General features: G+C 36.9%; 3 protein-coding genes across 4 annotated transcripts; 1 reads left to right on the plus strand and 2 right to left on the minus strand.

Annotated features, from left to right (window-relative positions):
• Positions 1-746: 746 nt before the first annotated feature.
• Positions 747-20,299, minus strand: rab3ip (RAB3A interacting protein (rabin3)). The gene is made up of 13 exons (XM_059326087.1): positions 20,066-20,299; positions 13,529-13,650; positions 12,194-12,310; positions 10,998-11,164; positions 10,049-10,220; positions 8,724-8,819; positions 7,444-7,521; positions 6,798-7,004; positions 5,938-6,066; positions 5,110-5,222; positions 3,065-3,164; positions 2,100-2,169; positions 747-937 (listed from the first exon to the last, which is right to left on the minus strand). The coding sequence occupies exons 3-13, from the start codon at positions 12,281-12,283 to the stop codon at positions 855-857; spliced, it is 1,305 nt and encodes a 434-aa protein (XP_059182070.1). The 5' UTR covers positions 12,284-12,310; positions 13,529-13,650; positions 20,066-20,299; the 3' UTR covers positions 747-854.
• Positions 20,300-22,783: 2,484 nt separating this feature from the next.
• LOC131960336 (specifically androgen-regulated gene protein) lies at positions 22,784-34,381 on the plus strand. The gene is made up of 4 exons (XM_059325511.1): positions 22,784-22,907; positions 24,883-25,073; positions 30,794-31,076; positions 31,243-34,381. Exons 2-4 carry the CDS (start codon positions 24,996-24,998, stop codon positions 32,742-32,744), a joined length of 1,863 nt encoding a protein of 620 aa, XP_059181494.1. The 5' UTR covers positions 22,784-22,907; positions 24,883-24,995; the 3' UTR covers positions 32,745-34,381.
• A 9,831-nt stretch (positions 34,382-44,212) lies between these two features.
• Positions 44,213-72,050, minus strand: upf2 (UPF2 regulator of nonsense mediated mRNA decay). Of its 2 annotated transcripts, none has more exons than XM_059326035.1 (21): positions 71,987-72,050; positions 68,964-69,332; positions 67,353-68,132; positions 67,108-67,268; positions 66,319-66,510; positions 66,076-66,225; positions 65,893-65,996; positions 64,869-64,954; positions 64,142-64,250; positions 63,918-64,031; positions 63,666-63,782; positions 62,383-62,772; positions 59,937-60,212; positions 58,786-58,969; positions 55,888-56,042; positions 53,430-53,534; positions 53,243-53,341; positions 51,842-52,015; positions 49,028-49,169; positions 47,270-47,390; positions 44,213-44,691 (listed from the first exon to the last, which is right to left on the minus strand). In XM_059326035.1, the coding sequence occupies exons 1-21, from the start codon at positions 72,016-72,018 to the stop codon at positions 44,685-44,687; spliced, it is 3,867 nt and encodes a 1,288-aa protein (XP_059182018.1). In that variant the 5' UTR covers positions 72,019-72,050; the 3' UTR covers positions 44,213-44,684. The 2 variants fall into 2 exon arrangements, with proteins under 2 accessions (XP_059182018.1, XP_059182017.1); XM_059326034.1 differs by having other exon boundaries at positions 44,213-44,694.
• Positions 72,051-72,089: the final 39 nt, after the last annotated feature.

The following is a 72,089-nucleotide window of genomic DNA, read 5'->3' on the forward strand; positions in this document are numbered from 1 at the left end:
TTATAAAATTTAAATTCTCTCAAAATGTTCAGCTCTCCATTATATTATTTACTTATTACACCGTTTTTGAAAATTGTAAAAAGTCACAAGTTCACAAGAAAAAAATTCAGAATTTTGTGGGGAAAAAAGTTCATATTTTGAGCGTTAAGTCATATTAAAGACAAATTATTTTAGATGATAAATAATAGGTGTAAATGTATAAATTTACCACAAAAGAAAAAAGTTGTATTTATAATTAAATCAAATATCCACATACATTTATTCTCATAACATTAATGCCAATTTTACTCTTGAAATATTATATTTTCTTGTAAAATTACAACTTTATCTAGCTTCCTTTTTCATTTTTTTCTCTATTCTCTAAATCTCAGAACAGTGGCTCCAATTTTCCATCACGTCTCCAGAAAATTGTGTCTATTTATAGCTGATTTATTTATTAAAAGCCCTGATTTATGGATTTTATTTTTGAGGGAAAGAAAAAAAGTCAAAAGGTCAAAGCTCCTCAGATTCAGACATATTTAGATTTGTATCTTCTGTCTTCATATATTGGAGTTTTTCATGTTTCAGTAAAGGAAATGTGAGAAGATTTTGGATCCAAAAACTCAACAGAAACCCAGCAGAACTCGACAACAGATCACTGACGTCACAGTCTTTTCTTTTTTTTTTTTTTTAAAGTGGTGATTGAAAAGAGTTTTTCTCTCACACACACAAAAACACACTCACACAGAGGAGGAAGAGGAGGAGGAAGGGGGGCTGTCTGGGATGACCGGATGAGAGGAGGAAAACCAGGAGCAGGAGGGGGCGGGGCTTCAGGGCGGCGTCTGCTGTGATTGGAGGGCGGAGCTGTCCGTCGGTCACAGCTGGTCTTTGTAGTAGCCGAGCTTGGCGAAGGACATTTCCCTGCGGAGCTGCATCACCTCCCAGAACATCTGCTCCGCTGCAGCAACAGGAGACACAGTCAGCTTTACTCCCAGCAAGGACAACTGTTTCAATCAGGGGGCTCAAACACGTGGCCCGCGGGCCAATAGCGGCCCTCGAGACGATATTTTGTGGCCCCCACCTTGATATGAAAGCTTAATGTGAGTTTTATATGAATGGCACTTTACTGTGTTGTGTGTGGAAGGTCCCTTTAATTACTTTTTGGTAATTTTGTGTCTTTTTAAAATAATTGTTGTCTTTTTTTTGGTAATTCTGTGTCTTTTTTGGGTCATTTTGTTTATTTTTGAAGTAATATTGTTTTTTCTGTCATTTTGTGTCTTTTTTGGGTCATTTTGTGTATTTTTTAAACAATTTTATGGTTGGTTTTTTTTGGTAATTCTGAGTGTTTTTTTGTCATTTTGTGTCTTTTTTTTTTGTAATTTTATGTCTTTTGTGGTCATTTTGTGTCTTTTTTAAATAACTTTGTGGGGGGGGGGTTGGTAATTCTGAGTATTTTTTTTGTCATTTAGTGATTTTGTCATTTTGTGTCTTTTTTTGGTCATTTTGTGTCCCTTTTTTGTAATTTTGTGTCTTTTTTTGGTCATTTTAGGTCTTTTTAAAGTAATTTAGTTTTTTTTTCTGTCATTTTGTGTCTTTTTTTTGTAATTTTGTGTCTTTTTTTGGTCATTTTGATACTGCCTCCAGCGGCCCCCAGGTAATTTGAGTTTGAGACCCCTGATTTAAAGCCACCAGACTCCATTTACAAAAATAGTCATTTTTTTTGCAGAACAAAGGAGTTTCTGATCTGCTGCTGCCTCCATTAGTTAGTTAATTTGTATTATTTAGTGACTTTGTTGAATATAAACTAACCCTTTAAAAGAACAAAGTACCACAAGAAAACAAACAAACGGCAGCGGAAGACAAGCAACTCCTTTGTTCTGTGAGATTAAATCAATGTTTTTGTCAATGGAGTCTGGTGGTTTTGATTCTTCATCAGAAAGGGAGTGGCACACTTACTTAATCTTGAAAATAAAGAAAATAAAGTATAATTGATCTGATTAAAAGGTTTTTGGGTCTTTTTCTGTCCTTTTTTGGTAATTTTACAGTAAACTGAAGTGTGTGTGTGTGTGTGTGTGTGTGTGTGTGTGTGTGTGTGTGTGTGTGTGTGTGTGTGTGCTCACCATCCTGCTGTTTGACCAGCCCTTGGTGGATGTAGCGAATGTAGGTGAAGAAATTACACACTGCTGTGATCTGAGAGAGAGAAAGAAACAAACACACACAGATACAAAGCTACAGTTAACAGAGTTTATTATCATTATTATTATTATTATTATGTTGTTGTATGTTGGGAGATATAATATAGGTTTTTAAATGGTTTTATTTGAAAAAAAAATACATTTAAAAGTTAAGAATTTTTTTATTATGCTGGAAAGAACACAAAAAATACATTTAAATAATCATAATAAATACATTGATAATAAATAAGGGAAATTATAATTATAATAAATAAAATGAAAAAGCTGAATAAAAGCAAATAATCTAAATATTATTTAGAGTAGAGATGAGAAGTTTTGTTTTGAAACAAAATTTTGAACTGAGCCATGTTGGTTTTGAAAAAGCTGACTCTTCAGAATGTAACAGATCACACGGAAAAAAACAAACGAAACAACCACCACTTCCTAATGGGAAATGTAATATCTTTATAAAGCAAAATGTGGGAAAATAAGCTGTTGTGTTGGGAGATAAAATATATATTTTTAAATGGTTTTATTGTGAAGAAAAATTTACAAAATAATAACAAAAAGTCAAAAAGATGCCGGAAGAAAACAATAAACAAATAAAACAATTAAACCAAAAATGAATGAATAAATGAATGAATGAATAAATAAATAAATAGAATAATTATAATAAATACATTTAAAAACATTTTTAAAAATCGGGGAAAAAAATGTGTTACATCACCTGCAAAAAAACCAAACACCTATCCCTTGTGAAAAAAAAATATTTTTAAAGCAAAACGGAATGGGATCCACTATGTAAAATGTATTTATTTAATTATTTATTAGATTTATATTTATCCTGCAGACGTTACAATGAGAAACCTTCAACATGAGTGATAATCAGACGTTAGTGTGTTGGTACTCACTCTGTATCTGCAGTACGGAGACACGTAGTAATAGTTGGACGAGTCTCCAAACTTGATTCTGTGCTTACAGGTTTTGGTCTGACCGCTCAGGGCACATTTTCTACCAGAGACACAAAGAGAGAGAGAGAGAGACAGACAGGAAGTGAGTTATGGCCGTTAGATCAACAGGAGAATAAAACAGGAAAAATCAACCAGAACAGGATTAATTCTAAGAGTCGGGGAAGCGAGGAGGCAGAGAGGAGTTTTATCAAGAGTCGTCTCATCGGGATCACTTTGATAAACCTGAAGGAGGACTGGGAGGAGTCAGAGGGAGAGAGAGGAGTTAGAGGGAGAGAGGAGTCAGAGGAGTTAGAGGAGTCAGAGAAGTTAGAGGAGTAAGAGGAGTAAGAGGAGTTAGAGGAGTTAGAGGAGTTAGAGGAGTTAGAGGAGTTAGAGGAGTCAGAGGGAGAGAGGAGTTAGAGGAGTCAGAGAAGTTAGAGGAGTAAGAGGAGTTAGAGGAGTCAGAGGAGTTAGAGGAGTTAGAGGAGTCAGAGGAGTAAGAGGAGTTAGAGGAGTTAGAGGAGTAAGAGGAGTCAGAGGAGTCAGAGGGAGAGAGGAGTCAGAGGAGTTAGAGGAGTAAGAGGAGTTAGAGGAGTAAGAGGAGTTAGAGGAGTCAGAGGGAGAGAGGAGTCAGAGGAGTTAGAGGAGTTAGAGGAGTAAGAGGAGTAAGAGGAGTTAGAGGAGTTAGAGGAGTTAGAGGAGTCAGAGGAGTTAGAGGAGTAGAGGAGTCAGAGGAGTCAGAGGAGTAAGAGGAGTAAGAGGAGTTAGAGGAGTTAGAGGAGTTAGAGGAGTAAGAGGAGTCAGAGGAGTCAGAGGAGTAAGAGGAGTTAGAGGAGTCAGAGGGAGAGAGGAGTCAGAGGAGTTAGAGGAGTTAGAGGAGTAAGAGGAGTAAGAGGAGTAAGAGGAGTTAGAGGAGTTAGAGGAGTTAGAGGAGTCAGAGGAGTTAGAGGAGTAGAGGAGTCAGAGGAGTCAGAGGAGTAAGAGGAGTAAGAGGAGTTAGAGGAGTTAGAGGAGTAAGAGGAGTCAGAGGAGTCAGAGGAGAGAGGAGTCAGAGGAGTTAGAGGAGTAAGAGGAGTTAGAGGAGTCAGAGGGAGAGAGGAGTCAGAGGAGTTAGAGGAGTCAGAGGGAGAGAGGAGTTAGAGGAGTTAGAGGAGTCAGAGGAGTTAGAGGAGTTAGAGGAGTCAGAGGGAGAGAGGAGTTAGAGGAGTCAGAGGAGTTAGAGGAGTCAGAGGGAGAGAGAGGAGTTAGAGGAGTCAGAGGAGTTAGAGGAGTCAGAGGGAGAGAGAGGGAGAGCCAGGCGGGGGGAGGAGCAGCAGAGGAGGAGAGATTAACAAGATGATGATGGGAGAGAGAGAGAGATTATAATAATTTATTGTAAATATTGCTTTCTTTTATTGTTTTTTTTCTTAATTCCTTTAAAATTAATTATAGAATTATAATTAATTTATTGTAAACATTGCTTTCCTTACTGTTATCTTTTTCTTTTTTAAACTTCTGACGCTTCCTTTGGCAATATGTACAATGTTACCACCCAATTGAAATTAATTGAAAGAGAGAGAGATAAAGAGAGAGAGAAAGAGAGAGAGAGATAAAGAGAGAGAGAGAGAAAGAGAGAGAGATAAAGAGAGAGAGAGAGAAAGAGAGAGAGAGAAAGAGAGAGAGAGAGAAAGAGAGAGAGATAAAGAGAGAGAGAGAGAGAGATAAAGAGAGAGAGAGAGAAAGAGCGAGAGAGAGAGATAAAGAGAGAGAGAGAGAGAGAGAGAGAGAGAGAAAGAGATAAAGAGAGAGAGAGAGATAAAGAGAGAGAGAGAGAGAGAGAGAGAGAGAGAGTCAGACTTACGTGAGGAGCTCTGCTCTGCGTCCACTAGAGGAGGAAATCGAGGGAAGATGGAGAGATGACGATGAAAGAGTGAAAGCTCGATGAAGAGGAGAAAGAGTACAAACGTGTGTGTGTGTGTGTGTGTGTGTGTGTGTGTGTCTGTGTGTCTGTGTGTGTGTGTTCTCACTTTGGTCCTCCACACTCCACAGCTGAGGCTTTGACCACCGGTAGCGGCTGGAAGCCGACCGGCTCCACGCTGAGCGTGTTCTGCTCCACGGCCTCCAGGATGGCCGAGCCCAGCTGAGGACAGGAGACATTAGAGGACATTAGAGGACATTAGAGGACATTAGAGGACATTAGAGGACAGAAGAAGACAGGCTCACAACTTTTCCAGGGTGTTTTAAAACTCTAGCAAGTTACTTATGTGTTAATTTATGATCATCTCATGCAGTTTCTTATGGAGTACAAATGTGTTATTTTTGCTTATTGCATTTGAATATTTCTGAACACTTTCTGCATACCCTAAACCAGGGATGGGCAAGTGGAGGCCCGGGGGCCGCATACGGCCCGCACCCTCACTTGAAGTGGCCCTCAGTACAACTACATGCATTTGAGCATGAAATCTTAAAAGTGCAGTGTAAAAATGCACAAAATTACTTCTTGCAATTAATGTTGGACTGTTCTTGCACTGAAAAAAAAGAAATCACAGTAAGTGTTTTTTAATTAATTAGTTATTTTGTATTTGCTTCAAACCTTTTGTATTCCTATTTATACTGTTCTACATGCATTTGAGCATGAATTATGTTAAGTTACTGCACTGTAAACATATTTAAAATTGCAGTTTCATCATATCTGGTTAAGTGCACGCTCCTATATGTGGCCCTGTGGTAGTGTTGAATAAATATTGTGGCCCCCTGCAGCATTAAAGTTGCCCATCCCTGGTCTGGACTGTTTCTGTGCTGAGCTGCACTACTAACTGCTCCCAGGTCCTCCTGTAACAGGAAGGTGTGTGTACCTCGCTCTTGCTGAAGGTGAGGCAGGGGTAGATGTCCTCACGGTAAACTCTCTCCAGGAAGCAGCAGCCGCGCTCCAGCGTGGGCTCCTCCTTCCACGCCTTGAAGTCGCTGAACAGCTGACTGTCCACCTGCACCACACAGACACGTTACCACCACAGGAAGGAGCATTAAGGAGTTATTAACCCATTTAGGCCTAAAACGGCTGGAAAAAATGCCTGTAAAACCTCTGGGTGATTTTTTAAATACTGAAGTTTTTCTGGAGATTCAACAGAAGTGTCAACTCTTCCTACTAAATAATAGATTTTTCAGCCTCTGTAGCAGATAGAAATTAAATTCAAAAAGTATTTGAGAGCTTATAGCTGTTATATCTGAGCTCCTCCGCTATAGTCGTCTTCACCATGATTTAAGTTCTGGAAAAGTCCCACGATGCATTGCAACACTCCCACATGTATTCTCATTTTGTGTCTTTTTTTAGTCATTTTATGTCTTTTTTGGTCATTTCATGTTTTTTTTTGTCATTTTGTGTCTTTTTTTAGTCATTTTGTGTCTTTTTTTGTTACTTTTGTGTCTTTTTTTAGTCATTTTGTGTCTTTTTTGGTCATTTCATGTCTTTTTTTAGTCATTTTGTGTCTTTTTTTAGTCATTTTGTGTCTTTTTTGGTCATTTTGTGTCTTTTTTTGGTGATGATCTCAAAGTTCTGGAAAAGTCCCATGTTGCACTGCAACACTCCCACATGTATTCTGATGCATTTCATTGGCCAAGAGACTGAAAATAGGTGGAAAAAACTACAAATACTACAAAACAACGTATCCACTTTCCCGCCTTAAATGGGTTAACTGAAGCTCTGCAGGGCTCCTACCTCTCTGCACTCCCGTACGATGGGCTGCGTGGCCGACGGGTCCGGCTGCGTCCCCATGATGGCCGAGGAGGTGCTCTTGTTCCGGCTGTGGCCCTTCCTGAAGGGAGTCTTGGAGCCTCCTGCAGGAGGGAGCTCGCCCAGCGGGGAGGTGGGGGAGGAGAGGACCAGCGTCTTCAGGGCCTGCACCTCCGCCTGCAGGACGTCAATCTGAGGACGAGGAGGAGTATGCTTTAGGTCATGGGTCTCAAACTTGCGGCCCGCGGGCCGATTGTGGCCCTCGTGACGATATTTTGTGGCCCCCACCTTGATATGAAAGTTTAATGTGAGTTTTATATGAATCGCACTTTACCGTGTTGTGTGTGGAAGGTCCCTTTATTTATTTATTTTTGGTAATTTTGTCTTTTTTGGGTCATTTTGTGTCTTTTTAATAAAAATAATTTTGTGTCTTTTTTTGGTCATTTTGTGTCTTTGTTTAAGTAATTTAGTTTTTTCTGTCATTTTGTGTCTTTCTTTAGTAATTCACATTAGTAATGTGTCTTTTTTTTTTATCATTTTGATACTGAGCGTCATTTTGTGTCTTTTTTTGGTCATTTTGTGTCTTTTTTGTAATTGTGTGTGTGTGTGTGTGTGTCTGTGTGTGTGTTACCTTCCCCAGGGCTTCCTTCAGTTGTTTCTCAGCATTCGCCTGTTTGACGTTTGCTTCTCTGACCATTTTATGAGCCTCCTGCAAAACACACACAAGTCATTTAACAATTGTGGATATTTTTCTAAACTCCTGTTGGGTTTTCATTATGATAGTGAAGCAGAATCTACACATTAAAAAGGAATAATTCACTCTGAAACAAACTTTATGATTACATAATGGGAACAGAAAGTAAAACTACATTGATGTAAAAGAAGCTACAGAAACAACACCCACACACAGAGGAGAGTCCCAGCACCTTCTAGAGGAAAAGGACCAAAGGAGGAGGAGGAGGAGGAGGAGTGTGAGGAGAGGAGGAACATGTTGTGGTGAAGATTCAGTCGCTTTCCTGAAAACCAACATCCAACATCCAGCAGGAAAGTTTTCAAGAGAGACAAATCTGCACCTCTGGGAGTGGTGATCTAACAAACTGCTTTATCTGCTGATTATTTATTTAAATTAAATACTTTTGCTGCTTTTAACCATCTGAGCCCTCTATAAAATATGTGTAATGAACCCTTCCATCAGGAAAAACAACCAAACCTTGTCTTAAAATGTTGATATTTGTGTCAGAATCTCTTTATTCTACATGTGTCATTTAAAATAAAGTGTTTGCACTAACCAGATCCTGTTAAAAACATTAAATTCTGCAAATATTCACTGAAAATCTGTTTACACAGAGCCGAGAGGAGAGGACAGGAGAGACTGGAAACATGACAATACTTCTATATGTGGAGAAAAATGTTTTATATATAAACTGCGATTTTTTTACAATTTTTGTGGAATAAATTATCAATTAAATTCAATGTATCTGTTTTTTTTAATGATTTATGGCATTTTAACTGTGTTATTCTGCACAAAAGACATTTTTTTTAATCGTAAGAGGGTTCAGAGGGTTAATATATGAAAGTGAATGATTTATTCTCCTACTCTCTGATACGGCTGTAAAGTCAGTAAACAGTCAAATAAGGAGGATATCTAAAAGCCACTGTTTCCTTTTCTTATCTGTCCTGATGGAGGATCAAGTAAAACAACCTCAGCGACAGTAAATGTTTAGACTTCCAGCGGAGCTTCCACAACGCCTCCGTTTCACATCTCTGCTGCCAAAAAACAGAGAGCAACAAATCCCGTGTGATTCATTCTCGTTTCTTTCTGTCCGGTTTCTGTCTCAGGAGGAAGGAAACAGGAAGCGGGAAGCGGAGGAGGAGACGGAGGACAGAGTGACGGAGGAGAGGAGCACCGACCTGGAAGAGACTGGCGGTGAGCTCCTCCAGCTCCTGGCCCAGCTGGTCCCTGACTTTAGACAACCTCTCACACTCCTCATCCTTCAACAGCAGCTCCTTACACACACACACACACACACACACACACACACACACACACAAACAAACAGAAAACAACAACAGAAAAACAAACCGCCAAATGAAAACATGAAAGTAAAATCAAAGCATGGCAACAAAAAAACGAAGAGATGAAGAAATTAAAATTAGCAAAATATGTTTGAGGATGTGTGTTAACAGATATACAAAATAAATAAATAAAATATAAAATATAATATGTTACATGATGTTAATGTGAGTAATGAGTGTGGAGAGACAACGTGAACACACAAACACTCACTGTCCAACAACTGCACACACACACATTCAACTTTCAAACTCAAGTTCAAGTTAAGACCAGTGGCCGTGTGTGTGTGTGTGTGTGTGTGTGTGTGTGTGTGTGTGTGTGTTCTTGTACTTCCTACATAGTGGGGACCAGAACATGTTTTTAACCAACAGAGTGAGGACATTTTTGCAAAGTGAGGACATTTCGGCCGGTCCTCACTTCTTTAACCCATTGAAGCCTGGAAAGCAGATACGTCGTTTTGTAGTATTTGTATAAGCTCTCAAATGCTTATTTAATTTCATTTCTATCTGCTACAGAGGCTGAAAAATCTATTATTAAGTAGTAGCGTTGACACTTCTGTTGAATTTCCAGAAAAACTTCAGGTTTTAGGGGCTTATTTTAAAATCGGCCAGAGGTTTTACAGGCGTTTTAGGCCTCAATGGGTTAAAGGCTTTTTTAGATTTCAGACTTTGTTTTAAGGGTTAAAGGTTACATGATAATGATAATTAACTGAAACTGTATTGTGTGGTTACAAAACTAAATAAAATTATAGTGAAAATGTTCTTCGTTTTCGTCTTTGTCAACTTTTTTCATACATAATGAAGATGGATCAGACAAAGGAAATAAAGGCAAAATTTACTGTGACCTCTTTTAATCTCCCACCCAACAAATACCACATTACAAAAAACTACAACTAATAAAAACTAAACTAAAACTAAAGCATTTAAAAAAATAAATACTAAACTAAAACTAGCAAACTCACTCTAAAAACTCATTAAAACTAGCTGAATTTGAAAACAAAAATTCCCAATAAAACTAATGAAAAATTCAAAACTATTATAACCTTGCAAGGGAATTCATCTGTTCCAATGAGGGTCCTCACAAAGATAGAAGTACAAGAATGTGTGTGTGTGTGTGTGTGTGTGTGTGTGTGTGTGTGTGTGTGTGTGTGTGTGTGTCCTACCCTCTGGGCCTTCACCAGCTCCTCCTTCAGCCTCTCGTATCCTTTCTCTCGGACCTCCATCACTGAGGGGCTGCGGAGGCGTGACAGGCTGTCGCTCAGCGCGCTGCACTCCTCGCCGTCCTCCCCGGACAGGAAGCTGCCCTCGGCGAGCTCCGCCTCCTGGCCCGGCACGCTGCGGAGACATGAAAACTCCAGTGATCAGGTATGGATTACAGCTGATTGGAAAAAAAAGTCTTTGTGCTTAAATATTAATGACCAGAAATCTAGAAACAAGTTAGAACAAGTTGAATCGCCTGGAACGCCCTGCTTATCCTGCTGCCCCCGCGACCCGGCCCCGGATAAGCGGACGAGAATGGATGGATGGATACAGCTTCAATAAATAATTGTTTTTATTTTTAACTGACATTATCTCCTCCTGCAGGTGATATAAATAGAAAAGGTTCAATAAATATATTGTTGGAAAAAAAAACCCTTAAAGTTATTAATATGTTGGTCAATAAAATTGTCCAAGGTGGTTCCAACAAAAGCCTTGTTTTGTCTAAAAACATCCCCAAAAATTGTCCAAAATTAAAATAGTCAATTTAAATGATGTAAAATGAAAAAAAAAAAAGGAATAAACATTTACATAGGCACATTTTAATTAATTCATTATAAAAATATTGTTTTTTTCCATTATTTAATATTTATTTTTTAAGGACGTTCTATGTATTTTTGATATTATATGTGTTTATATTAAATTAAGAATTGCAATACCTGCTGCCCCCGCGACCCGGCCCCAGATAAGCGGAGGGAAATGGATGGATGGATGAAATACCATGCTTTATTATCTTTGAAAATGATGCTTCACAATAAAACTTAAAAAAACAACAAAACAATCAATTCAAGTCCTTCTGCCTACACAATATTTTGATATGATGATCATTTCAGGGTGAGCCTGTGTATTCTCTACCTTCCATTGTGGCTGTGGCGTGGCGTGGAGTAAACGGGCTGAGTGGGGAGCTGGTCGGCCCGCAGGGAGGTGGGGCGTCCAGCGGGGGGCGCTCCCAGGGAGTGGGTCCGGTAGAGGGAGGTGGGAGGAGCGCTGTGACGGGCGGGGGGGCGCTGCTCCGCCTGGTTCTACAACACAGAGAGAAACACACTGACAGTTAGAGAGAGAATGTAGAGATGGAAACAGAATAAATACAGCCAGGGTTGGTACACTTCAGCAGTGGTCACTGAACCAGACCAACAGAGATGGTGTTACACTTTTAGGAGGAACGGTCTTCATTTCACATAGGCTACTCATTTTTTTTACATTGAACATGTGGTTATCTATAGCAGGGTTCTCAAACTCCCGGCCCGCGGGCCAATTGTGGCCCTCGTGACGATATCTTGTGGCCCCCACCTTGATATGAAAGTTTAATGTGAGTTTTATATGAATGGCACTTTACCATGTTGTGTGTGGACGGTCCCTTTATTTACTTTTGGTAATTTCAATTTTGTGTCTTTTTTGGTAATTTGAGTCTTTTCTAGTAATTTTGTGTCTTTTCTAGTAATTTTGTGTCTTTTTTAAAATAATTTTGTGTCTTTTTTGGTAATTCTGTGTCTTCTTTTGGTCATTTTGTTTCTTTTTTAAGTAATTTAGTGTGTTTCTGTCATTTTGTGTCTTTTTTGGTCATTTTGTGTCTTTTTTTGTGTCATTTTATGTCTTTTTTTGGGTCATGTTGTGTCCTTTTTAAATAATTTTGTGTCTTTTTTGGTAATTATGTGTCTTTTTCGAATAATTTTGTGTCTTTTTGGGTCATTTTGTGTCTTTTTTTGTAATTTTGTGTCTTTTTTAGTAATTTAGTGTCTTTTTTTTGTCATTTTGTTCCTTTTTTTGGTCATTTTGATACTGCCTCCAGCGGCCCCCAGCTAATTTGAGTTTGAGACCCCTGCTCTATAGTCTATAGATGAATATCGTCAGATTGCAAGAGAAATACAGTAAGAATTTCATTTTTCATTTACAAGCACTTTATCCAAAATCCAAGCACTTTTAAAACCTTGAAAACACAACATTGAACTTCAAGCATTTTCAAGGATTTCCAGCACCCGTACGAACCCTGAATATTATTATTAAACATGATAAACATCTGTAGCTGCACATGACGAAGCGGCTCCACCTACCTGCAGGTCCGGTGTGGTGGGAGAGGCCAAGTTCACCTCATGGAACCCCTCCAGGGTCTCTGCATTAGTCTGACCGCCGCTGCAGGCCATAGCAGCTGCTCTCAGACATCATACACTCTACACACACACACACACACACACACACACACACACACACACACACACACACACACACACACACACACACACACACACACACACACACACACACACACACACACACCAACAGCTGTTACTGATGCTGCAAAGTGTTTATTTCATCTCTTTTGCTCTCAGTGAGTCACTGAGGACTGAGAGCTGCAGGATGATTTTTTTGTTGTTGCTGCAGACTAAAAATCAGCTCTGATTAGTCACTTTTAATCTTACTTTTTTTTTTCTCACTGCATTTAAAGAGTTCTTCATCAGCACAGAGAGACTTGAGTGGATGCTCAGTGGGTGGATTTACATCCTGCAGGTGTGTGTCTATGTACAAAACACTTTCTGCTGCAACACTAAACTGTGTTCTTACAGTTTTACTTTATGTTTCAATAATAACATGCAGGAGTTCTATCTGCTGATCATTTGACCACATAATAGAGTCCAAAAAACACATTAAGAGCATTTAAACTAACAACCAAACACATAAAACTCCAAAAAGTCAAAATGTACAATATAGAGAGCTGGAAATATACAAAAACATTATTTATACTTTATTTATCTGACATCCCAGAGTACTGTAGGCCAGTGCATTGGAATTGTGTTCAATGTGCTTATTTCTATGTATAACTGAATTAGGGCTGGGCGATATGGACCAAAAGTCATGATTTCGATATATATCCTGATATTTTTATCGCAAAGTGAGAGCAAATGTTCAGTCAAAGTCAAATATGACATGTCACAAGTGAGCATAAATACTGTATAATAACAGAAACACCTTTTCTTAAAATCAAAGCTCCATAAAGTGCACATTTAAATTAAAAAAATATCTTAAATAAAAATAGCCGATGAAATAAAATAGCAATCTTTTTCTGAAATAGTTGAAGGATGAAGTTTTTTATTTTGCACAATATGACAAAAAGAAAAATATAAAGAAATTTTAAAAAAAGGAAGGCGCAAAAATTAAAAACAAGTAACTATGAATATAAATAAATAATTATATATACATATATATATATATATATATATACACACACACACACACATATATATATATATATATATACATATGGTCTAATTCCATATCACATTTAGAAATCTATGGATATATTTTTTATATCAATATATCGCCCAGCCCTAAACTGAATGATAATAAAGTGTGTGTGAGTCTCCTGAGGACATCAGGTGTGTGTGTGGTACCATGGTGCGGTTGTGGCTGTAGATGGTGAGGATGATGAAGCTGTCAGTCAGTCAGACCTTCATCAGATCAACAGACGGTCAGAGACTCAGGAACACAGAGACAGGAAACGTCTGTCCTCAACCTGAGACACACAGAGACATCAGAGACATCAGAGGAGGTATGAAAACATACAAACTGAGCCTTAAAATACTCAAATAATCCAAACAGTCCAATCAATCTGTACCATCCAGTTCACAGGTCAGTTTGATTAGAATCCAAAAAAAAAACACAACATGTGGTAATTTGATTAAATCTTTATGGGTCCAAGCATCAAAACTTGCTGCTGGAGGTGGTTTCAAACCCCGCCCTCTACTCAGAGACATACAGTAAAATAAAACTCATTGACGCCAAGGTGATGCTGTAATATTCAAGTTTACATTTTTGCAATTACAAGTGTATCCCAATAAATTAGAATATCATAGAAACGTTTATTTATGTCAGTAATTCAAATGAAAAAGTCAAAATAACACATTATATAGATCCATTACACACAGAATGAAACATGTCATGTTTTAATTTATGTTGGCCTCTGGGGCTTGATAATCATTTTGGTTATTATCAAGAAAACCATGGAAAATGTCTAGATATCAGCTCTCAAATTAAACTCTTATCAGCTATTTTTGTTATCATCATTATAATGTAATATGTATGTAACTTTAGTTGTACCAGCCATTAAAATGAACAAGAAACTGAAGAAAACAAGGGTGTTCTAATCATTTTTTCCATGATTGTAGGTGATAGAATTATGGAAATGATGAAGACGAATGATATGAAAAAGAAGTTTGACTCACGGTAAAATACGTAGTGCAAGAAAGCAGGTTTTATAAAAATTAAATATGAACAAAAACTTCCAAATGCTCACTATCTGCTTGACCCCAATTACTGCTGCTTACTGCTATATTATATTATACTTTTCCAGGAAAGTTTGATGATTATTGTGATATCACAAGAATCGCAGCAATAAAAGCTGCCAGCAGCACTATGTAGCCTGGAACAATAACTAACTTATTATTCCACCTGCAGCAGGTTTATAACTCCATAAACTGTGTTCCTGTAAGGCCGGCTGGACTCTGACTTCAGCTTCTTGGAGAAACTCCAGCAGACACAAAGAAACAGGAAATACATGACTGACAGGTCGTCAACCAAGCATCAAGTCTGTTTTCATACCACAAGTTCTTCATCATTATCATCATCATCTTCGTCTTCTGGAATGAATCTCTCCTTTGTTTTGCCGACCTCAGCACGGTGTTAACAGCACTACAGCCCCACCTGCTCCGCCTGGGAGTGTGTGTGTGTGTTTCTGTGTGTGTTTCTGCCAGTGTGTGTGTGTGTGTGTGTGTGTGTGTGTATTAAGTGGGTGTGTCCCCCACTGAGCATATATACAAAAGCTGAAATTCAGCAACTTGCTGGAGAAGACAAATAAAGCAGGTGTGAGTCAGAAAAACTTGCGTCATTCTGAGTTTATTTAAAGCTCCGGCTGAAGAACGAGGTTTGTTTTTAATAATCATAATGTCGGCGTCACACCTTCTTCTGTCACTAAACGTCTTGATGCTCGTCTGAGAAGAATTACTCCGTCACAATTCATATTTTAGTCACGTCATTGTTTTGGTCCAAGTTTCACTGTTGTTGTGAAAATGCAGATGACAGCACTGGACTGATGGTGCGTTCAAGGACAATCTGACATCTGAGACTTTGTGAGTCTGCAGCTGAACAGCAAACCTCTTTGATGAAAGGAGTTCTGCTCTTAGAACGGCTCATGAAATGTCTTTATGTGCCTCATTTTAGTTTGCTTTGAGGTTTTTTTTTTTTCAAAAGGTACTCCTGTTATTATACAGTATTTATGTTCAATAAAACGTTTCAATAAAACTACTTGTGACATGTCATATTTGATTTTGACTGAACATTTGCTCTCACTTTGCGATAAAAATATCAGGATATGATTTTTGGTCCATATTAGGGCTGCAACTAACGATTATTTTCATTAGTGTTTGCATCACTCGTGTATTTTAATATAGATTTGTTTTTAAATAAAGTACTGCCATGGTCTATTATTCTGTCTGTCTGGTGTCATTAACTGTTTATTTCTCACATATTCGGTTTGTACAAGGTGTTGAAAGTTTATTTGGTCAATAAAATGTATAAAAATATCAATGAGTGTTTCCCCAAACAACAAGATGACGTCCTCAAATCTCGTTTTGTCAACAAACCAAAGAGATATTCTGTTTATTGTCATAAAAGAACAAAGAAACCAGAAATATCCACATTGAAGAAGCTGAAATCAGAGAATTTGGACTTATTGTCTTTAAAAAACTGCTCAAACTGCTTCAATTATCAAAATAGTTGACGATTAATTTAATAATCGATTATTGTTCGATTAATCGAATAATTGTTGCAGCTCTAGTCCATATCGCCCAGCTCCACTTAAAAGAAAACTCATTTTTGCACAATTGTATAATAGGTTGGTATTAAGTCAGTTTAAGTAAAAGCATCATTCACACACAACAATGGGATGGGTTAGTGCATGAGGCTCAAACTCGCGGTCCGCGGGCCAATTATGGCCCTCGTGATGATTTTTTGTGGCCCCCACCTTGATATGAAAGTTTAATGTGAGTTTTATATGAATGGCACTTTACCGTGTTGTGTGTGGAAGGTCCCTTTAATTACTTTTTTTGGTCTTTTTTTAAAAATAATTTTGTGTCTTTTTTAATAATTTTGTGTCTTTTTTAAATACTTTTGTGCCTTTTTATAAATAATTGTGTATTTTTAAAAAAAAAACGTCTTTTTTTTTGGTCATTTTGTTTCTTTTTTAAGTTGTTTTTTTTCTGTCATTTTGTGTCTTTTTTGGGTCATTTTGTCTTTTTTTAAATATTTTGTCTTTTTTGGTAATTCTGTGTATTTTTTGGTCATTTTGTGTCTTTTTTTAAGTAATTTAGTTTTTTGTCAGTCATTTTGTGTCTTTTTGTAATTTTGTGTCTTTTTTTGGTCATTTTGTGTCTTTTTTTAAGTAATTTAGTTTTTTTTCTGTCATTTTGTGTCTTTTTTTTGTAATTTTGTGTCTTTTTTTGGTCATTTTGAGACTAGCTCCAGCAGCCCCCAGGTAATTAGAGTTTGAGAGCCCTGGGTCAGTGTGTTGCCAAAGACACAGAAAGCAAGCAAACAAACACACACACACATCCAGGATGTAACACACATGATGATGGACACTGAGAACACACACTCTCTCTCTCTCTCACACACACACACACACACACACACACACACACAGAGGTGACAGCATCCCAGCTGTCAGTCAAACCCACCAGCCCCCCCTCTCCCCCCCACGACCTTCTCCATGGAGACGGTCCTGGAGAGTGGCGGTAACCCGAGACGCGGCGGGATGCTGCTCTGATCCGGTTTCTCCAGCGGCTGAAGACTCGTCCGAGTGTTTAAAGGGTTTAAAACGCAGCGTTACGTCATCACAAACACACAACCAGTCGACCAGCTGAATCAGTCTGCTGCTTCACTGGAGATTACTCCATCTACCATCAGATATTCAGAACTTTATCCGTTTAGTTTGGATATTGTGATTATTTGTACTTCAGCAATTAGTAGATTATCAGAAAAATAACAGTTGTTTTCCAGTTTGATGAATGTGAAGATTTTCTGTTTTTAAGCATTTCAAATGTTTTTTTCATGTTTTTTTTTATTTTATAGCATAAATAAATGCTTAATTTATAAAAAAAAACCTTGATAATGAAAATAGTCGTTGGTTGCTTTCAGTTGTGGGAGAAGTACTCAGATATTTTACTTGAGTAAAAGTAGTAATACCACAGTGTAAAAGTACTCATTCTGCATTTAAACTCTTGCTTAAGTTAAAAAAAAATACAAAAGAACAAACATCCAAATATAGTTAAAGTATCAGAGGTAAAACACTCATTATGCAGAATTTCTGGAAAAAATTAAATATAATATGTGATTGATGCATTCAAGTGTTCATCACTTTAATGATTCTGGGTAGTTTAACCTATAATAATAAAATAATTTATTTTTTGATGTATGTATTGTTTTACAATAATTTCATCAAAGTAAATTAAGCTATAAAAGAAATGTAGTGAGGTAAAAATACAACATTTGCCTCTGATATGCAATAAAACAAAAGTAAGCATAAAATCTAAATATTCAAGTAAGGTACAAGTACCTCAAAGTTGTACTTTAGTACAATACTCGAGTAAATGTGCTCAGTTACTTCCCACCAATCTTAATGGATACAATTTTCTACTGTCCATAATATTTAAAGCAAACTGTATTTAATCATTACATTTATATAATGTATATTTATTTGTTTTCTCTCCGTCTGTGGACAAGTGCTGCTTTTATCCTGATTCATTTGTGAGAATGGGGAATATATACAGACTTTTTATTGTTACGTCATGCTATAATAATACTTTTTTTCTCCTCCATGTTCATGGACAAATATCACCATTCATTCTATCTATCTATCTATCTATCTATCTATCTATCTATCTATCTAAGCTTATCATATCCATATCATTATTTCACATTTTGAAATAATCTATCTATATTCATGATGATATTGTTCAATGCATCCCAGAGCCCTGAGACCTGCCAGAGTATTAAATAAAGTAGAGAAATGTTTATTTTGGTGAAAGGTGACTGGAAGCTTTGCAGCAGATCTGCAGCGTCTGCAGCCAGCACACTAACTGAGTTTACAGTGACAACAGCGTCTCTGTTCATTCACATGATTCAGACAAACTGCTGCTGGACACATTACACTCACATCTGTCTGCTAACTCACTGAGACAGAAAACCTCAGTTGAATTTCTGATACAATATATAATATATCAAGACTCAAAACGTGATGTAAAAGCTGCGTTATTAAAACACCTGTTTCAGTGTTGCAGTGACAGCTAGCATCAGGCTAGCTAGCCGCCACTAGCATGAATTAAATGTTAGCATGTGAACTAACATGATAACATCTATTTAACAGGGGGTTTAATGGTAAAAAGCTAACATGCTATCTGACACTTTAACCCTCTGGAGTCCAGGAAAGAGCCGGAGCTCGACTTCTTCATGACGTCATAACGTAAAACCTGCAGCATGCTGTCAGCTGAACTCTAAAGTTTTGGCTTTTCTAGAAGTTTCTGTGTCCAATTTAATGTTAATTTTTCAGCAAAGTTAAAAAAACAAAACACCTTGACCAAGTGTAGTAACATGATTTTTCTAATTTTGCAGTGTGCATTCAGTATTTTTAATGCAATCTTTTGTGTTTACTTTTTTTGTGTTTTTTGTATGTGTTTTCATGTGTTTTTATGTTTGTTTTTGTGGGTTTTTTATGTGGGTTTTTTGTGTGGTTTTTTTGTGTGTGTTTTCATGTGTGTTTTTGTGTGTGTTTTTATGTGTTTTTGTGTGTGTTTTGTGTGTGTCTTCATGTGTTTTTGTGTGTGTCTTCATGTGTTTTTGTGTGTCTCTGTACATTTTTTGTGTTTTTTTTGTTATTTTGTGTGTGTTTTCATGTGTTTTTGTGTGTGTTTTCGTGTGTTTGTGTTTTTATGTGTGTGTTTTGTAAATTTTTTGTGTTTTTTAATGCATGTTTGTGTGTGTTTTTATGTGTTATTATGTGTGTGGGTTTTTCTTTTTTGTGTGTGTTTTTTTATGTGTTTTTTGCAAAAAAAAAAAAAATAATAATAATAATAATTGTTTTTTGTGGGTTCAAAATGTTGATCCAGTTGATCAAAATGAAAAAAAAAAAGAATAATAATCAGGTCATATAGGTGAGGTTGTGCTGAAAACAATACTACCAACACGTCATGGTAAATATTTTTAAGTGGTTTATATAATGAAAAGGAGTCAAAAACCGACTAAATATCCCCAAACTCCAAAGGGTTAAACATGAAACATGCATGAAAGCAACATCTTCATCTTCATCTTGGGTTTCGGTGCTAACGTTAAATGGAGCTCCGTGTTCAGGCTAATTCAGAGGCCAGACTTTAGCATCTTAGTCCGCTGTAACATTTATATCAGAAAGGCAGAAATAAACATGATGATTGTGTTAAAATAGTGACTAAAACCCGCATTTGTCATCTTCTAAAAACGTTAAAATTCATCCGTTATTGGCCTGCTGGAGGATTACTAGACAGGGGGGAGACCCAGCTTCCATTATCGGACACCGCGCAACCCCTTCGCTAGAGTAACCATAGCGAATTCATCTAATATGACTCAAAATAAACATGTACATGGTGATAAACATTGCAGTAATAACAGCAGGTGTGCGTTAAAACAGATAGTAGCAGTGTGTGGAGGCTTGTTTGTGAGAAAAGAGGAGGAATAGTGCGACAGACGGCTCTGCGTCCGATGATGGGCGCATACAGCGGAGCGTTAATGGTGCATTTGCGTGTAGCTAAAAGCTAAAATGGAGCTAGCGGGCTGAGCAAGTTCTCTTAACTGAAATAGGAATAATAACAATATTATTGTTGTTAACACGCTGTCTGTGGACTCACCGGAGCTCTGGGGGGGCAGCAGCCGGGCCGGAGGGTCCTGATCCCGGTACCGGTACCGTGCAGAGCCAAAGCCGTGAAACAAACAAACGGACACACCGGAGCGGGTTACTCCAGGAGGCGCGTTCAGGGACAACTGGGAAACTAGAGCACCGGCATCACCTTAGTTTTATACACGCAATAATGCGGACTAGACGGTCTCTATGACAGGGATCCCTCACATTTTTGTAAATTAAAAAAAAATAAATGATATTAATTCAGTAATACTATACAACGAAAGCTGTTCAACAGCATAATTAGAACAAATATTGCGTGCAAAATAATAATGAAATGAAACTACATATATTTAATAAAGTTATTTTATTTTTTATCTATTTTATTTCCTTTTATCAAGCAGTCATAGTGCGTTCAGAGAACCAAATGTCTGTGGGATTTTTTAGTTTCCATTCTCTCAAAAAAAAAATCTAAGTAGTCTGAACATAATTTTAAAAAGATATTTTTTATCTCTATTAATTTCTTTTATTACTCCATGGATTTTGGCATCTTCTCAAAGTTCATATATTTTTATACTCTCAAAAAAATAAAAATAAATACATAGATAAGTAAATAAATGCAATGTAACATTTTTAATCAAAGCTTGCTTTAAATATTTTGGACAGCAAAAATGTGTATGAGAAATATTTCTATAGCCAGCAATGGAATCCAACTAAGTATTCTATAATTGTACGGTACTTGTTTAAAAAGCATAATATTATTAATATTATTAATAATATTATTAATAATAATAATAATACTATTTATAGTAGTAGTAGTAGTAATAATAATAATAATAATAATAATAATATTGATAATGATAATTTAATAATACAACAACAATATTATTATTATTATTATTATTATTATTATTATTATTATTATTACATACATTATACATTATACATTTCATTTCCTTTTGTCAGTCCATGTCAGTCCATGTCAGTCCATTGTCAGTCCATTTACATCTTATCAAAGGACATAAATAGTTCTGATTCTCAAAAATATATATCTAAAAATTCAATGTAATGTTTTTAATTACAGCTTTAAATATTTGTTGACTGCAGGAATACGTATTTATTAAGGGAGAAATTATTGTTGGAAAGAAAATTTACTCCAGATAATTTTCATGCAGTATAAGAGGGACATTGTTAATTTCCCCTTAAAATATTCACATCTATTACTGTAGTATGAAGGGATGAGGTAGCAGGCTGCAGCCAGCAGGGGGCGCACAGAACAAACTAATCATGAGGTGGAAGGTCATCGACTCTTTTTTCACAAAATTCACAGAATTTTTTTAAATTCTCTGATGATTTTACATTTGATTAGGTGCACGCTTTACTTAACATTTGCCAAATGTATGTATACATTTATTTATTGTGTTTTATTGGTAAATGATTAAACATACTTTGACCACGGCTTTATCTTATGTCAAGATAACTTATCTTAAATATTCAATTTTTTCAGGATATTAAAAACCGTTGCAAAATATTAATTAATATTAAACCTGTGTTAATGGTTAAATAATACATTTTAAAAAGTTATCTTGCTGATTAAACCACTTTTGTCTCTTGTTTACTCTGCCTTAATGCTGCACTTAACCTTTACATTACAACTAATATTACTTTATATTATTTCATACATGTTAAATTAATAAATAACTGACCTCAGTGTAATTTTACACACATAAAAATGATTACTGTTGTGCAGTGGTGGAAAAAGTACTCAGTTCTTTTACTTACAGTAAGTCAAAGTAGTAATACTGCAGTGTAGAAATACTTTGTTACAATTAAAAGTTTAAAAAAAGTATTAGCATCAAAATATATATAGTTGTGATGCAGAATGTCTCATTTTTTTATTATATATTTTGTATATTCAGATTATAATTATAGATGCATGCGTGTGTTTATGTGTAACATTTTAATGGTGCAGCTGCTAAAAGAGAAGCTAATTCTGACAAATGTGAACACTGCCATGTTCTGATCTGTAATATTTTATTAAAATTGATATTAATACAAAATTGTCCCTGAATCTGCAAAGAAACTTAGTAAACTCTAAGTAAAGTCACACTTTTGAGGTACAGTTTTCTGCTCTCCGAAATATTAAAGCAAGCTGTAAATGAGAACACTACATTGCATTTATTTATTCATTTATTTATTTATCTATTTATTTATTTTGTATATTTATTTGTTTTCTCCATGTCTGTGGACAAATGTTATCACTTTTTTTGTGACAATGGGGACATAAATATGGAATATGCCAAAATCACGGACTGTCCCATAAAACATTTGCCTGGAGAAAATGTACTTAGTTACTTTTCATCACTGGTGTTATGGCAAAATGTCAGAATAAAACAAAGACTCTGTGTTTATCCAGTAAAAACAACAAAACATGGTAACTGTCAAACGTCCCACTGCTCCTGAACTCATCATAGTGAAACTCTGAGGTGGGTGTGAGTGGATAACTTTCCACTGTGTCACTACTGTCACCTCCCTACACACCTGAATGAAACACACACACACACACACACACACACACACACACACACACACACACACACACACACACACACACACACACACACACACACACACACCCTCCTGACGCTGTGGGCGGGGCCTCCCGGTGGTTTATAGCCGTGCGTAAAGCGCCGCTGTGGTGTCATTACGCACACGGAGCTCTCAGAGCGCACATCAGCCAAATCTGGACTTTTTAAAGACAAATGTTGATGCTTTTACTCTGAAGGAAGAAAACCACTGAGTGTCTGCTGCTGCTGCTCTGGTTTATGATGACTGATCTGTGGAGTTGATCGGTGAGTTACTGACTAAAATACTTCACTTTACTCACATTTGTCTGTGAAATGAATTATGGAGCTTTTATATTTATTCCATCCTATAGAAAGTTATGAAATTATTTTTGTGATAGTCCTTTATATATTAAAACGACTTTCTAGTTGCCTTTTTATTTGTCTTTACAATAATATATTTTTTAATTATTATCATTATTATTATTATTATTATTATTATTATATTTGAAACCAGATCTGTTTATTTTATAATAATATAATAATTTAAAGCACCTTGAGCTGCTTTTGTGCAAATTTTATAGATTAATAAACTTGCCTTTCTTTATAATGGCATATTTCCAAAACATATATATATATATATATATATATATATATATATATATATATATATATATATATAGACCTTTATGCTGAAAATATAATGTAAAATACAGCTAAATATATGAATGAGTTGTTAGTTTTCTTCAAAAATGTGAACATTTTTTTAAGTCCACTGCAAATACACAGAAATACTTCATGTGTTACAAAATGCACTGTAAATATACAGTATTGTCCATGTGTGTCCATATATTTGGCGTTTAAAAATAGATTTCTGATCAATTTATATTTAAATATGGTGGTAAAACTCTCAAGTAGTATAGATATCCTTAAAATATATATTTTGTCACTATAAAAACGTGTGTTTTGTGTAGCTAACAATGTGGAATTTAAGGGAAAGTTTATGAGGTCAAACTCTGCTGCTTTTACCTTTATTAACTAATGGCAGAGTAGAAAAATAATAATAATTACAAAAAAGAACTGGGACAAAATGACCATATATTGGTTTTGGTGCATAACCCAAATAAAATCTATTTTTTTATATAAAAAGTGAGACAAAATTAACTTTTTTAACCAAAAGAAACCTAAAGATGACATCATTATTGGGTGAAAATACATTTTTAATTGAACCAAACATGTCCAAACAAAAAATGTAAATTTGCTGTAATTTGGGTGAATAAATGAAGCTCTCAGACTTTATTTAGAAACTATTTTACTGGTTATATTTAGTTTTCTGGGACTGATCTGGGACCGAGAGGCTAAATGTGACCAACCTCGTCTCACCATGAATAGAAAGTTCCGGTATTTCAACTCACCAGCAGCTTTTTTTGGCTTCAAACCTCAACAAGGAACTTTTTTTTAATTCTTCTGCTGGTTTTTAATCAGAGCATCAGAGAGGAATGTGTGACTAGAAGAGGTTTCGGCTTCAGGAGCCAGTTTTACAGCTTCCTGTTCCAGGTGGACTGGTCCATCAGGTGTCAGTCTGAGTTCACAGCATTTACTCATGTTTAGGTATTTATACATTCATTTATTTTATGCGGCTTTATTCTCCTACTCTGCTAGGTCTCAGAGGAAATTTTTAAAAATTCTTTAATTTTAGTCCACTACATTTATTTATTTATTTGCCTAATAAAAGAAGAAAATAAAACATAAATAAATACATAAATTGATTAAAAAATAACTAAATTAATAATGAATTAAATAATCAATTCATTTAAAAAACAATAAATATAAAAAAAAAATTGTTGCATTAAAAAATAAACTAAATTAACATGCCAACCGGTGAAAAGTTGCCTCATGACAAATGAATAAAAAAAATGCATTAAAAATGTTTCAAGAAAATAATAAAGCAATAATAAATAGTTAAATGAAATAAATATAAATAAAATAAATAAAAGTGCTGAGGATTAAATAGGTAAAAAAATACATACATAAATAAATAAATAATGACTTATTTAATATTCGATTAATACAGTTAAAATACATTTTAAATGAATAAAATAAAAGCAATGCAAATAAATACTAAATAGATATTTTTTTTATTTTTGTCCTCTGTACCATTAAGTGAATTCAACTTATTTTCATTTCGCTCAGACCTTGTTTGACCTCTGACCCCTCAGACAGTCAGCTGATCGTGTCGTTTCTCTCTTTGTGTCTCCGGTAGACTCTGGTAGAAAAGAAGATTCGATGATTGTTCAGAGCGAGACCAGATGTGATTCTGGTGGTTTTGTCCCCGGACCCTCTGTGAGATGTCCTGCTGACCTTTGACCCCTCATCATGGACGCCCGTCTGCAGGCCAACCCTCAGCTCCACTACGGGGTCAACGGGGGCGCCGGCAGGAGCTCCAGACCAGGGGTGAGTCTCTGACAGACACTCAAGACCTCTGGATTCATGCAAAGCCACAATGATAGACGTATTAACTTCATCCATCCATCCTCGTCCGCTTATCCGGGGCCGGGTCGCGGGGGCAGCACGAAAACGAAAAAACTTGTTAAAATATAAACAGTGAAATTCACTTCAATGTCACAATTTTCATTGACAAGGTTGTAAATACCTTTAATTTATATAATATGCCATAAAGTTATTATAAATTACTATATAAAAATGTTTGTTTATTTATTTATTTATTTATTTAGGTTGTTTGTCTTATCTATTTTTAGTTAATACATTTATTTTCTCATTCATTTTTAAATCTAATTATTCATTTTTTAAATTATATTTTTTTAAATACATATTTAAAATGTATTTAAACATGTTTTTACATTCATTTTTTATTACTTTTAATTTATTATTAATTAATACATTTATTTTCTCATGAATTTTTAAATCTAATCATTTTTCCATTTGTCGTTGTTATTATTATTATAATTATAATAAATACATTTTTAAAATATATTAAAACATCTTTTACATACATTTATTTGGTTATTTACTTTTAATTTATTTTGAATTTATTTATTTATTTTTCCTGAATTTTTAAATCTAATTATTATTCTTTTTTTATTATATATGTTATTATATATTATTCAATTATTATTTTTTCATAATTTATGTATATATTTTATTACTTATGTATTATTTTATTTATACATTTACTTTTTATTATGCAAATTAGGGAGCTGTCATTCAAATTGCATCATGGGGTCAACTTTTTGCTCTTTGGCGTATTAATTTATTTATCGAGCCATTCATTTATTCATGCATTTATTCATTATGTCCATCCTCCAGACAACCTCACAGTGTTTCCAGTCTCCCTGGCTGAAACATCGAACAATCCCTTTACATTTCTCTGAGCAGCTGTAATAAATGAAGCTGATTTCCTGTTTGTATAATCACACCGTGCTGCTGTGAACTGGAGCAGAGACTCGTCTTGTTCTATTGTCTCTTAAACACAGTAAACACACGCAGCGTATCAGATGAACAGCTGATTATTCACCCTGACTCTCAGTGTTGACACAATGCAGCCGTTCTTCACGGACGCTGAGAAATTACACCTGCCCTAACAACTTAATCCGTCTCCGTGCCTCGGGGAAGACATTCATTATCAACACACAACAAGCAAACCGGTCGGGCTGCAGTCCTCCAGCTCCTCAGCTGCTTCTCCACAATAGAAACACTGAGCTGCTGAAACCAGCACGTCGCTGTTTATCTCTGCTGGTTTCAGTTGGGTGTTGCTGCAGGTGTCTTTGTACGCGGAAAAAAGCAAAACAACCTTGTTGTGGCACTTTTCTCTCAACGCTGATGTCAGCAACAAACTGTTTTTTTTGCCGAGTCAACCACCAGATGAAGGTCATCACCTTGAAATAGCCCAAATAAGCAGCTTCCTTCAGCCTGGAGGATCAGAGTAATTATAGTCAAACACAGGCTCAAAGGATCCAAACAAAACTGTTTGTGTGAGAAAACATTACTCATGGATTAAGGCAAACTCAAATTACCTGAGGCAGTATCAAAATAACCCAAAAGACACAAAATTACAAAAAAAAGACATACAATTACAAAAAAAAAGACACAAAAGTATTTTAAAAAGACACAAAATGACCCAAAAAGGCACAAAATGACAGAAAAAAAACTAAATTACTTAAAAAAGACACAGAATGACCAAAAAAAGACACAAAATTACTAAAAAAAAAGACACAAAATGACCAAAAAAAGACACAAAATTACTAAAAAAAAGACACAAAATGACAGAAAAAATTAAATTACTTAAAAAAGACACAAAATGACACAAAAAAGACACAAAATTACTAAAAGAATACACAAAATTACTAAAAGACAAAATTACTTTAAAAAAGACACACAATTACTTTAAAAAAGACACAAAAATTACCAAAAAAAAGACAAAATTACCAAAAAAAGACACATAATGACATTACATAACATAACCACTTCTTCCGGTAACAGCAACACGGCAGATAATAAACGCTCCGGTAGCAGCTGCCTTTCTTTTTGTTAACGTCGTCATAGAAACAAGTGAAACAAAGCTCCAGCTGGAGCAATAAAGGGACCTTCCACACACAACACGGTAAAGAGACATTCATATAAAACTCACATTAAACTTTCATATCAAGGTGGGGGCCACAAAATATCGTCACGAGGGCCACAATTGGCCCGCGGGCCGCAAGTTTGAGACCCCTGTTTTAGAGGCTCAGAGTAATTGTAGTCAAACACAGACAGCAGAGTTTTTGTGTGTTTTGATCTTTTGAGCCTGTTTGTGTGAGAAAACATGACTCATGGACCAAGGTTATTATAGTTAACAAAAACTAGAATTGAAAAAACATTTTCATTAATGAAAATAAAAATAAAAACAAGAGTTATTAAAAAATGATAACTAACTGAAACTGTATTTTGTGGTTACAAAAGTAACTAAAATTATAATGAAGATTCGTTTTTGTCCAGAATTGTTGGTTCAGCCTGCCTTAAAATAAATATTTATAAGGGAAGTACCCTTTTTTAAAGATTATTTCTGAAAGTTGGGTTAAAATTGCATTAACTAATTCATAAAATATTCATACTTATTCACTAATGGCATAAATGTATTTAGAATAATATTTGTAGATTGTTTTGTTTCTTTAAGGTTGTTTGTATTAGTTTGTCCCATTTATTTATTTAAGATTTTCCATTTAACTTGTTTTTTAAATGTTTTACTCTTCAAAATCTCTGTTGTATTTCTGAACGTTAGAGATAAGAGACTATTGTTGCTTTTTTTTTTTATCTCTATCTTTAACATAAATAGAAGGATTACTTTATTACTATCTAGGCCAATCAGGTTATGTTTTTAGTTTAATTTTTTTCTCTGTTTGACAGCAGGATTACAGAAAAAGTTCTGGCTCGATTTTAATTAAACTTGGTGATTTGGTGAAATTTGATTTTTTGTTTTGTTTCATTAACATTGTGAAATAGACTTTGTGAAGGTCTGCGCCCTTTGTAGTTTATTTTTTGTTTTATTTCCACTAAAATGAATATGAGGCATGCATTTTCCTATTTTTACAGACATTTTTGACAATTTTCATGCTTTATGTTGGCATTTTGCAGACAGACGTGCAACAAAGGGTCCTAATTATTTTTATTAACAGATTTAAACAGATCTACTGTGTTCACTGTGCACCTAAAACACAGAAATAGCAGAGAAGATGCAGGAACTACAGGAAACTGTCAGGAACGTGTTTCACTCATGCAAATATTATACAAATAACATATCAGGTTAGCGAGGCGATTTTGAAGTATTCCAAAAAACAAAACAAAGTATTTTGAATAAGTTACGCAATATGAGCAATCTAGCTGAACACGTTTCAACTGGATTATCTGGATCGTCTCTGTGTTTTTAACATGTAAAAAGAGTTTTGTAGGCGGTAGAAAAGCTCCAGAAAAGGCTAGAAAGTAGAACCTGAGTTAGATTATTTGGTTGCCAATGTCAACTATTAACTTGCAAATACTCAAAGCCTTGCAGCTTAACTGCAGCCCTTCTTCCACCACTGCGTATTTTTAGCTCCATTACACTTTGTTACAGGAGATTACCTTTTCCTACACCCATGTGGTTTGGCTTATACAGGTGGCCTCGATCTTTATCATGGCCGGAGAAAGAAAAGGCCTCAAAGTGGAGCAGGAAAATCTCCAGAGTGTTGTTACTGGAGAGCCCACACTGTAAAAAAAAAATGTCTGTAGATTTTACGGTGAAAAACTGCTAAACAGTAAAAGACCGTAAAATGATGAATGGGTTAATTCAGTTTCAGTAACAAAAAAAAAACACAGTAAATGTGTATATCAGCCAAAAATTTTTTTTTAAACTTTTTTTTACTTAAAAAAAAACAAAACATTACTTTACTGTAAAATTCACTGGCAGCATGTTTGTAACACAAATATACTGTAATATATATACAAGCATCACTGTAATTTTTGCATTTATCTTTTTTTTCACTGTTAAATACTAAACACCATATCTCTAACAAAAATATACTGTAATATTTAATGGTAAAATCTTTAATTTATACAGCATTTATAAAGTATTTTATTGTCAATTATATGGCAGAACAGCGTTTCTTTTGATGCAAAAATAAACCATCATAAAATGATAAATGGGTTACTTCAGTTTCAGTAACAATGAAACACCATACATGTATATATCAGCCTTTTTTTTTTTTTTTTTTTTTTACAGTTTTTTGTTTTAAAAAAAAATACATTACTCTACTGTAAAATTCAGTGGCAGTAATATTGAATGGTAAAATCTTTAATTTATGCAGCATTTATAAAGTATTTTATTGTCAATTATATGGCAAAACAGTGTTTCTTTTGATGGAAAAACTTTTTATTTATACGGTAAAAAAATGGAATAAAATGAAATCTTAAACATGAAATCAACAGTGCCAATATCTTTTTACCGTAATATTAAAAAAAGTTGCACCATATTTATTTCGGTAAAGTTCTGGCAACCACAGCTGCCGTTTTTTTACCGTAAAAACAACAGTTTTTTTTTTTTACAGTGTATTGTGTTGTTGGTCAGTGGCAGCAGTGTGTGGAGTGGACAGGTAGCGGTGGAGGTGAAGCAGCAGAGATGAGGAGAGAAGAGAGAAGAGAGGGCCGATTGAGCTAAATTTAGGGTGGGAAAGACGTTTGGAGGGTTGGGATGTAGGAACAAACAGGCCTGTGTTCAGCCTGTACACACCACTACTGTATGAGAGAGTCAGAAGGTTTAAAACATGATGGAGAGGAAAGTAAAGATGAATCGGGTGCAGCAAAAATGAAGCAATCTATTTTAAAAATGAAATCAGGTCACACAGTCATGGAAAAAATGATTCAACCACCCTTGTTTTCTTCAATTTCTTGTTCACTTTAATGCCTGGTACAACTAACAGTACATTTGTTTGGACAAATATAAGGATAGCTACAAAAATAGCTCATAAAAGTTTAATTTTAGTTTAATTGGTTTTCTTGTTAATAACCAAAATCATTATCAATATAACTATGTTAAATGTCTACATATCAGCTTTTAAATTAAACTCTAATGAGATATTTTTGTTGTTATCATTATATTTGTCCAAACAAATGTACCTTTAGTTGTACCAGGCATTAAAATGAACAAGAAATTGAAGAAAAAAAGTGGTTGAATATTTTTTTCCATGACTGTACAACGTAATGTTGGCTAACGTAGTGGAGGCTAACGTTAGCTGCTCTGTCTTAATCTTTGATGGATTTTAGTCAAAATCTTAACCCCAGATAGTTTTAAAGTTGCCAAACACATTAGTTCATCACCATAAAAACCTTTTATCTTGTGGAGTTAAAAGTAAAACACACTGTCTGAAACGATAAATAACATAAATCTCATAACCTCCCTGTTATATTGCAATGTTTTTTTTAAAATCTAACTCACTCTCTGTAAATATTGGGGTTTTTTTTAATGAAAAACAATCTTAAATCCTGTTTTGTGTACTTGATATCTCTGGTGATTCAATAGTAGTATGACTGATTGATGGCCTGTAAACAACCTCACCACGTGACGAAGGCAAGAAAGTTAAAAATGTTGACAAATAATGTAATTACACCGTGATAACAAGTTTCCTTCTGTCCCTTGCCTTAAACAGAGAGACGATGCACTGCAGTTTCTGAGCCAGGAGGAGCAGGAGTGCCTTCAGTTCTTCGAGGAGACCATTGAGTCGCTGGAGGACAGTCTGGAGGACAGCGACCGGAGGAGGCCCCCGCCAAGCAGCAGCCGTCCGGTCGAAACAGTCGATGGGTCCGCAAACTCGAACGCCATTGTGTCCTCCCTCGTGGGCAGACATCCCGGTCCCAAAGACCAGGATATTATAGACCTGGTCCGCCCACAACCGGACTTGGTGCAGACCAGAGAGCCGATCTCCAGCCCAGGTAGAGTACAGAAGTTTGTTCTTGGGGTTGATTGACATTTATGTATTAAAGTATTCAAAGTTACTGACTCTAACTGCCTCCAGGTTGCTTATAACCTCAACTGTCTGAAGGGACTGAAGCTTGTAGTCTTTCTCCAGATTTTCACTTTGCAATTTGTTCCTCCCAGACTTCCAGAGTATGGTGCAGACAGCTGAAAGCCACTTTGAGTTAAAGCCACAGCGTGATCGGATGGACAGCTTGCCTTCAGAGTACAACCCTCCGCTACCGAGTGGCAGCTACGGGCCGACAGACAGCCACTCCACCTACCACCCTCCAGGCTGTATCCCCACTCCGGTCCTGATTGCCCAGCAGATAGCAGATAACCAGGCAGGTGGAACCTCCAACATCCATCCCTCCTCCATGCTTCGTCGTTCCAGCCTGGACTCGCCAACCCACAGCGGCGATCATCCCTTCAAACATGGCCCTCCTACCTCTGCTAAGCCGAACCGATATCCTGCTAACATCAGCGTCATCCTCGGCAACAAGGAGCACCAGAATCAGTCGCTGGCTAACGTGCACATCCACGAGAGGCGGGCGCAGATGCTGGCGAACCTAACAGGAACGTCGCACCCTCTGGTGCAGGAAGAACCTCAGCTGGCTGCGGAGCAGAAGCCTCGAAACACTCCGACTCGCAGCATTTCCTTCAAGGACCCCGCACCAGACAAATCCAGGATGGAGGCCTTGTCTAAGCTGGGCCTGACCAGGAACCGAGCCATGTCCGGAGGTATGTCGCTACTCGCAGTCCCTGACAGCACCGCTCTGGAGCCTCTCACAGGTGCAGAAACCAGTGCCAAAACTCTGGAGACCAGAAGTCCCCCACCAACAGAAACTAGCATCAAATTGCCAGAAGCTGATGTTACAGCACCACGTCAGAGCCAGATTCATGTCGACAGGAAACCAGAGATTCAGCGATCTGATTCTCTAAAGAGGTATGATGAAAGACACCAACAACTGAGGGACTTTCCTCCACCTGTTTCATACAGCAGCTACTATCCACCTCCACTGGACACCAAGGCATCTTACCCCCCTCCGCCTGAGGTCACCTCGCTGGAATCAAACAGCTACGGAGGGAAGTCTATCATCGTCCACCCTTCTGTTTCCCCCAGGAGCCCACCTGCGACTTCTCCAACCAGCCCTGAACCCAAAGGCCTCCCACCTGCGCTGGCTAACCCCACCGAGTTCAACAGCTACGGAGGAAAGACCAAAGTCATGACCCCGGCGGTGGTACCCGAGCCCAGGAGTGACCTTCCCGACATTCTTAGTTCCCATATCGACAAGAGTCGATCCTTGCCCGCCAGATCAGAGCCGCTCCCCACTGAGCTTAACAGTTACGGAGGAAAGAGCCGAACCTTCCACCCCTCCACCGGGTTAAATCGCCCTTCAGACGCCACGGCAAAGAGTTTCAAAGCTCCAGCCCCAGCCCCGGCCCCAAGACCTCCTCGGCACTCCTACCACGGCGTTGTTTCTACCCCGAAACCAGCACCACGAGCCTTATCCCCTGAACACAAGCGGAGACCCAGCTCCATGTTTCGTCCTCAAGGCATCACCGTGCAGTTTTCTGGACGGGGGGCGACGGACGAATCGCGCAGGGAGGCGTTGAGGAAGCTGGGGCTGCTGAAAGAGTCTTGATAAACTCTGGGAGAATGAATTCTTCAGCCTCCACCTGTTGAGCCTGAATCTCTGACTGTGTACCAGCTGGTGGAGGTGGAATGCTAGAAGTTTCTCTATGCATGTCTTGAGTTTGAGGTGTGGTTGAAGAGAAACCTACCTTTACACAGGAATGGAGCCAGATCATACAAAAGACCTGCACAGCCAGTTCTCAATTCCTCGCCAGCTAGTGACACGGTGCAGCTGCTGCACACTTGACACTGTTTCAATGACAAAACTCTTGACAGATAAACTGCTCTATGTTGCCTCTGATCCAAGATATCCTATACCTCTGCACGGACGAACTGAACCTGGAAAGAGAAGCGTGAATCAAATATATTGTGGATGCCCGTTTCACCTTTGTTTGTCATGAACGAGGCAGATTGTGAATAGCCCCCTTTTTTAAACCTGGGTCCCATTTCCTAAAAACGTCTTTAATAGGCTGGAGACATTATATATATTTTTGATTGTCAATGCATCCCATAAAAGACCAAAACCAATGTGGCACACCCCAAATCCACTGGTTCCTACTTAAAGACGTAAATCTTTAAAAGCACCTCACATATAGATTATTTCATCTTTAAAAAGGGCTTTTTCAAAGGCTAGGCAATGTAAACTTTACCAAATGTTACTAAAACAAGATAAATAGTGGATTTCCTAGGGACTTTTGTTTTTCAACAGTGGATTAAATCACATTTAATATTCTAGAGACAGAAGATGCTCTTTGAAAAGGAGACCCAGGTTCAAGGTTAAATAGATTTTTTAGTTTTTGTGTCAAAAATGAAAGGGTACCTGCGCCACAGATTCTCCAAAGCCCACCAGGCCTCAGGTACGCTATGGGGCAGTTAATTTGTGGTAATTTTTGTCTAAAACGACGCCTTAATTTTAAGGCCTTGTTCTGTTGCAGGGCCTTCTGTCCAAATCTAGCTTTAATACCATTATTATTTGAGTATTTAAATAAGTTTGTGCTTAAAATTGCCACAGACTAACTGACAAATTTGGGATATGTTCGCCGCCCAGATTAAGACAGTTTCTGGGTAAATGCATGGCAATATATGGCCAGGTCTAATTAATATACATGCAACATATTCTCATGAAACAGTTTGTATGATTTCTTATGAAAATTTCTGCACCGTTTGTGACAGAATATGAAGACCGCTGTTCTAGACTAGATCACAATTGTTTTACATGTGTTTTAAACACATTGTTAATGCTATAAAATGGTTAGATCTAGGCACCAAAACTACTTTCTTTAGGTTATTGAACAAAACCACTTCCCTAAGGTTAGGAAAAGAGAAAAGGTTTGGCTTAAGAGACATCAGGACACAAAAACTGGTCCACTGGTTGAAACAGCAGAGTCTAGGTCGTCAACGCAAAGACAGGCAACCATTAAACTTTTTGGGATGCCTACCAATTCCAGTAAATTACTTTTCATAGGAAATCATACGAACCATTCATGAAAAGGAAAAATGGGGGGTCAGTGGGGGCTCACTGCTCAGTTTTGCCCCTGAGCCCTTAAAGCAGGTTGATCTGGCCCTGCACCTGCAAGAAAATACAGCAATAATACAACAATTCACCCTTAATTAGCACCCAGTTATGCACAAGAGTAATTTATGTATTAAAAAAAGACAACAAATTGTTAAATTACAGAGTTTTTGAGCTGCAAGTTCTATTTTAAGTCTTAAAAATCCCCCAAATCGTTTGAAAATACTCAAAAAAGACTTCCCAATGTTTGTTCTTGTATCTAGTTTAAGTTATTTGTTTTACGGTGTCACTTTCCTTCTAGCAGCTATCAGCAGAGTGGAATTAATGTTTATACACAGGCTGTGAAGTTACATGGGAGCCTTTTTTTAAAAAATGTTTTCACTGGTTTGTTTACCGACTTTGGGCATTTTATACAGCGGTGAGTATAACGGTGTATGCGTGATTTTTTTCTGTCAGCACTTTGGGGGCAAGAACAGTAAAAGTAGAAGGCACTTTTCTCAAGTGCAATTTTATTACTTCTGAAAAAAAAAGGTTTTATGTGGATTTATGTTAACAATAGAGGATCCAAGAATGTTAATCTCTCCATTGATGTCCTCAGATAACAATGGCTGCAGCAAAAAAAAAAGGAGCTTTCTAGAAAGATGTAAAGCTGAGCTGAGCTGCAGGATATTTTTACTCCGCGGACAAACCTCCCACACAAAACCACAGACTGTGGAATGGGTTTGTGGGCAGGACTTTTACTTTTTTACTACGCAGAGGGAATACTTTAAAAGTGCTCTTTAGGGATGGGCGCGCACATGGCATTGTACAAAAACACAAGCACTAAAACCGCAGAGTCTAGAAATACATCCTGGATTACTTCTGTGTTTTCATTCCTGTCGAGCTGAAACTTTTTCTGCATGTATGTTATTTAACTGTTGTACCAGTATGAGTGTGTGTGTGTGTGTGTGTGTGTGTGTGAATATGTGTGTGTGTTTACTGGGTTTTATCCAGACTCCGGTTCCCTGTAGTTCACCTACAGTAACTTTTGAAGTATATTTTATTTCACGCAATGTGAATCTTTTGTTTACAGACTCCGGTTCTCTCTGTAGTTCAGCTACAGTTATTTTTGAAGTATCTAATGGTGCATACATACGGTATATAACTACATTCAGCCTACTTTGTATAAGGAAATGTTTTGTGCACAGAGCAGGGATTTTAAAATGCATGTGTGGTAAATGGGAAGATCAGCGTGAGAGTTGCTGCTACGGTACAACAGCCTGGTTTAGACTCTTAGAAATGTTCACGTTATAGACTGTTTATACTCTGCTTAATGTATATCTAATGTTGGATTTGTGTCAATCATTAAACAGGATAATTTAACTTCCTTTCTAAATGTGTTGTTCTTTGATTCACTCTGGAATGTAATGAATGAACAAACAGGTGCTGTTCAATGATTGGCGACGGCTGTGGAATATTTCACCTGAGTGGAAAATTACAGGACGATTTAAAAGGCGAGGAGGTGAATTTAAAGGGCCAGTTCACTCTTTTTTTTCTCCACATGAGGGTCAGTTTATTTGTCACGAGTAAACAGCTGGATTTATCTCCAATCTGGCTTCAACTTGTCTGTAAAGACGAGACTTGTAGGTACCCATAGAACCCATTTTTATTCAGATATCTTGAGCTCAAAGGTCAAAATACTCAATGTCTGTTTTTTCGCAAAAATTTAGGCTAACGTTGGAACGTTATTTCCCTACAAGATATCATGATTTAGATGGTACCAAAGGATTCCTTCTAGTTTCATTTGATCCCAATATCCTTAGCTTTAAAGTGAGACTTTCAATGAGGTTTTGTTCTGTTTTTCTCCCATAACATGTATTCTTTCAGAATATATACTTTACTATATTTCTGTAGATTTCTCCTAAATTCACTAAAAGTTAGCGTTCTTAGTCTAAATCTCGTCATAGTTAGAAAGCTCCCACTCTCCTGCACAATACTGTGTTTTACATGTTGTGTATTGTTGTTGTTGTTGTGAATTAGAATCGATATTTTATCTTCAAATAGTAATTTACATTAATATTGTATAAAAACCTTTAAAGGCCGTTTTCTCCTGGAAATATATGCAAATTAGTGCATATTTAATGAGTTAACACCTCATTTGCATATATAAACATAACATTTCAGAAAACTTGTAATGCAAAAAAATATTGTCTTAATGTAAATAACATACTAGGGAAGTTTCATGGTGATATCTATAAGTTTTAAAAAATACCCTATTCACCTGTAGAGTGTATAAAAACCTTTAAAGGCCGTTTTCTCAAAATGAGTTTTTTCTCATAAATCTCAACGTTAGCTCCACTTACAGACACCAAACTTAACAGTTTTATTCCTAACTATATTCTGAAGGTTTGTAAAGAGGGGTTTGTCTATATATGATTCATAACCTGATTTATACAACATTTCGTACCTAAAAACATGACAAAAACAGATTTTTTTTTTATGAACTTTTGACAGTACTATCTGATTTATGAAATGGTAAAAGGAGATATCCCAATTTCCTTCTGTAAAAAACTTTGAATCTAATATATCAACAAAATAAAATAATTTCTTTGAAATTTGCTTTATCCAATGTTCAGATTTATGACCTGGAAAGGAAATATATGCAAATTAGTGCATATTTAATAAGTTAACCCCTCATTTGCCTATCTACACATAAAATTTCAGAAAACTTGCAAAAAAATATTGTCTTAATGTTAATAACAAACCAGGAAAGTTTCATGGTGATATCTATAAGTTTAAAAAAATGACCCTATTTCTGTAGTGTCTCCAGCCAAAATGAAGCTCAACTGTCTCTGAAAGAAAGAAGCTTGCAGGGTCCGCCATTATAATAAGTCATGAGCGGGTTAAAAAACACAACATTTATCTCAACTTACACCTATGTCCAGTCTGAAGTGAAAGAAAACAGAAATTTATATTCTTTTAAATGTCTCAAGGCAGAAATGTTATACTGCTACAGGACTAGTTTGAGTCTTTGCTCTGGGAGCCGACTGTACTGAGACGGCTGAGCTTTAACTCGTGTTACCAGATAACTGACACTAGAACATGTCCTCAAGTCATTTTAAGTCAAAAGATCCGGTGTTTCCTTTCCAAATATTAGCCTGAACACTCCAGCGTCAATAAAGAGCTTGCATGGTCACATTTTGCTGCCAATAATCTCTCTGTTGCCTCGTAAAGTTTCTGTCAGTCACACACCCAATTTGAGGATTTTGCCCATTCAAAACCAAATGAAAACCTGTCAGCACAGCTTTAGTCAGCTACTTATACGGCTAATATCCACCGGATACGCTGACACTATTGCTGAAAGTTAGATTAACTGAAATGTGAGCTGAAATGAAACCCGCTTTTTAGTGTCAGAGGTTATTTCCAGAATATCTAGAATAAAACTAGTTCTTTGACATATTCAAGACTATAATCATCACCAAAGCCCCAGCACCCTACGATTTATTATATGGAAAATAATTCATTTTTTGTGTGGGTTTTTTGGAAGAAATACTGAAATAATTCAAATATATAAACTGCCAAATAAAGGGTTAGAATTATTCTGAAAATGATTGAATGTTTGGTAGTTTTGAAAGTCTGAAGTTTGAGAGATTGATGAAAAAAAAGCAGAAAAAAAAATTGATGTATGGTAAATTTATAGCAGTTTTTGTGTGCATGGACATTTTTGCTACGAAGGTCACAAAAGGGTAGTAAATGCATCAATGGAGTATAAAAGACATGTAAGAGTTAAAAATACTGAAAAGAAAAGTTCCTGCAAAAAATCATGCCTCAAGCTAACACAGCCAAAATGATCAAGAAATGAAAAAAAGAAGAGAAAAATGTACAAAAATGCACGAAATGCAGAAATGAAAAAAAAGCAGAAAAAATACTGATCTATGGTGATTTAATAGCAGTTTTTTTGTGCTTGTACATATTTCCTACGAATGTGTCCAAAGGGTAATACATTCGAGGAGGGGATAAAGGGTTAAGCCAACTTGCATGGTCACATTTTGCTGTCAATATTCTCTCTGTTGCCTCGCAAAGGTTCTGTCAGTCACACACCCAATTTGAAGATTTAGCCCATTCAAAACTGAATGAAAACCCGTCAGCACAGCGTGAATCAGCTGAAAGTTAGATTAAGTGAGATAGGAGCTGAAATGAAACCTGCTTTTTAGGGTCATACCATGCAGATTATCCTCCAAAACACTGAGGTTTCAAACTAAATATGCACCTAAGTTTAAATAACACCATTGAGAGATTAATATGTTCTAAGATAACAGGTTATTTCCACAATATCTGGTCATTTTAATACATTTCCGGGTGTTTTCTTAGGCATAGGAAGCCTCTATATATGGTACCAGAGAAGTTTTGTGTGTTTAAGTTTTTCTCAACTCTAGTTTTGTTTTTCTGACCTTCACCATATTTTCACATTGCTCTACTTGTGTGTTGAACATCAGCAGCACAGAAGTGAATTGTCTGGCCTGCAGACGCTTACATAACACTTCAACACAGAGACTTTCTCTCCTTGAGAGAGCTGCAGGAGGACTGAGAGGAGCTGTGAACGTCTGCAGGAGAGACTAACACTCAGCTTTACTATTGTTTCTCTTAATGAAGTGAACATGTGTCTTCAGCTGGTCAAAATCTACTTTTAAACACATTTATTGTTCTAGTTTACCACAAGAAAACACCCATTTACACCTGGCACCAACATGTGATCTGTATCTAGCTAATAATAACATCTTGTGGTTGATTAAATCTTAATATGCAAATTTGTGAGGCAGGGCTGCTATGTTGCATCCAAAGCCAACAGAAGCTATTTAGATTTCTAAATCCTTTAATACAAGGAAGTACTTGCCAGCTGCTTGTAGCCACTTAAAATAAAACAAGAATATAATCATGTTGCACAGGCTGCCAGCTGTAGAAACACCTGCTGAGATCTGATAATGACGCTTTAACAGGTGTTTTTCCTTATCAATATCAAACACAGATTGTATTCTAACACACACTTAAAACAAGAGATAAGAGTTTAATTTGGAGCTTTGTCAACCAGTCGAGTGGCTGTTTGGTTCACTGGTTCCAGCTTCTTTAAAGGGAACACTTACCGTTTTTTATGAATTGACTGTATGATGAATATCTGGTAAAACATTGTATTAAAGTACATATATTCACCATTAACTGGCTGCTTATTACCATGCATATTGGCTCTTTATTAGTCATTAAAAAGCATCATGCATCATTAATCATCATCATGCTCTTAATAACCTCATAATTTCATTCACTTATCGTATGATATTTTCCCTTGAGTTTCCATGCAGGTTTGTTTGTTTTAGACTTTATCCAGTTTAATTTTTGAGAAACAGCAGGTTTAACCAACTATTATAAAACAGAAATAAAAAAATTTCTTTTATATATTGAGGATATTTTAATATTTGTTTGTATATGTGTGAATATTCTTAAGAATTAAAAGTTAATTGCTCTTTGAAAGGGTGTACTTGCATTATAATCCTATAATCCTATAATTATCATTATATTAGTGGAATAAATTGGTTTTAAAATTACAATAATATCGCTTATTGCAATAATTTCTGGGACAATATATCATCGTTCGTCAACTAGATTTTAGAGGCAGTTATTGAACTTTTTACTCCAGCTTTAGTTATTTTTCAGGTCGAGATTTAACATAAAAATCGTGATCAATTTAAAGTTTGAAATATTTTTATTTTCAACGAAACTTAACAGTATATTCAGTAGTTAAAATGAGCTCTACGTTGACAACATTAAAATGCTGCTTACATAAATGCATCAAAAAAATCAATTCAATAATATATTTGGAATATATAAAACAATCTGAGTGGGTCCATTCTGCATAACAAGTACTTTTACTTTTGATACTTTAAGTACATTTTGCTACTTTTACTTCAGTAAGTTTTGAATGCAGGACTTTTACTTGTAGTGGAGTAATGGTTAGAGGATGCTTTGAGAAAAATTCAGCTTTGTACGAGAGATTTATTTAGATTCTTTAAAGGCTGGAATGTGAAACATCTAGAAATGTAGATTGGTTGTAAAAATCCAAATTTAAGCCACTTTCATTCATCATTAATTATTAAATTTAATTCCTAGGTTCGTTTAATTTTTGTCCTTCTTCTTTTGGGTTTTCTGGCAGAGCGGAAACAGCTGATCAGTCATGTGAGTTAAATGTTTGCTACGTCAGAACTTATTCGGAAAAAGTTTTCCCATCGTTTCAAAAAAGACAAAAATCACCTCAAGCGAGCGAAAAAAACCTTTTATGTGCATTTTTGTAAGTTTTGTCAATTTTTTTGGTGTTTTAGGCAAATCTTCAAAATGTAGTTAAAATGAGCCCTACACTGACAACATTAAAACGCTGCTTACATAAATGCATCAAAAATATCTATTTAATAATATATTTGGAATATATAAAACAATCTAAGAGGGTGTATTCTGCATAACGAGTACTTTTACTTTTGATACTTTAAGTACATTTTGATGCTGATACTTTTGTACTTTTACTTCAGTTAGTTTTGAATGCAGGACTTTTACTTGTAGTGTAATGGTTAGTGGATGTTTTGAGAAAAATTCAGCTCTGTACGGGAGATTTATTTAGATTCTTTAATTTAATTCTTTAAAAGAAATATAGATGTGTTGTAAAAAAGACACATTTAAACCACTTTAATTCATCATTAATTATCAAATTTAAGATGTTCGTGTCTCTAAAGAGTAGATTCTTCGGGGTCTCCCTGTAGGTTCATGTTTGTTGTAATCTTGCCATAATTTAGTAAATGTTGAACATATGCAGTGTTTAGAGCAGCGAGCAGGAAATGAGGACATACTTATGTTTTGCTGCCTTGTAATTAGACCTCGACAAACAGGCGCACCCTCTGAAAACACGCAAACGCCACAAACACACGCCGAGCTCCTTCACAGAGCTGCCACACTGAGATCATCTTCAGACATTTATTGTGATAATTCTCCTGTCTGTCATGAGCCGAGACACAAGAAGCTGCTTTTAGTTTTTTTCTTCTCTTTAACAAAAACAGTTTAGACACTAAATCAGAGCCGCTGGACGCTTCACTACGACTGACAACAGAAGAGCTGGTGCAGAAAAAAAAGGCCCATGCAGCAGAATACAGAGTATATTTATCCATCTAGAGGCTCAACAGATAGAAATTAATCTAAAAATAAAATATAGTCATGGTAGAGGAGGACCCTCAGGCACACGGTTATCCAAAAAACAACTTTTTTTTACCACGTTACACTTCACAAATCAAAGCAAGCGGATTATTCCCCAAACTAACTGCTGATTCTAGAGAAAAGAAACATCAAGCGGGATAGAAAACATCAGAGTACTTTACACTCAGGTGTCCCTCAGGGATCAGGTCTAAAGACTCTGACGGTTTGAGACTCTCGTTCTGGTGGAAGATGTGGATCCAGACTCGTCCGTCGCTGCTGCTGGTTTGTGGTTTTTTAAGCAGCTGCCGGTCCTCTTTATCAAATATGTCACTCATGTTGCATTGCACGATTTCTCTCCGGCACGAAAGAGAAGATTGAGAAAGTTTTGCATCGTTTTTAGGGACTTTTTAGGGATTTCTAGGGACTCCATGAGAAATACTTTAAGGGCTCTTTTTCTGTTTAAGTAGTGCGATGTTAAAGGTATAAAATGCAGGATTTTCCTTTAAACAAAAATATAGACTCGTACAAAAATAATCCCTTTAAATCAGCACTTATGACCCACTAGATAAGTAATTTTCCATGTTTTCTTGATAATGATTTTGGGTATTATCAAGAAAACCATGTTAAATGTCTAGATATCAGCTCTTAAATTAAACTCTTATGAGCTATTTTTGTTTTGTCCAAACAAATGAACCTTTAGTTGTACCAGACATTAAAATGAACAAGAAATTGAAGAAAACAAGGGTGGTCTAATAATTTTTTCCATGAAGTGAAGAGAAGATTGATGTCTCTGATCTTTTGAGAAAGTTTTGCACAATTTTCAAGATAACTACGACATTATTTTTCTGCATTCTAGGGACCTCATGAGATTGACTTTAAGGGCTCTTTTTCAGTTTTTTTCACTTCACAGGAACTCTAAGTTGCATGATTTTAAAGGTATAATATGCAGGATTTTCCTTTAAATAAATATATAGACTCTTACAAAAATAATCCCTCTAAATCAGCACTTATGACCCACTAGAAAAGTGTTCCCTCTGCCAATAATTTCTCTCTTTTTCGCCTCATTTTGCTACGTGCAAGATGTTTTTTAGAGCTTTTTACCTCACATAATCGGTATTAATGAGTCAGTAACAGTGTGCACGCTGTGCAGCAACATCCCAGGTAGTCTAATATCTAATATACCGATTTTTATGCAGACGTCGGTATCAGAAGCACAAAAGGCGTCTGCAGACAAAGCAGCGGTATTTTCAGACGAAGAGGTTGTTAATTGTACATTACTGTGTGTTTAATTTTCCTCAGTGTCTCTTCTACTTGCACACCTCACTTTTTTCCGTTTGTTTGTGTTTTTCTGGGTTGTGTTTTTTTTGGTTTTAGACTTTTACAAGGTTTCTCATGTGTTGGGAGAGCACCTAATCCGAAAAAGGAGCTAAAAAAGTTCCTCAAAGCGCCGTTCTAAGACCTACGATTGTTCCTACTTGATGCGGTGCAGACTAGGGGTTTTATTTAGTTTTTCAACCCTCATGAATCGATCTCTAACTGCTAACGGACGAGCATGCAACAGAGTTCCAGATCAACCGTTCTGAAAGCTCGAGGCTCCAACATAATGCACCGTTGTGGACACGTGCATGGAATTTCCTGTCATGACACCGTTTGAAATGTTGGTGCTTTTATTCCTTGGCTGTCAAAAGTTCTGCACGCTGCAGGACGGAGCTCTGCGACAGCTGCCTAAAGACAATAATCTTTTAGTTTCAGGTTCAATAAATGTTCCTGAATTCCTGTTTATGTCGGACATGACCACCGACACTCCCGTGGGATTACATTTCATGACATTACATGAAAACCAGAAAGACTTTCCCCCCCAGAAATGTCAAATCACAACTTTTTTTTAGTAGCGTGATGTTAAAGGTATAATATGCAGGATTTTCCTTCAAATAAAAATATAGACTCGTACAAAAATAAGTTATTGTTAATACATTTTTCAACTGTTTAACTGATTGTTAATTGGTCAGAATTCTCGATTGGTCGGTTAACTGTTGAATTATTAACATCCCTTGTGCAGACACAGTGTAAAAGGACGGTTATTAGAACTTCCTCTGGTCCGAAAAAAGCCTTTCCATGACTGTACGTCACTCATGTTGCACTGCACACTTTCTCTCCGGAAGTTAAGAGAAGAATGATTTTTTTGCACAATTTTTGCACAATTTTCAAGATAACTACGGCGTTATTTTTTCTGCGTTCTAAGGATCTCATGAGATTTGCAGACACAATAAAAAAGGGCGGTTCTTAGAACTCCTTCTGGTCCGAAAACACCTTTTATTTAGGAATTTTAGAGTTTTAGAGTTTTTATCTTTTTCCTGGCGGCATAATTTCCTCTACATTTAAGTGCCAAATTGCGTACTTCTTCAGGAGATTACAGACCCGTAAAATAAAGTTTCTAAATGATTGCCGGTGAGAGTTAGAGTGCTCGTTATCTGTCAGCGGGACGTGAGTGACATAAATCAACAAACCAGCAAACCGACAGCGACAAACCGCTCTGACTCAGCGAACGCCTCCGGAGCGAGAGCCTCAAACCACCAGAAACATCTCAGACATGATCGGAGCTCAGATCCTCGTCTCTGCTTCTCGGGGCGACACCTCGCCGTCCGTCCCGCCGTCCGCCTCCCTCAGCGCCGCCTCCTCGTCCTCGTATATGTGCAGTGTTCCCCGGGGTTTACTCTTAAAAGTCTCAAAACAACAACAACAAAAATATCCCTTACTAGTCTTAAATTTCTATCCACTCGCAGGTTTTTTTTCACGTTTTTGTCCACCTGGTGCGGCGGCGGCGGGAGGCTAGCTCGTCTCGTCCCGCCTCGCCGTCCCTCACGTCGTCCATCTTTGTAGTTCTGATCCAAGACAGTTGGGTTATTTTTTTGTCATCTCAGGCAACAGACAAAAAAGAAAAGAGAGCCCTCTGTCCCGCCCCCTGACCTCTGACCCCTCGGCTCCCCCGGTGGAGGCGCTCCTCCTCGGGGCCCCGGGCCCTCGGCGGGTAAGAAGAACAAGTGTGTGTGCAGGTTCAGGGGTCTCGGTCTGTCCCGGCCTCAGGGGGGGGGCGCCTGGAGGACTCGTTCCCTGCTTAGACCGGTTCCCCCTCCGATCTTCTGTCTCTCTCTCTCTTTCTCTCTCTCTCGCTCGATTCTTCATTCGCTCTCTTGCTCGTTCGCTCGTTCAGCCCAGGCCTCCAGACTCCCATCAGCGTCTCCTGGAGGAGAGAGCAGACATTTACTGTAGAGAGCTGAGCAACACAACCACCGGGTCCCGCTTCTGTCCACCTGATGGATTTATTGTTTTTTTCAACTATCTTTTTATTGAGAACAAGTTATAGAAATACAGTCATATACACAGATAATACTTTTTGATTTTTTTTTACAGAACAGAGTGCTGCATCCCAATCTAAGAAAATTAAATAAGTAAATGAGAATGAAAAAGAAAAAGAAAAGAAAAAGATAATATCAATAACAAAAATACAAGTTACAATATAAATATATTCAACAGATATGGATAATTAAAACAGAGAAAAAAGGAAAGTGGAGGTAATTTGACAGTAAAACTTGAGAATAACTGAGGATCTGGTATTTGTGGATTCATGAATTATCATGAGGGTTTTTAGTTTACTAATACAAGACATCACTGGGTTCCAGGTGGAACAGAAGAGGTCTTTTGACCCTCCAAGTGTAAATTTAATTTTTTCAAGACTTAAATGGAGCATAAGGTCACTCACCCATAAGGAGGTACTGGGTGGTATGATGGGGGATTTCCAGTGTAACAAAATCCTTCTACGGACAAGTAGAGTGGTAAATGCTACAATGTCCTTATGCTTATTGATAACACCTGATGAATTTAACTCTAATATTCTCTCTTTTAGCTCTGTGTTTGGTCTCCACCAACTCCTGACAGAAATATCTCTCTGTAGCTGCCAAAAGCTCCACTATGTTCACCAGGTTCCTCTCCTCACGTTGTGCTGTATTTATTTTCTTCCACTTCTGTCATATTGTATGTGTGTTTTATACGTTTGGACGGGTTGATGGCTAATTTTGTTGTCCTAGTACTTGTTACTCTTATTACACTTATTACTTGTGCAATGACAATAAAGGAAATCTGAATCTGAAGTTTCAGTCTCTAAGTGAGCTGGTAGAGTGCAGCAGCTTTTTACAGATTTTTTTTCTGTAAAAATGACGCTAACAGTTAGCTGAAAACTTTAAAGATCTTTGAAGCAGAAGAGTTTGATGACAATTCTTTTAAATTGCTAAAAAGCAATTTTTTATTTCAAAGATTTATTATTTTCCCCCATCATTTTAATGTAATTTAGTATTTTATTTATTTTTTCTATAATTTTAATTTAATTGTATTTATTTATAATAATAATGATTTTTTTTTCAAAGTTTTTATTATATTTTCATTATTACAACAGACAAACAAACATCGAACAAAACAGACAGAGTGGAGGTCATAAAAAAGTAAATAAATACAATAAAATAAGAAATAAAATAAATAAAATAAAATACAAAATCTAAAAAAAATAAACTAAAAATAAGACAGGCAGGTGAGTAGGCAAATAAACACATCTTTCTTCCAAAACTATCCCATTTTTCTTTTATCATATCATTTTCACAATTTAACCTTCCCAACATCTTCTTATTATAAGGGTATTTATGTTTTTGTATTCATTTATTATTTTAATATTTTTTTCTTTACTTAATATGTCCACCTGATGAATATATGTCTAAACAATGAGCTGAAACTTTAAAAACATGTCTCACATCGATAAAAGCGGTTTTAAAATCACTATTGCTATGTTGCTTTTTAATTTATTTTTAGTTATCTATATTTCATATTTCTTTCATCCCCCCCATTTTTATTTAATTTATGCATTTTTTTATTTTAATTTGCTTACTTAAATTTAGATTGTTTGTTTTTAAAAATCACTATTGCTGTATCGCTTTTTAATTTATTTTTAGTTATTTAAATTTCAATTTTTTTTTTCATTTCCCCCCATCATTTTAATTTAATTTATGCATTTATTAATTTTTATTCATTTAAATTTATTTGATGTTTATGTAATATATATCATCACTATAAGTCTTTATCTTTATTTATATAAGCCATAAAATGATTATTTAATATCTATTCTCATTTCTTTATCTCTCCATGTATAGAGATATTTACCTGTGTATACTTACCTGTCTATGATCCATTTATTTCCTGCAAATTTCAATAAAGAAAACAGAGACAAAAAACAAAAATGCAAACTAAAACCTAAACATAAATGCTATTATGTGTCCTGTGCATTAATTTCATCCACAGGAGGAACTTTAAAAAAGGATTTATGGATAAAATACCCAGAAAATAAAATATTTTATTTGTTGCTAATCCAGTAAATTAAATACTTTAATTATAATGAACCAAAATAAGGACATGAGACGTAAAAAAAGACACAAAGGGTGCTGTGGATGTTAAAGTATAAACTTCAAGTAATCTTTATTTCCAAATATTTCCAGAACGTTTAAATAAAAAAATCTCACTTTCACCTGAAAATCAGAATCAGTTAAAAGTGCAAATATAAACATAAAACCTGCTGAACTTAAACTAAGTGTCTGCAGCTTCTCTCTGGCGTTTATTTAAAGGCGCGGCCGGTCTGTCCCTACAGCGCCACGTGTCTCTGCTCTCTGTCTCTGCCTCGTTTCTCACTCTGATCCAGAGAGAGCAGCGAGGTGACCGTGAGCCCTAACGTCCTCACAGCGTCCTCATCCCAACACACTGTTTTGATCGCGTCTCACCTTCCTCCGGTCTTGAAGATGAGGTCGGCGTTGGGAGCGCCTTTCGGGTGCTGGTAGCGCGGCCGGCGCTCCCGGTTGGTGTTGGCCGGCGCCGGACGCTGAGCGAGGGACTGCATCATCTCTGCAACACACACAGGGATAAGAATTAATTAATTTAATGTTGTTATTTTTATTTATTTATTTTCTATATTACAACGATTGTTTTGATTCATTTATTTATTAATTTATTTTCAATTAAGTTTTACTATTTGTGTTTTTTTTGTTTATTTATTTTCTATATTACAACAATTGTTTTGATTAATTAATTTATTTTCAATTAAGTTTTATTATTTGTGTTTTTTTTGTTTATTTATTTTCTATATTACGATTGTTTTGATTAATTAATTTATTAATTTATTTTCAATTAAGTTTTATTATTTGTGTTTTTTTTGTTTATTTATTTTCTATATTACAATTCTAATTGTTTTTATTTATTTATTTATTATTTTATTTTTAATTTTATTTATTATTAATTGAGTCTTTTAATCATTTTTTCTTACAATTTTAATTTTTTTAGTTTCATTAATTGTAGGGATTTTTTGTACATATTAATTTTCTGTTTTACAATAATGACTTTAATTTTTTTTAAATTACATTTTCAATTTTATAATTAATTGTGTGTTTTTTTTGTCGTTTTTTTTTTTTTTTACCATTTTTGAAATTAAAATCAATTACACTTTTTTCCATTGTTTTCTTCTTTTTTCTTTTAAATTTTCTTTTATTAATTATGTTTTTTAAAATGATTCTGTATTACAGTTATAATTGTTTTCATTGATTCCTTTTTTAATTTTATTTTCTATTTTATTTATTAATTGTTTTTTCTAATTATTTTTTAATAGTTACAGTTGTTCTAACTTTTTTATATATATTTTACATTTTATTGTATTATTAATTGTAAGTTTTTTTTAAATATTTATTTTAATTACAATTAAGATTATTTAAATTAATTATTTTTTTATTTCATTTTATTAACATTTTGTATTTAATATCTATTTATATATATATTTTTTTGAAATATGTTTCTCCTACATCTTTATGCTTGTTTTTATGGAGGAAAAACAAACATGACAATACTGGGTTTTGTTAGCTCTAAAACCTGCAGCATACAGATAATTATAATAAGAGCTGACATCACATTATCAAGCTGTGTGGATGTGGAAATGTCAGTTTAATATGGCTTTAAAAATCAGGACAAAACTGACACTAAATCACAAACACAAGCAAAAGTTTTGTAATAAGTCGTGTGGTGAAAAGCCAGAATGAAAAGCTGCAACACGGAAATAAATGATCTTTTCTGTTATCAGCTTGACCTTGAATGTGATGTGTCAGAAAGAGAAACAATGTGGAGCAGCACACCCTGATGCTGTGATAAAGGTCGACTTTTATGTCTCTTTGTGTTCTGGTGAAACACAATGTTTGTTGCAACTGAAGTGAGTTGTAAAGTTTTGCCAAGTGAGAAGTAAAAACACACACAGATCTGAACAAAGATGCTGGGTTTCCCCCCAGGAAGTTCATACACAGAGGTGTTGATCTATTATTGTTATAACTGTCATGGTGATGGATCAGAATCTGAAGGTGTTTTTTGTTTTATTTGTGTCTATATATAACAATTTGGCCAGTGCTGCTGTTTTTTATGTTGTTTCTGTTGTTTTTTAACTCCCCCAGGGATATTGATTGTACAGATTGAATGGATCATGAAGGTGAGACTGCGTGTCGTACCCTGGTAGTCCTCCTGCTCCTGCCTCTCGTTGATGTCCAGCGTGAGCTTCTTCATCCTCATGCGCTCCTCCTGCTCCGCCTGCTGCTGGTTGAAGTGGTTCGCCGCCAGGTGGGACGACAGCGGCACGTTCAGGATCTTATACTGTCGACCACAAACACACACGTTAACACCACGTTCAGGAGATTTGGTCAACAGATTTTAGACTCTAAAAACTGACATGAAGTTAGTCTGACCAACTGTTGATGATGTTTCTTTTAACCCATTTTAGGCGGGAAAGCATTATCGCATTTCTACCATTAAAACTGGGGGCATTGTTGCGTTATTTTACCATTAAAGCGGATATGTCGTTTTGTAGTTTTTTCCACCTATTTTCAGTCTCTTGGCCAATGAAATGCATCAGAATACATGTGGGAATGTTGCAATGCAACATGGGACTTTTCCAGAATTTTAAAATCCTCACCAAAAAAAGGCACAAAATGACAAAAAAAACAAACACAAAAAGACACAAAATCAGAATACATGTGGGAGTGTCGCAATGCATCATGGGACTTTCCCAGAACTGAAATCATTGCGGAAGACGACTATAGCGGAGAGAGCTCAGATATAACAGCTATAAGCTCTCAAATACTTTTTGAATTTCATTTCTATCTGCTACAGAGGCTGAAAAATCTATTATTTAGTAGGAAGCGTTGACACTTCTGTTGAATTTACAGAAAAACTTCAGGTTTTAGGGGCTTATTTTAAAATCGCCCAGGGGTTTTATATGCACTTTTTCTAGGCGTTTTAGGCTCAAATTCTTTGTATAATATTTGAAAGCTATATACATAAAACTGGTATCATATAAAACTACAAGATCTGAAGTTAGGCTCAATTTAAGCGAAGAAAAAACTAGCATGGCAGTCTTCAAACCTCAAGATATCTGAATAAAAATGGGTTCTTTGGATACCCACAAGTCTCCCCTTTACAGACATGCATTTTACGGCAGAAACCAGATTTACAGTATTTGTGTAAATGTTCCGTAGTACAGACATGAGAAAGTTATCTACTCACTCTTTCTCACACACACACACACACACACACACACACACACACACACACACACACACACACACACACACACACACACACACACACACGAAGCTTTCATTCACCGCTGCAGTAACCTGGTGAGCTTGTGTGTGTGTGTGTGTGTGTACAGAGAGAAAAGTAATTTCTCATCCACACACCTACAAGGATCCTCTGTGTTCTCTCCCAGCCTCCATATGAAAGGTGTGTTTTTTGTTGTGTTTTAGTGCTCGTGTGTCTCTGGCAGCTGTCCTTTAAAACAGACTGAACGCTCCATTAACGCTCACAGCGCTGGCAGAGACACGCTGGACACACCCTGCTGCAGCACAACAACCAGTCTCTGCCCTCAAACCACACATTCCACCGCTGCAGCCTGACCAAACACACACACACACACACACACACTCATATGTATATGCACAGCTACGAGTCCAGAGTCAATATTATTCCTGCTCTCAGCTAGACTGAAGCGAGTGTGAGAGGGAATTTCATTCAGCAGGAAGTTTCAGTAGGAGACAGTGAACGAGTATCACAGCTCTGTAAAACTGTGCTACAGTTCATGTTGCTGTGAATCTCTGAAATGGGTTAAAGATACGTTTAAAGTCAATGAAACTGAAGTGAGAGCGTCGTCAGCTTCTGTACTGAGACATTTCTCAGTGAAACAGAATATTTGAGTCACAAAAGTGATTTAAATCTAATTCTCTGTGTTTTACTGGAGGTGGTCAGAGTTCAGCTCCATACGGAGCTTCAGAGGACAGATTCAGCTCCACAAACACATAAAAGAACAGAGTTCTACCTCCCAGTCCTCTACATTCATGCATGTATAAAGAGAAGTGATACAGTGTTGGAGGCGGGGCTCTGCTGATTCCCTATGAAAGCTGCTCAGTGGCTCATGAAGCCAAAAAAGTTTGACTTCCGTGCATAAAAGTGACCCTGATCTTCTGCATCTACTGGCTCCATGGAGCAGTGAACTAAAGACCTCGAGCCGGCTACTTCTGGTTAAATGCTCCACTTACTTAAATGTGAATAAATCGATTTAATCTTACAGCTCTTCTAGACTTTCCAAATGTTTTTGGACTGAATGGAATCAAATTCTGACAGTGAATCAAGAAAAGTTTGAAAAAAGTCTGTGGGAAAAGTCTTTCTGCAAACCTTGCTAGCATGAATTACTGAGTTTGGTTTTATCCAAAACATATTTAAACACAAAACACATTTAAATATGAAGATTACTGTGAAAACTAACCTCATGCCGCTTCAGGGGCTAAAACATAAAACATTGAACTCCTTGACATTATCTTTACAGTTTAATCTCAGTTGATTTAGTTTCACGATCAACAGGAACTCTCTTTTTTTCCCTTTCAAAATAAAAAAGCGTCAAAAGCGATTAATCAATTAATTGATCGTTAACGTTATAGAAAATCGAGTTGGTAGGTTTCTTCCAAACGCCCATCTAGTCACGCAAAGTCTCATTTGATTGGATTAACTCTTTACACAGCATAAAACTGTTATTTCGGAGGAGAAAAGACAGGGATTTTGATGCAAAATTACTCTTAATCTGATTTTCTGTCACATATTTGGGATATATCAAAGATAAATGAAAAATTAACAGAGAAAAACAGGGTAAAAACTGGGAAAATTTATTTTCATTTAACTCTTTCAACCCTGGAACATATTGAGAGATTTGAGCACAATTCTTTGAAAACAACACCATTTATCTCAGCCATCAGAAGCTTTTGGAGCATGTTTACCTGCTGCTTGTTTCCTTTGCGTGTGAGCATGACGAACTGCATGGTGTCGGAGATGTCCGCCTCTCCCTCCCCGATGCACGGCTTGTCGGAGCCGCCTTTCTTCAGCTGACTCTTCAGCTGCAGAGGGATGGCCACGTCCAGCTGGTGGACCTTCACCGTCTCTCCGCTGCGCTGCTGCAGACAACAAAACACACCAGATTCAACTTTCAGGGACGTTTGAATCAAACAAGACTTTATTCTGTAACTTGGCGTATATTGTGTGACTGAAAACAAATGAAAGTATTAAAAAGGGATCTTTTAATGTCAAGTATAAACAGTAAAATCTGCTTGTATTGATATTGACTGTCTTGCACTATTACAGCTTCTATATAACTTTGCTGCTACTTCTACACTGTGACCGCCGATTCTCTTCTCTTATTTGTTTATTTTTAAATGTCTTCATCTACTGTGCACTTTATTTATTTATTGTCTACTTTAGTGTTAGGATAAGTTTGTCTCTATTCTTTTATGCTGTGCACTTTACTTTACTTCACTTAACCCATTTAGGCCTAAAACGCCTGTAAAAAAATGCCTGTAAAACCTCTGGTCAATTTTAAAATAAGCCCCTAAAACCTGAAGGTTTTCTGTAAATTCAACAGAAGTGTCAACTCTTCCTACTAAATAATAGATTTTCAGCCTCTGTAGCAGATAGAAATGAAATTCAAAAAGTATTTGAGAGCTTATAGCTGTTATATCTGAGCTCCCTCCGCTATAGTCGTCTTCCACCATGATTTCAGTTCTGGAAAAGTCCCATGATGCATTGCAAATTCCCACATGTATTCTCATTTTGTGTCTTTTTTTGTCATTTTGTGTCTTTTTTGGTAATTTTTTGTCTTTTCTTAGTCATTTTGTGTCTTTTTTGGTCATTTTGTGTCCTTTTTTAGTCATTTGGTCTTTTTTTGGTCATTTTGTGTCTTTTTTAGGTGATGATTTCAAAGTTCTGGAAAAGTCCCATGATGCATTGTGACACTCCCGCATGTATTCTGATGCATTTCATTGGCCAAGAGAATGAAAATAGGAGGAAAAAACTACAAATACTACAAAACGACGTACCAGCTTTCCCGGCTTTGATGGTAGAATAACGCAACAGCGCCCCCTGTTTTAATGGTAGAAATGCCGTAAAGCTTTCCTGCCTTAAATGGGTTAAAGTGTTAGAAATGTCTTGTCTTGTGTTCACCGATTCCTTAGTATGTCTGCTACATGTGAAGAAATTGAGAATAAAGCTGATTGATTGAACAGAAGGAATGATTACAGCAAGCAGGACCTGTTTCTGTGTTTATATGGGCCCCTGGCGGATGTTTTTAGGCTACATACAATGTGCAAACTTTCACCACTTTCATAAGTCGGCCAGCATGAGTTTACCTGCAGGTTCTCCAGCATCATCTTATCCAGAGCCTGGATGAAGTCTTCGTCCTCGGCGCAGGCCACGTGCTTCAGGCCGCCGCCACGGATCGTCACCTCCTGCACAGACAGACACGTTAACAAACCTTTACATTAACACTGAACATCTCACATCAACAGCTCTTCTTATAGACGTGTCTGTTCTTACGTTGTTCTCCTCATCGGTCTCGTTTTCTTTGTTGGAGTCGGTCAGGTAGTCGGTGTTCTCCTCCTCCTCTTCCTCTCGCTCTTCTTCTTCGTTCTCTGACCCTTCCTGTAGAAAACAAGAAACAGCAAAACAGCGTGTTAATCCTCTGGGGTCTATGATAACGTGGCTTTTTTTCAAAGCGCCGTAACAAAAAACAAGGTCACAAAATAACAAAAATAAAACGATCTATATATATATATATATATATATATATATATGCAGCAGCGATCAGAAGTTTGGGGTCACCCAGAAAATGTGTGTGTTGTTTTCCAAGAGAACAAACTGTTTTATTCATGAACTGAGTTACAAAATTAATCAAAAATATAGTAGAGACTTTGACAAGGGTAGAAATAATCATTTCAACCTGTACACATCTCCAGCTCTACCTCTAGATACTCTTTTATTGCTGTTTCTCAGTTTCCAGCTGTGCTAACATAAGGCTCAGGTGTTCTAATGATCAATGAGCCTTTAAACATTATAAACGTGGATTAACACAATGTGTCACTGGGACATATAACAATATATAATAGATATTTCATGAGGAAATCAGCCGTTTACAGCTTTAATAGTAATTTACCTTATTGACAATGTCTACACTTTATGTCTGTTACTTAAATTTTTTTTTAAATGTGCTTTTCTTTAAAAAATAAGGACATATTTAAGTGACCCTAAACTTTCAGCGGTAGTGTATAAATATAATTATTGTTTTTATGGGGTTATATCTGTATATAAAATGACTCCAAAGTTCACAGAGACAGAGACTGTTAATGTCCAATAAAACATAATGGTTACTGTTGAAAGTCTCCTGAAGCTAAAGATGACCTGAAGCCTACAAAGACTTAACAAATGTTTCCACCATGAGCTCTTTTAATATAATCAGTGACAAGTAATATTTTTATTTCACTGGCTAGCACTGCAGTGACAAAATGTGTTTTAACCAAATGGAAGTCGGAGGACTCTCCATCACCAAGGCACCTGAAAAAAATATTATATATAATGTATAATTGTATAGTAAAAGAAAAGAAAAATACCCCTGAAATCTTGAATAAAATTTGGGATCCCTTTCTCAATATTTTGCCCTCTTGATTCTTTTTGTTTGAAGTAGCTTTTCTTTCGTTCCTTATTTTTTTATTTCCACTTCATACTTCAAGGCGTGCAGTCAGTAACTTCTTTTAAATCACTTCTTAAAACCCACTTTTATAAACTTTATGCAATGCTTTTTATCTTATCGCTCCTTTTTACTTCTTTGCTTTTTTACTCCTTTAACCTTTTATTTTCTGTTCTATTTTCCTGCTCTGTCTCTTATTGTTTTTATTTTAATGTAAGAATTGTTTTTAGCCTCATGGCATCATTCTCCTTGTGATTAGCTGCTCTCTGTCCAAGCATTTTGTAAACTGCTGTTTTTAAAAGGTGCTATATAAATAAAGTTATTATACCTTGATTGCATATTAATTACCAATCAACTTACTACATATCAATCCCTTTTTTCTCCTATTTATTTAATGTTTTTGTCCTTAGTGTTTAGCTTAGTTCCCTTTTTTAAAAATATATATATCGTGTCTGAATCAGCTCATATGTCTGAAGCACACAAAATAAATATATCTATAAAATTTACAAAATGTATATATTTTATAAATATGTTTGAATATTGTACGTGCATTGTAAAATGTATGTTCTGCTAATTAAAAAAAAAAAAAAAGCAAAAAAACTTGCACAGTCAGAAAGGAGCGTTTTGACTGAAAAAATGCTGACAACTGAAATTCTGGTAATAAATGACTCAAAAAAATCCTGCTGGAATGTGAGTCACAGTTTATAAACTCTCTAAGAAACGCTGGCAGGGACTTCAGCTCCTCACACCCAGATTCTGAGCCTCCTCTCAGTTACTCACGATGCTCTAAAGAGTTGGTCCAGAATAACGCAGCAAGAGTAGCTCTTTCTTGTGGATGGAGAACTAATGTTATTAAAATGCACAAATTATTAGGTTGGTTCGATGTAAAAACTAGATTTTTGTCATTACTGATGGTCTTTATAAAGAATGTCCTAATAACAAAATCACCTCTTAGAAGTCATTATCTAAATATCATCTTTAATTGATGAAGCTGTCTTTTTTGTGTTGTTTTGTTTTCTATTTGTTTTGTGATCTCAACCATGTTTTATGTGAAATGTAATTACGTATTGTCCGTGTGTTCTTTTTGTTTCATGTTATATATTCATATAATGTATGTCATGTCTGTTATCATTCTACATTGTATTTGTCACACTGAAATATGATGACAGACTCCAGGAAGAATAGCTGCTGCTTTGCAAAAGCTAATGGGGATCTAAATAAAAAACAAAACAACCAAACAAAAACAAGCTGAGTGGACAAACAGGATGCAGTTTTGGCGAGTTATATCATCATCACAACAAAAGGACTCACATCCTCTTCTTGCTCGTTCATCTCGCTCTCATTGCCCGACTGCTCCTCGGTCTCTGCGCCTCCTTCCTCGTCGTCATCACCGTCATCGTCCTCCTCGTCGAGGACCTCGCCCTCGCTCATGGCGCTGGAGCGCCCGTCCTTCTCCATGGCCAGACCTTCACCAGAACACACATTTAAAGATGAGGAAACAGGAATAAATGTGTCTCTCAGGATTAAGAAGCAATAATCAGATTAAAAACAGGTGGATCAGACAGATTCTATCATAAATACCTGGAAGCCCAACCCGGGAGAGAAACTCCACTCAGACAAAAGCTTCACTTATAAATAGAGCAAATATTCAGGATCTTATTATTCTGTTCTACCGGTCAACCTGCATGATGATGATGAAGTGCGACCAATTATGGACTAATTGTGTAATTGTGGTGACGGCTAAAAAAATGAAGTCAGGCCGGCGGCGTGGACGTGGAGCTGAAGATCAGGTCTGTGTGACTCAGGGAGGAATGTCTGATCCTGGTTAAAGTATGAAAGGTTGAACAATGGAGCAACTGTTTAGCTTCAGGGGGCCTCCATCAGCCTCATCCATCACTTTCTCTAACACACACACACACACACACACACACACACACACACACACACACACACACACACACACTTATTACATAAGTATTATATATTATATATATTTATACAAGTTTTACCACTTCATATTTGTCCTCTATTGCATTTATTTGACAGCTATATTTACTGATTATTTGCACAGTAGGATTTCTATCTGAAAATATGTCATAAAGTTATATTAAAACATTAAATATGCTGGATTAAAGATTAAACCAGTTGTTTTCAAATTTTTTTACCTGTGACCTCCTTGTTTTTCTGTTTTTATTTAAATAACTTTACTTACTTAATATTTTTTTTTATTTAAAAAAAAATTGTTAATAAAATGCAAGGATTTAAGAAAATGAAAAACTAAAAGTATAATTAATAATATAATATATAATATAATTAATAATAATTAAAATTTAAAAACGAAAAACATTTATATTTAAATAGTATTTAAATAGCATAATAAATAAATAAAATATATAAATGAATCAACAATAATAAAGGGCTCTTTTACATTTATATTTTTATTGTAGTTTTTTCCTATTCTAGGTTGATATTTTTTGTCAATGCACCAAAACACCAAATCAAATTTCTTGTATGTGAAAACCTACATGTCTGAAAATGCTGCATGTTATGAACCTCATAGAAGTTTGTGTTACTGATGTTCACGTGCTTCAATAAAAATATTTGAAAGGGAATTCTTCGCAGCTACAACAGTAACATGCTGCTCTATCACTTACATCAATATTAACAGACTAATAATGTCCCATTTAATAATGCAGGTAAAGTATTTTTATTTTATGGACATTTTCCTAATAAAACCTGTGATTGCAGGGCTTGTAATTGAGTATTGTCCTCCAGGAAAGTCACACGGTGTCACTCTCTCAGAGGGCGGAGCTTATTTTTTACATTCCTCTCTGAACATTCACAGTCAACTCCTTGAAACTGCGGAACAAAGCCGGAGTTGCTGCGCTGCTATCAGAGCTGAGAGCTGCAGAGTGAGATACACCTGCTGCACAGACGGTTCATTCTCCCCCCTCTCTACCTCGCCCCTCTCATTTCTCTTCTGTCTCTTTTGTTATTGCATTCCTAATATTTCACATTTCTGCCTTCAAAGCTCTTTTACAATTATTACAGATTATCACAGCAAAGCAGTTTGACACCAAACTGAAGGATTGGTTCACTCTTTTCCCCCAGTTTATCTTAATGCATGACTTACATAGATATATGTACACTCAATAAATGTTCCTTATGAGTTATGACTTCAAGAAAGAGACTCTTGAACTCAGGTGTACTGGGGACAAAAAGAGAAAAAAATATGTAGCTTTCAACCTGATGGAAAGTGAAATGAAGTCAAGAGATAAGAGTGTTATCCGATCTGTAATATATATTTTCAAAATAAACTTATCTATATATACACTACCGTTCAAAAGCTTGGGGTCATGCAGAAAATGTTTGTATAAAGTTTGGAATTTACTACCGTTAACAACAAAGCTCACATTTTTTTTAAATTTAGGTGTTTAATTTTCTGTGACAGCTACACTTTATGCTTTAATTAACTTTGGAAAACAGCTCGAGACATTATATGAGCTATTGCAGCAAATAATAGTGTTTGTACGACTGAATAACAGGGGAAACAAGGGTTGCAACTAACGCTCATTTTTCCAGATCAAGTCATCCAACACTTGTTTTTACGATGAATCCTTAAGTCTATAAAATGTCAGAAAATAGTGGCATTATTCACAAATGGCTTGTTTTGTCGGACAAACAATCCAACACCCAAATATATTATTTTTACGATGATACAAAAGAAAGAAAATCAAACAAATCCTCTCATTTGGAGAAGCTAAAAGCAAAACCAGAGCATGACTGGCATCATAATAAATGACTCGATTATCAAAGTCAATTGATGCACGTCACTGTTTTTGATGTGAACAAAACCACCTAAATTTAACTTTATGCACAAAGAAATTCTGCAAAAGACGTCATTCATTTTTGATTCATAATTATCCTGAACACTCTTCATTGACTGGGCTGTCTGAATGAGTGCATGTGTCAGGTATGTGTGTGTTTGGATGAGCTGAACCAGTCTGACAGACAGCGAGGAGTGAGGAGTGATGCAGCAGGAAGTCCTCCTACACACGGAGGAATGCTGCTCAGCCGGGGCGACAGAGAGCGACTCAACCAGCGAGACCGGCTGCTCCTCAATCACTCACATCCTTTACGCAGTAATTATGTGCCGGATATAGACTACTATCCTCTGTAAGTCATGTAGGTGTTATATTATGTTCCTACCTAGTTTGACGAGCACCTCCCTCTCCAGGTCGGCGACGTGTTTGGTGGCCTCCTCCAGCGAGCAGCTGAGCCTCATCTTGGGCCGCAGCAGCTCCAGAGTGTCGCTGATCATGTAGTCGATGTCGATGGGGAACGGGTGGTCCTTCGTCCAAACGTCGATGCTCTTTTTCCACCAGATGTACCGCTGCGGAAACACAACAAAATATTATTGAACCCTCTGAACATCAAGCCATTTCAGGGTGTTTTTTCTTTGCTCTTTTTATATTCTCCTCACTGTGTCCTTGTGTTTCACTGCAATATATAAAATCAAAATAAATTGATAAGTCCAGCAGCTCTATGGAATCGGCACAACCATAGCTAGAAGTGGGAACAACTCAAACATATCTTTGTGCAGAATAACACAGTTAGAATCATAAAAGTGACCACAAGTGTCACAAATATTGGAAAAAACTGTTTTCTCCACATATTGAACTATTGTCATGTTTCAAGCCTCTCCTCTCCTCTCTGCTCTGCTCTGTGTAAACAGCCTCTCCTCTCCTGTCCTCTCCTCTCTGCTCTGTGTAAACAGCCTCTCCTGTCCTCTCCTCTCTGCTCTGTGTAAACAGCCTCTCCTGTCCTCTCCTCTCTGCTCTGTGTAAACAGTTTCTCAGTGAATATTTGTCACGTGAACGTTCGTCTCAGAATCAATCATGTCTTCAGTGTCTCTGAGGAGCAGAATTTAATGTTTTTAACAGGATCTGGTTAGTGCAAATGCTTTATTTTTTGGCAGCATTTAAATGAGACATGTAGAATAAAGTGATGTTGACAGAAACATCACAATTTTAACCTTCGTTTGATTTTCTAAAGGAAGTTTTTGCAACTGAGGACAAGTTTAAGTACTTTCTTATCCTTAAAAGAAAGTGACTAACCCTGTATAAAATAGTATTTGATTAAACACATTTTGGATGCAGATACTGCAACTATTTGCTGATCCTTTCTGACATATATTTCCTTAAAAAATGTACAAGGACAGTATACTTTTTGTTCAAAATTGTAAACTTTAATAAATGCATTATTAGTTATTATTCTCCTTTATTAATTCTGATTAATTTACTTTACACTGAGAACCTAAAGAAGGCAGGGACCAAAGATGCATTAGAAGTAAGACCTACCTGGAAGTAGATGAGGAAACAGTCGAGCTTCCTCTTGCTGGAGCCGCGGTCGAAGTACTGGCCGCAGGTATCCAGCAGGGTGCAGACCAGGCGGATACGGAACAGATGCTCCGGAGGGTCCAGAGCGCTGGGGCTGCCGTCCTGATTGATCCCGAAGGAGATGAAGGAGAAGAGGGTGCGGAAGATGACGGCCGACTCCACCATGCGGTAGTTGTAGAGCTCGCCCAGGAACTTGGCGCTGCTGATCCGACGCTGGTTGAACTTGGGCTGGTTGACCTGGCAACGGACAGAAAGGATTCAGATCATAAGCTTAAGTAAAAGTTGGCCTACAACATAGTAAAAAAAAACCTTTGCACATCTCTTTCATTATATTCATTTTAGCAATGGTTGTTTATATAAATTCAGAATTATCATTGGTTTATTATTTATAGGTAAAGTTTATTTTTAAAGTATACAGTGTATGTTTAATGTATGTTTGAATGCTGCTACTGGATGTTTGAATTTCTCTAGGGATAAATAAAGTATCTATCCATCCATCCATTCAACTAACCATCCATCCATCCATCCATCCATCCATCCAACCAACCAACCAACCCACCAACCAACCAACCCACCAACCAACCAACCAACCAACCAACCATCCATCCAACCAACCATCCATCTATCTATCTTCATGAAACAGGTGCACAGAAGTGGAATAAGTAGAACAAAATTTCGGTTCTAGACCTGTATCAGTCAAAATTATCCTGCAATAAAAAGCAAAATGCACTTAAAGAATTCAAAGGAAAAGTACTCCTTAACACCTGAATGGCTCCTATCAGATTTTAATGAATATTATACATTATATTATTGGTTTATTATTATGACTGCCACACAAAAACGTAGTAAATGTTTTATTGTTGCTGGACCTTTTACCTACTTAATACACTTTTTGTTACTCCAGCTGTTAAGAAAGGCCGGTATTGCAGCTGCACATGTGATGGGAGAATGCACAGTGCATGCACAGGGTTGTATTTTACTGAATTCATATTTAATGGGCTGCTGACAGATTATCTGCACACGTGATGAAAGAGTGCTGCTGAATGCAGCGCATTGTAACAATTCAAATAAATGGGCATACTTTTTCATGTGCATTTTCCTTCCAAATAAGTTAATATTTAACTTATTACTTAACTATTTCCCGGCTTAACTTCCAGCCTTACGTAACCCCAGTCCTGCTGATCAATATTTTCACATGTTGTCACTTTGTTGTCAGCGCCACGTGAAACGTTTGGAGGTGTTGTGCAAAAACCATGTGACTTCAGACTCAGAATGAAGCCGGGCGGCATTCTCCTGCAACATGTAACAGTGTTATTCCCACTAGTGACAGTAACAACATGAAGGTCCTCGAGTGTCAAAACTGTCAATAAAGATTAGTGAATGGCTTCGTTTGTCTTCCTGTCCTCTTACTGTAACTTACCTCACCACCCTGGACTCATCAACAGTAAAGAGATAAACCTGTCAATGCAAACGTTTTATCAATGCTACACAGTAGTAAACTTGTGATAACGCCGGTGCTGCAGATTACACCTGATACTTTACGACAACAGATATTCGTCTGTAAGATTTAAATCTAAAATACTGCTACTACTTTGTTTTGATCCTGTATCCTCTGCTCTCGTTTGCATATTTTCTCCGCTTTAGACACCTAATCTATTTTTGACAGAGCCTAGAGAGTAGATTGAGCCTGGCTATTTTCCAGATATAACACCCTTTGGAAACTCTGTTTATATATCTATATCTTAAACAACTAAAACACAGCCACAAATCTTTGATCCATGTCATTCATGACTGGACTTTAAATGGTATTCATTTCATCTAAAGGTTACAGCACAACACCGTAAGAAATAAATACAAGAGACACAATTAAAACAGACCAAAAAAGAAACAATTTAACTCCATAGCTTGCTTACTTATGAAAGGAGCTCAAACATAAAGGAAAAATTCTTCTGCAATTTTGCCGTGTGGAGGAGGGAACAAAACTTGGTTTATGTAATGCTTTCTCTCAACACTCCTTTTTTACTTCTTTTACCTTTTATTTTCTGTGTATCTGAGAAAGTCTTGTGAATGTTCCTCCTCTGTCTCTTATTGTCTTATTGTCACTTACTGTTTTCTTTTAACATAAGAATTGTTTTTAGCCTTATGGCTTCATTCTTGCTGTAATTAACTGCTCTCTGTCAAAGCACTTTGTAAACTGCCGTTTTTAAAAGGTGCTATATAAAAAAAGTTATTATTATTGGTTGCAGCTGGAACACAGTGCATTTCTAAAAAATGTAATACAAAATGTAATACAAAAGCAAAACAAACCTGGGAGTGGTGGGGAACTTGTGTAACAAGAGTGTAAAATCAGAGTGTAACTGGTGTTAATTGGTGTATAAGTTGATTATTCCAGCCACACACTTCTCACCTCCATGCCCAGCCGGATGTCCTCCAGCACTCCGTCCACCACGTGGATGCCCACGTCCTCCTGGTAGGCCACCAGGCCGGCCAGCAGGTTGGCCACGCAGTGGATGCTGTTGTACTTGACGTTCCAGATGTTGACCATGCAGCAGATGAGGTAGCTCTTCACCTCGGGGTCCTGCCAGGGCAGCTTACGCATCTGCCTCAGCACCTTCTCCGTGGTCACCTTGGACAGGTCCTTGTAGAGCAGCTTGCGGATGTACTCCTGCAGCGGGGGCCTCTTCTTCTTCACCGTCTTCTCCATGGGCGGGGGGTTGCAGTAGTAGTAGGCGTTCTCCACCATCGTCACGTAGCGGGCGTCCAGGTGCTGCGCCTGCTTTTTACGCATCATTTGTTCCTGAAACACAGAAAGGAAAATATTAACCATTTGCATTTTTGTAGCTGCAATCTGTTCAATAATATTCTTTACCGACATTATTAAGCAAAACCTTCAGCAATAAGTTTGACTGGTAACCAATCTTCTGACCAGGTAACTATGTTCAAAAATCTTAACTTTAAAAATCAAAAACAAAGTTACATGATTCAATCATGAACGGACCATCAAAAAACTATCCATCCATCCATCCATCCAACCAACCAACCATCCATCCATCCATCCATCCATCCAACCAACCAACCATCCATCCATCCATCCATCCATCCATCCATCCATCCAACCAACCATCCATCCATCCATCCATCCATCCATCCATCCAACCAACCATCCATCCATCCATCCATCCAACCTACCAACCATCCATCCATCCATCCAACCAACCATCCATCCATCCATCCAACCAACCAACCAACCAACCAACCAACCATCCATCCATCCATCCATCCATCTAACCAACCAACCATCCATCCATCCATCTTCATAAAACAGGTGCACAGGAGTGGAATAATTAGAACAAAATGTGCAAAATAACTTGCAACGTTTCGGTATTAAGATGTTGGTTGTTTTTAACTCAATGGTTGTTTTTTAACCCACCAAACAAGAGCAAAGGTTCAGTGTCGCAGAATCGCTAATTTTTTTTACTGTGAAATGAATTGTTTTTCGTCCTTTTACTGGTTTTAAATAGCAGGTCTGTTTGTTTTGGAGTGGAGGAGACCTTCGTGGATGATTTTTGCAGCTAATAAAGGTAATGGTGGTGAAAACAACAGCTCCCACGTTCCCCTGCTGCTTTACCACGTCACCAAACTCAAACATAACGACTTTATCCACTTAATCATATAAAACATTGAACTGACCAGCAGGACGCTGGTCCGCAGGTGGGAGTCGGGGGATCTGAAGAGGAAGCGGCCGCAGGTCTCCAGCAGAGTGCACGCCATCTCGATGTGGTGATGGGTGAAATCTGACAGCAGCATCTGTTGATCCACACACAAACACACTTTTAATGTTATTATTCTTATTTATTATTAGCACTATTTTTTTTACCAATAAAACATTCACACTGATAAAACTCAGAGACAACAAAGCCTCAGATTTCTTCTTTTTCCCACCTTGAGACAATGAAGAGTGTCAGTCTTGGAGAACATCTTGAACTTGGCCAGTTCTCCGATAAATCTGACGGTTTTATTCTTTGTCTCGATGTTGATCTGGTCCTTCTTACGAATCTGCAGCACAAACGTTAGTACAGCAAAATTAACAAAGGAAACTCAACTTTAAAACTCATAATATTGTCATAGAAACTCTATTGAACAGATGACATAATAAGAGGACCTACATGAAACCTGAAGTCTCCCTTCAGCATGGAGCAGAGGTCCTCGGCCACGTCTGACATGCAGGGATGAAGAGTCGCCACCAGGCGAGAGTAGAAGGGCAGAAGATCCAACCTGCAGGAGGAGAAATATGGAGAAATATCTTCCTCCAGTCCTTTCTTCTCAATCACTTGACACAGAAATAAACTGGGACCTGCAACCCTGAAGGATGTCCCGATTCCTTAAATGTACCCAGAGGAGTCAAGGAGTTAAGCGAGGATATCTCAGTGCAGCCTATGCTGAAGTGTTAACGCTGGCAGAAAGTCAATTTATCATCAGCAATTTATTTAATTTCGATATACTAAGTCTTTAAGGGAAAAATTAACAATTCAGGCATGGAAATGCAAATTAAGCAATAAAAATAATAAATTGAATCCCATTAATCTCTCATTGTGTCTTACAAAGTTGGAGCTAAGATGCAAGTAAAGGAAAGAAGATGCAATATAAGGTTTTTGGGATGAACCAGCTGCAGCACTCTGTTGATTTTTAGATCATAAATTAGGATGATGGCGCCCCCTGGTGGTGTTTAAAGGGACAGAATAAAGCTGGAAATATTCTGTAGCGTTCTTATTGCCCTTAAACACCATGAAAAGACCAAAACCAACAGTGAATGTATCTATCTATAAGTATTGAGCGTGTATCAAAGCCTGATATATCTTCATCCTCAGTGCCAAAGTCCTCAAAAAGCTTTACCTCTGTCTGGGGACGGTGAAGAGCGCTCGGACGAGCTTCCTCCTGTTGGATTTGGTGTTCATGTTCATGCAGAAGTCCATGGCAGCCTGCAGGAGTCAACACAGGGTGAATAAATTCAAAAGACACACAATTCTTTCCTTTTCAGTAAAAGCTGATCGTCTAGAAACAAGCCGAAAATACTTCAACAGTATCGTCTGGTCTATATTACGACAACCGCAGTCGGTGGACACTTTTAAAAAAAGTGTTCAGGCTAGGTTGTCCCTAGATGTTTTTTATCATTGTCTCTGCAACTTAATCTCCTCCTTTAGCTGTTTTCTTTAATGTACTTACCTGTGTCTTTTTATCTACTGCTGATTTTAACATGTCTGATTTTTCTCTTAGTCTTTTGTTTATTTTGTTTCTGGTTTTTTATTTAGCACTTTGAGATTTCTTTATGAAAAGTGCTTTACAAATAAAATGTATTATTATTATAATTATTATTATTATTATTATTATTATTATTATATGAACATCTAAAGCCCATCTTGAGTTGGGTTCTTTTGCTCCATACCTCAAAACTACCGTGTCAAGTATTGGCATTAAAATTAATAACAACCTCAAAATGATTCAGCAGATAAACTCTGTTGTCAAATCCAGAGAGGAGACAGAGCCTTTGCCGTTGTGGCCCCCAAACTCTGGAATAAGCTCCCCTTACAGATCAGACTGGCCCCTACACTGCCTGTTTTTAAATCTCTTAAAAAAAACATCAGTTCTCCCTGGCCTTTGAAGTCTCTGTCTGTTAGAGGGTTGCTTTTGTGCTTCGAATTCATGTCTTTAAATCTGTGTTAACTGTCTGTATTCTGTATTTTGTTATTCAATGCTTATTGTTGTGCAGCGCTTTGGTCAACGCTGTTGTTTTTAAATCTGCTTTATAAATAAATTTGTATTGTGTATGATGTCATCTCTACACAAAGTAAGGCCTTTTGTTGTAAAAATAACATGGACACTACTTTCAACTGAGGCATTTTAGTTTGTTCCTCCTCACCTTGTCGATGAGGTCTCTGTTGACACAGTTGGGAAGCTGCTGGATGAAAGCGTCCACGATCAGCTTCAGGTGAGACCCAGTGTTGGCCTCCTCATCCTCTTGTTCTACACATGCAGATACAACATGTTATATTAACTATCTTTATAGAGAACAGGTGTTTCTCTGAGTGCGGCTCCTGTTTACCTTGCTCATCCAGCAGTTTTTTGGCCAGCTCTTCGTTCTCGGCCTCGTCTGCTCCCTCCAGCTCCAGAGGTTCATCAGCGATGTCCAGAGCCTCCAGCTCCAGCTCCAGCTCCTCCGTGGTGCTGGCCACGTCCTTCCCCTCTCTGCCATCTGAAGCACACAGCAGCAGCAGCAGCACAGTCAGAACAAACACAGAGGAGGGATTCTCTCTCTTCATCTGTCTGAGTGATTTATGAGACGTACCTTTGGCGTCGTCCTTGTCTTTGCCCTGGCTGCTCTTCTCGTTGTCCTTGAAGAGGATGGCGGGGACGAAGGCCTTCAGGTCCACCAGGTTCTCGTAGAAGTTACGAGCGTCTTCGTCTTCCCAGATCCCTCCCTCCAGGTCGTACTCTCCGGGTTTACCAGGGGTGAAAATGTCAATGCCGGGGCCGTGCTCTGAGACAGCAGGGAGAAGACAACATTTAACACATAAATACACAAAACAAAAACTGTTATTTTACATCCTTTAAGTGGCAACAGGCTGCAAGTTCATTGGAAGTTGGAAATGCTAGGGAGGAAAAGACCTTTAAATTGAACAACACAGTTCACAACTCCCTTCTGACGAAAGAATGACGTTGTTCTTTTAAACCATCCTGTATGTTCCCCTGATCTAATCCCATTGAGAAAATTTGGCGATGGATGGCAAGGGAAGTTTACAAAAACAGACGTCAGTTCCAGACCGTGGATGCCCTTTGTGGAGCCATCTTCACCACATCAAGTCTCCTGAAAACACTCAAGTAATCAACAACAACAGCTGGGCTACTCACAACTGAGTCATTTTTTAACACTTTTAGTTCTGTTTGGGGTTATTTTGGGTTACGGTCTTGAACTTTTGATGTTAGAGTTGAAATGCAGTTTTCAATAAATTGCCTAATCTATTTTTTTTGTCTCTTGCTCCTGTTTAATCTTTATTTCATAAAGAGAGCTTGTAATTTTCCCCCGGTCTTAAGATTTTGTTCAGGAGTGTATTTCTAGAATAAAAATGTCACACACCTTCCTGCACAGTCTTGTCCTGAGGCAGCTCCGGCATGTTTTCATCCAGCAGATCAGCCAGGGACTGTGTGTTGGCCAGCAGCTTCTGGTACGAAGTGGCGAACTCTTCATACTGCTTGTGTCTGTCCTCACTCAGCTCCCCTTTGGAATGTAAGATACGCCTGAAGAGGAGGAGAAAATGTTAAGAGAGGGCAGAGCAGCAACAAATAAAGACCAAGGAGCACTACCTGAGGTGGGACACTCACCTGTTCTGCCTCTCGGTGTTCTGCAGCTCGCGGTGGTCCTTCTTCAGGTGTTTGGTGAGGGAGGTGAAGTATTCCCGCAGAAGGTTCTGGAAGGGCTGCTGCTTCTCCGTGCTGATGATCTCGCTCGGAGGGAAGGTCAAGCCGAACTTCTCCGCCGCCAGTTTCACCTTGCGGGGCAACAGACCGGCGATGTCGTCCCCGCAGTGCTTACAGAAGCTGATCACCACAGAGACGTGGGTGTGCGTCTCCCGGTCGGTCCCGATAATGTTCTTCAGCTGCTCGTAAATAAGAGAGAGCCCCTCCTTGTCGGTGAAGAGGCCGACGATGGTGAGCTCGGCGATGAAGCGCAGGTCTGTGCGCAGCTTGCTGACGTTGGGCGCCTTGTCCTCCTTCCTCGCCTCAAAGTGCTTCTTCCACGCCTGCAACAGTAGCGGAGCGAACTCGGCGTAGCGCTGGTGGAAGAGGGAGCAGAGGTGGACGGCGCAGCCCACGTCAGAGATCTTCAGCTTGGCCTCCACCACGGAGCACACGGCCTCGCCGATGTACTTGCTGAGGTTCAGAGAGTTAAAGTCATTGGAGAGCGCGTCTCGCTGCTGCTCGGTGAGCGTGCGCAGCTTCTTCACAAAGGCCGTGTTCTTTTTAAGGCTGGAGTCCAGCCGGCTGAAGAAGGCCTCCTCGGGCCGACCCTCTTGGGCGTTCTGGTTCTTGCTGCGGAGTTCCTTCCTACTGTGGTGGCGCTCCCAGGCCTCCTGGTGCAGCTGATGCCCCTCCTCCTTTTCCCTGCAGAAATTAAGGTAAAATAGAGAAAGATTCATAATCAAGACATGTAACGTAAAAGAGTCGGTACTTGCATTGGGTTTGGCTTTCTTGAGGTTCATGTAAATTGAACACAGGAAATATAAAGATTAAATATTGCAACAGCAATGCATCACTTCCTTTTTTCCCAGGTCTCAACATGTTAATGTAAAGGAAAGATTTGATCTATAAAAGTTGCAACACGTCCTTCTTTGCACAAAGAATACAATGAAGTACCTTTAGAACCAGGCAGGTTTTCAATGCAGTTATTTACAAGTTTTTATTCAAGTATGCTACATACAGTTATTCTCAGAACAAGTTACTCAGTAACACGGATGCATGCTCTCAGAGAACTATAATAATAAAATAATAATAAAAATTGATGGGTATAAAGAGGAGAGTGTCAGTGTTCCATATATAAGAATATATGAGATATAAGAAACATGTTGATTGGACATTTAGAATTTTGATTAAGTTAAAATATATTTACTGAGTGAAAAAAGAAAAAAAAAAAAGATTATTAACTCTCTGAATCTCACAACAGCCACAAGAAATTACCAAAATCACATCATTGATAACAGCCAGAAACTGTAAAAAACAGAAAAAACATCTGTCTGTGATGTAGCTCTGACCTACACTGGATTTTTAGCCTATATTTGTTAACATTTGGGCAAATTTCCACCTAAAAAGTATGCAGAGTTAGCTAATAGCAGTTCCTATCTGCACAGTTATCATGAAAACAGACAACCATCACTGAATTACTTTGATACTGAAGATTTTAAAAATGTGATGATTTTCAACAGCAAAGTCACTTACTTCAGGAGAGCCGCCTCCTCCTCTCGTTGTCTTTTGGCCTCGTCCTCTTGCAGCTTCCTCTCCTGCTCCTCCTGCTGCCTCTTCTCATCCTCCTCTTTCTTCTTCTGCTCCTCCTCCGCCTTCTGTTTTTCCTCCTCCTTCTTCTTTCGCTCCTTTTCCTCCTTCTTCTTCTTTTCCTCTTCGAGTCGCTTCCTCTTCTCCTCCTTGCCACTGTCTTTCTTACCGCTCATTTTGGCCTCATCTTTGGTCTTGTCTCGGGCAGACCCTGGTCTCCTGTCAGCATCTCTGTCCTTCTCCTTCTCCTTGTTGCTGAAGGTGCAAACGTCTTTCTCATCCATGTTTACTGAGCGCTTGCGTTCAGCAGGCATACTGAGGAAAGACAACAAAAAAAGGTTGTTTATGAAGGCATCTCCAAAATCCTTGAAGACTCTTCTAACCATCTGTATAAATAAAAACAGACTGTTGCATGATAAAGAAAAACATTTTCTTACTCTTCCTAATTACCATAATTCAAATTAAAGTGGTGGCTGGAAATGTCTTTGTCAATCTCCTTTTTTAAATTGTACAGTCTGAACCAAAACTTTGGTGTTCCAAAAATTTAATTATCAGTTTTATTTGTGCAACTGATTTTTCTTACCAACATTTTAAGTTTTGATGCAAAATAACGTGAAATTGTTTGCTTCTGTTATTACAAAAATAAGGGAATCAACCAATATCATTTACAGCTACCTGGATGATGAACTTCAGTAGCAAATAAAGAAATTAAGACTTAAGATAGTGTTTTGTAGAAGTTTTTATTTAATATAGTTATATATTTTTCAAATCTGAAAATACCTTCAGAATAGCAGAAAATTACATTAAACACCCTCCTGTATTTTTTTTAAAAGATCACCAATTATCTTTTTAGAAAAAAAAATATTGTGACTCGTGTAATTGTAGTGATAATGACAGGCACAGTATTCTCACTTTTTATTTTAACATAAATTTATTTCACAATTTTTAGTTTTGACGTTCTATATAAATAAACATAGTTATTATTTAGTTGTAGTTTTAATCGCAGCGAGTCTGTCTGGCAGCTTTATATACTTTTCAGGTGACAGTTTTTTATTCCCCTTCCTGTACTGTGAAAAACAGTGTTTTTTAAAACCTGTTGATTCTGAAGGACAAAGTGTTTTCGTTCATTCATGAATTATCCTGCTACCAAATTTATTATCAAAAAGCTGAAAACATGGCTTTTTTCCAACACTATGTGAAATGTTTTTACAGATACGTGGTTCTCACAGAAAAGTGACGCTACAAACATATGACGATAATAAAGAATATGCGTCGCTGTACCCAACCGATATTTGATAACCAATAAATGAGAGAAATTTCATTTAAAATAATTCATAAATTGTATCCATCCAATCAACATATTGTTAGAAGATTCAAAAGAGACACTGATGTGAAATGCACTTTCTGTTCTGAACATATTGAAACTGTTACTCATTTATTTTGGTATTTTTGCCCCTTTGTCCAAGGTCTCTGGATAGATATTTGTAACTTTATTGCAAGCAATGTTGATAAAGATTTTAAGCTGTTTTGGAGGGATGTGCTAGTTGAAAATAAAGAAAAACTCAATTAATTATTTATTATAAACCTCGTCATACTGATGGCGAAATTTCATATTCATAAATGTGAATTTGCTCGAAGAACACCATCTTTTGTTACCTTTCACAATGAGCTCAGGCAGTACATCGCTTCTATTAAATTCTCCAACAACCAAAACGCAATTAAAACAGTTGATATTTGTGAACTATTAAATATATTACTGTAAGCTCCCCCCCGGCGTAGAATATACATATGAAATGCTTTTGTAAGAATTGAATATGTTTCTTATGTTTGTGAAACAAACAAAATAAAACACTGACAGGGAACATTTTACTACACATCCGAACCCTTCCTACTTTGGTTAGATACTTTTACTTAAATGAAGTTTTGATTGCAGGACTTTAACCCTGCCAGTCCACAAAAGCACTGACACACATACTTCTTCATTATGTCACATGGCATAATAACGAAGAAATTTCATGCCCTGACATCGAGTTCCCTCTAAAGTTCTGGCTTCAAACTCTGCCAGTTTTTGTTTGATGATGATGATGATGATGATAGGCCAAGTAAAGCAGATGATGAGGTCAAATATACGTAGTATAAAAGATAGAACTAGATCCTCATTTTACATATATATTCACATTTGCAACATTTAAAATTCTTACTGAGCATGATTATGTTTTGTAAGTTAAAAAACATGTATTTTAAACTCCAGTTTTATGTTTTAGGTTTTTTTTTTTTCTTTCTCCTGGGTTCAAAATGTTGATCCAGTAAGTCAAAGTGAAAAAATATTCATCAGATCAAACAGGTGAGGTACTGAAAAAAGGGATACAAACATGCACCAGCACAGTAAACACTTTTTAAGTGGCAGAATGAAAAGTATTCAAAAACTGACAAAATAGCCTAAGACTCCAAAGGGTTAACTTGTAATGGGTATTTTAAGTGGCTAATCAATACTTTTGCTCCAACCAAAGATCCAAATACATCTTCCACCTCTGTCTAATAGGCTACAATCAGAAAACATTCAATAAAGTCAACCAAACATCTAATTCTCCAGCTGACACACAGTCCGTTAGCCACCTAGCTTAGCTGCAGCGCTTTGGTTAGCACGACAGCTTTATTCTCCCTTTAATACATATGACATGGCAGATAAATTAGTTAGATATCAGCCTTGGGGAAAACAATCCGTCTCACATCATTATTAAGACGCTATAACGTTTTAAAGCCGTGCACAAATACATATTCAAAACAATTAGCATTAGCAAAAGCTAACGCCGTTAGCAGCAATGTAAACAAACGTTTTCACAGCGTTTAAGTGACAGTTAGTGCGTGTTAAGTAATCCTGGTGGAACCTTAAGATAATATACGCCATAAAAATATATCTAGCTGTTGTTATTTTCGGGTAAATATTGTTTTAAAATGATGAGGTTTACCTGCTAATTGTAGCATAACAAACATCGGTCATTAGCGTTGGTTTCCGTGTGAACCGCGGAAGGACCCTCTCATGTTGGTATCACAAAATATGCCTCACTGAAA

Source organism: Centropristis striata, chromosome 22 (genome assembly GCF_030273125.1).
Source record: "Centropristis striata isolate RG_2023a ecotype Rhode Island chromosome 22, C.striata_1.0, whole genome shotgun sequence".
In the NCBI taxonomy this organism is placed as follows: Eukaryota; Metazoa; Chordata; class Actinopteri; order Perciformes; family Serranidae; genus Centropristis; species Centropristis striata.

Coding starts and splice junctions, on each gene's coding strand:
- LOC131960336 (XM_059325511.1), top strand. CDS start 24,996: ATGGACGCCCGTCTGCAGGCCAACCCTCAGCTCCACTACGGGGTCAAC. Junction 25,074..30,793: donor GCAGGAGCTCCAGACCAGGG/GTGAGTCTCTGA, acceptor TGCCTTAAACAG/AGAGACGATGCACTGCAGTT. Junction 31,077..31,242: donor AGAGCCGATCTCCAGCCCAG/GTAGAGTACAGA, acceptor TGTTCCTCCCAG/ACTTCCAGAGTATGGTGCAG.
- upf2 (XM_059326034.1), bottom strand. CDS start 72,018: ATGACCGATGTTTGTTATGCTACAATTAGCAG. Junction 64,955..65,892: donor ACAGAGACCTCATCGACAAG/GTGAGGAGGAAC, acceptor TGACTCCTGCAG/GCTGCCATGGACTTCTGCAT. Junction 53,342..53,429: donor AGACCGATGAGGAGAACAAC/GTAAGAACAGAC, acceptor CTGTCTGTGCAG/GAGGTGACGATCCGTGGCGG.
- rab3ip (XM_059326087.1), bottom strand. CDS start 12,283: ATGGCCTGCAGCGGCGGTCAGACTAATGCAGAGACCCTGGAGGGGTTC. Junction 3,165..5,109: donor GTGGAGTGTGGAGGACCAAA/GTGAGAACACAC, acceptor TGTCTCTGGTAG/AAAATGTGCCCTGAGCGGTC. Junction 938..2,099: donor GCTGGTCAAACAGCAGGATG/GTGAGCACACAC, acceptor CTGTTGCTGCAG/CGGAGCAGATGTTCTGGGAG.